The sequence below is a fragment of the Vicia villosa genome, linkage group LG3 (assembly GCF_029867415.1).
Source record: "Vicia villosa cultivar HV-30 ecotype Madison, WI linkage group LG3, Vvil1.0, whole genome shotgun sequence".
Classification (NCBI taxonomy): domain Eukaryota; kingdom Viridiplantae; phylum Streptophyta; class Magnoliopsida; order Fabales; family Fabaceae; genus Vicia; species Vicia villosa.
The window spans coordinates 62,432,591-62,504,679 of NC_081182.1; the positions used below are offsets into that span (position 1 = coordinate 62,432,591).

General features: G+C 33.7%; 3 protein-coding genes and 1 long non-coding RNA gene across 4 annotated transcripts; all 4 read left to right on the top strand.

The window, feature by feature from the left end:
* The first annotated feature begins 6,195 nt into the window (after positions 1-6,195).
* On the top strand, positions 6,196-6,678 carry LOC131655936 (uncharacterized). Its single transcript, XM_058925737.1, has one exon. It carries the CDS (start codon positions 6,196-6,198, stop codon positions 6,607-6,609), a length of 414 nt encoding a protein of 137 aa, XP_058781720.1. The 3' UTR covers positions 6,610-6,678.
* A 9,247-nt stretch (positions 6,679-15,925) lies between these two features.
* On the top strand, positions 15,926-18,786 carry LOC131655937 (beta-carotene isomerase D27, chloroplastic-like). The gene is made up of 6 exons (XM_058925738.1): positions 15,926-16,495; positions 16,598-16,690; positions 17,371-17,432; positions 18,074-18,180; positions 18,295-18,390; positions 18,464-18,786. The coding sequence occupies exons 1-6, from the start codon at positions 16,109-16,111 to the stop codon at positions 18,511-18,513; spliced, it is 795 nt and encodes a 264-aa protein (XP_058781721.1). The 5' UTR covers positions 15,926-16,108; the 3' UTR covers positions 18,514-18,786.
* Positions 18,787-21,032: 2,246 nt separating this feature from the next.
* LOC131655938 (uncharacterized) lies at positions 21,033-23,648 on the top strand. Its single transcript, XR_009299925.1, has 6 exons — positions 21,033-21,318; positions 21,441-21,919; positions 22,007-22,426; positions 22,594-22,692; positions 22,822-22,900; positions 22,977-23,648. It is a non-coding gene; the product is annotated as an uncharacterized LOC131655938 (long non-coding RNA).
* Positions 23,649-25,929: 2,281 nt separating this feature from the next.
* On the top strand, positions 25,930-34,944 carry LOC131661647 (methionine aminopeptidase 1A-like). Its single transcript, XM_058931251.1, has 6 exons — positions 25,930-26,012; positions 26,256-26,305; positions 32,551-32,601; positions 33,268-33,438; positions 33,580-33,681; positions 33,772-34,944. Exons 3-6 carry the CDS (start codon positions 32,564-32,566, stop codon positions 33,773-33,775), a joined length of 315 nt encoding a protein of 104 aa, XP_058787234.1. The 5' UTR covers positions 25,930-26,012; positions 26,256-26,305; positions 32,551-32,563; the 3' UTR covers positions 33,776-34,944.
* Positions 34,945-72,089: the final 37,145 nt, after the last annotated feature.

Sequence of the window (72,089 nt, forward strand, 5' to 3'; positions counted from 1 at the left end):
TCATAAACATCATATATGATGTGTTTGAACCATTCACACACCTCAAATCATCCCAAAACTCAGAATCATCATCTCACCTCCAAATATGCATAACACTAGCCTTATCATGCCAAAATCCATACCAAGCAAATTCTGTCCAAACTAACCTTCTAAACATCATCCATATACTTCATATGAACTGTTCCAACCATCATACATGATCTGAAACACCAAAATCACTAAGCTTGATCCTCACTTGAACCATACTGCAGATCGAGTACCATGGATTGATCAAGAGGTTTTCAAATTGTTCCAGGCATCCAAACATGTTCCATAAGGTCCACTGAAGGTGTTCAGATCAAGAAACAACAACTGGAACTCCTCATTTGCAGAATTCGATTCTCACTTTTGCCGTTTTTGAAGGTAAGCTACTTGAACTTCAAACTCTATGAATCATGCATCATGAATGAAATATGAACATACCATCTCATTTCTGCACACATGAGGATCATTAACCCTCAATCAATTGCTATTTATCTTGCACATACACGATTTCAGATTGAATCATAGAATTAGGGTTCTTCATGTTCATCAGAAAATTAATGATCTTGGAGTGAAAATAAATGAAATTAAATGGTACCATCATGTTCCTTGTGGAAAATCGAGCAAGATAGGCTATTCACTTGATCAAAACAATCCAGTTTTCAGAATTTTCAAATTCAAATTGTTCATGTGTTCTTGGCGCCAGATTTTGAAACTGAAATTAGAAATTGATTCAAAAATATAACAAATTCGTTGCAAGTGTTAAACAGACCACGTGCGTGGTCCAGTTGGCTAAGTTTTTGAGTGGTGAGCATAAGGTCACGGGTTCAACACCCTTAGGGACCAAAACATTTTTTTTACAACTATTTTTCTTTCATTTTTCTTTTACAACTTCATTTAATTATTTAACACATCAAATTAATTCATTTTTCATTCATTTTTTACACACTTCTTGTTTAACACATATATTTTAAGAATATAAAAAAAAATCATCAAAAAAATATTTATTTGATACATTTTTTAAATAGGTTTAAAATGACTTATTTTTAAGTATTTTTAATACTTTTAAATATTATTTTTCATTTGATTTTCAAACTTAATCACTTGTAAATATTTTTTGAGCAAACCCTGATCATCTAAGTGTTAATTGAAGATAATCTTTTTGTTTATTTTGATTAATTTGACTCCTTTCAAAATTCAAACCGATTTAAAACAAGCGATCGCGATTCTTTTCAAAGACGATAAACCATTTCTTTTTGAAACTATTGATTAAATCTTTTTAATTGATCAATTGATTTTCAAAACGATGTGGGGCCTCTCGAATATTAGAGAGTATAAGACCCACTCCTTTTTTCCTTTTTTACAAGTTTTTCTTTATACAGAAAACTCTTTCAAAAACAAAAAAAACTTTCAAACAGTTTTTCAAACGACGCGTCTGTAAATAAAACAATCAACCATGTTTTGTAAATATACCATGGGCCTCCATGTAGGTATAAGTCCCAAGCCCTTTTGTACATACCCATTCCTGTACATGAAATTAGGTATTTCATTGTACACACACTTTTGTACATATCTCGATCAATTAAAACTCCAAAAAAAATACAAAAAAAAACAAAAATGAAGGTTTCTTTAAATCTTCCCAAAAATATCATGGGCCTCCATGTAGGTATAAGTCCCAAGCCCTTTTGTAAATACCTGTTTACATAGCTTTGAATAAATTCAAGTGGACCTCTCCTCGAGTATAAGTCCCGAGCTCCTGTGTATACAAATGGATCATGCTTACAGGTATATTTCCTTCATAAACTCCATTATATACACACACTCTGTCATATATATATAATTGTTCATACCTGTTCATGTTTGTTCATACTTGTTCATGTTTGTTCATATGTGTGATATGTGTGCTTGTTCAACTTAGTACAACACTAGGTTCCCCATAGCCTCCTATTGGGCTTCGTGCAAAGAATCTCCCTAGTTTAGGTTAGGACATAGAGTATGGTTTCCCGGTGAAATCGCTCTAAGAGCTCAAATCAACTATACCATGCCTCCCCTTGGGCTTTGTACAAACGAGTGTCCCTCCCATAGCCTCCTCTTGGGCTTACAATGCAAGGACCCTGGATTGTCCCTCCCATAGCCTCCTCTTGGGCTTACAGTGCAAGGACCCTCGGATAGCCTCCTCTTGGGCTTCGTACAAGGACCCACGGGCTTCTTATAAGCATCCCCAATATCCAAATCAAATACCCTAGGAGATTAGACATTTATCATCTCTATGATAGGAGTATCTCTTCTATATCATCACAAACAATCAATCAATCAAACTTTTTTGCCACAAGTCTGGCTAATCAATCAAACTTCTTTTTGCCACAAGGCTGGCTAATCAATCAAACCGTTTTGCCACCATACTGGCTGATTAATCAAAGTTTTTGTCACAAGGCTGACTTCATTGAAACTTTTGCCACGAGGCTGGCTGATTAATCAAAACTTTTTGTCACAAGGCTGACTTCATTGAAAGTTTTTGCCACAAGGCTGGTTAAACAAACAAAAACATCTTTATCATTCTAAGCGCCATAAGTGGCATGGCCCAGGGCTTATAATGAAAAGATTTTCAAACAAAAAAACAAACAGATGTATGTGATGATATAGATTAGATACATCGAACATTGAGATGACATTTGTCTCTTTTCCTTTGCTTCCACTAGCATAAGTGGGAACTACGATTGCTCTGACTTTCTCAACATCCCTTTGAGAATACGTAGGCACAAGGTCGATCCTTGGCGAGCAAAACAAAACTTCTCCCTCAAACCACTCAAACCTTAGCACCCGTAGACCCGAGCTACAGATGCTCTGATTCCCTCTAAGGGATATGTATGCAGAGGATCGCGATGATCTTTGCGAGCATAATCAAACAAACACCTTAGGTCCCGCCTATTTCACAAGAACCTCTCAATAACATGGAATGAAAAACAAAGTAAAGAAACCTATAGAGTACTATAGATACGTTGGGTGCTAATACCTTCCCTTCGTATAACCAACCCTCTTACCCAAGATCTCTCCCCCCACTTTTAGGTTATTGCAGCTTTTTTCCTTTTCCTCCTTTGGAAATAATAAAAAGTTTGGTCGATACAAAAGAAAAATCATTTTTTGAGCACTCGAGCCCAAAGAAGGCATCAGGTGTCTCATCCCGAAAAAAGGATAAACGATTTTTCGCCCGCGACAACAACCTTGAAAGGTCACTACCATGAGCATGGAATTTTGGCACTTAAATTTTTTTCAAATTCTTCAAAATGACCATTTTTCAAATCCTTCTTGATTTTCATGCTTTCTTTTGATCCAATCCATCCCATCTTCCATATTTTCTTGAAATAACCATACTTGACCAAAAAATTTAAAAGTCAAACTTTGACTTTGGTCATTTGTTGACTTTTTTTAGCAATAGAATCAAATCTTTCTAATCTTCAATAAACCAAACTCCTTGAACCAAATGAGGAAAATGAGTGGACCACAAAGAAGTATTTGGAGCCCTTGAATCATTTCTCAAGCCATAATATCATGTTTCGGTCAAAAAGTCAACATGAAGCTGACTTTGACTATAAACTCTTATTTAGAGGACATGATACCTTGATGAACTTGAATTGGTGCAAACTCAAACTTTGTTAATAATGAGAGGGAGTCTCTTGAACACCATGAATGGATGAAGGAGCTTGATATATTGAGGCACACGCAAAACCCTTATTAATCCACCACTTGAACTTCTTGGTTCAACAATACTATCTTTGTTGTTGCTTTTCTACTTGTCTACGTTGTTCTTGCCTTTGCCTAAATAACTATTCTTACATTGGGAGATATGTCGTGAGTTCACATGGAATAGAAAATCATCTTCCTCTAAAATATCCTCACAAATAATTTTGATGTCGCTTGCATACAACCAGTTTTTTTTTTTGTTCACTCGTGCCCTTCTCTAATTGGGTAGCTCAATAAGCTTTTCCTTGTTTGTCGTCAATAAAGTTAGAAACCATATGAGTGAATGATCCTCCAATCGTTATTAGCCTCTCTAAATCAAGTCTAGCATTTCCTTGGAAGTGAGTTACTTACAAGACAATATTTATTTTAGTTTAATCAATCATTATTTTAATTCAAGAGACAAAATCTTTACTTTTAAATATTAATTTTTTCTCCATCTCATAATTATATTTTTCTTCTTTGTGTATGATTAGTTAATATAATTAAATATATATGATTACTATTCATTTTTTTTAAACAATAAATCATTTCAAATTTTGCATTTATATCTAAAATTTTACATTTGTATTTGATACTATCTAAGTGTTATGACATAAAAACTCATTCATGTGTTATCACATTAACAAATATTTTTTTGTTATTTTTTTTTATTTCATGATTATTATTTGAAGATTCTAAATTACTACATATTTTTTTAGTTATTTACACAATATCATAATTAAATTACCTATCCTCAAAATCCACGATGTTGGAATTGCAAAGCATTATGAAATTGCCTATGAAAATCTTTTTTTCTAATAGTTTATTTCCATTTTATATATACAATTTGGTCAAACTTTTATACTTCACATTATTTCGTAACATTCAAAAAATACTACACCACAAATAATGCACTTATGCGACAGCACAGAGTCTCTGACTAGTTAAGTCTAGAAAGAAAACACATTATCTGACTCCTCTTAACTCTGGATTGGATTATAACTTCAACATGAAGCTTATAGCTTTTTCTCTTAGCTTTCAAATGCATATTAAAACGCGTCCAACAGAGTCTCGTATCACAAGTTATGATCTGCACAATGAGAAAGTGTCAAATTGCTGCTTATTCAAAAAATAAGTAATGAAAATAAATTTAAAGCAAATGACTCGTTCGACTCGAAGTTTGGTTGAATCGGTTGACGAGATTGATCATTTTCTTCACAAAAGATGCTGAATCTTAGCTTTGCAACAAATGGCTAAGGAGGAAGACACCAATCTTCCCAAGGACTACGTGGTTCCCATCGTTGAGGAACTGCATAGTAGCATCGTACATCCGCCCATAGCGACTAATAAGTTTGAACTAAATCCTTCTCAAATAGGTATGATCCAACAAGATCAGTTCTCAAGTTTACCTATTGAAAACCCAAATTTGCATTTGTCAATTTCTGTTGACAATTGTTGTTCTTTGAAGGCTAATGGCATTGACTAAAATGTCATCCGCCTTTGATTGTCCCCATTTTTGTTGCAAGATCGATCCCGAGCTTGGCTCCAATCTCTGCCTACGAACTCTATAACTTTTTGGGCAAAACTTAAAGTTGCTTTCCTTGCTATGTATTTTCCACCAAGTAAAATTGCCAAAGTAAGAGGGAAACTCAACAACTTTAGGCAGGAAGATAGAGAATCTTTGTTTGATGCGTGAGACGCTTCAAGGATTTGTTAAGACTTTGACCATTTCATGGGCTAGATAAGTGTTTAGTGATACATACCTTATATAATGGTCTCCTCTATTCCACAAGAAGGACTCTCGATGTGGCCGTTGGTGGTGCGCTAATGAACGACCCCTAAGACATGGATTACAATTTGATTGAGGATTTGACAAAGAAACACCATACGTGGGGCAATGCCCATGAAAAAAGTGCTAAGTCCCCTAAGAGAGGTGGAAAGTATAAGGTTATCCAATTTGACCATATGAACGCAAAGGCTAATGCATTATATCATAAACTTGAAAATTTAGTTGTAGCTTCATCCACTCATTTGAGACTCCTACCACTCCTACGTGATCCTTCTGTGAGCTTTGCAAGATAAATGAATATTCCGTGAACTCATGATTTTGAGAGAAACACACTCTCAAGACTCAAACCTCCACCGCTAGACCAGTTTTTAGGGGTTTATAACAAATTTATTTTTTATTTAGATTGTATATAAAATAAAAATAAATTTATTTTTCATTGGAAGAATTTATTATTAGGATAGATTTCAAGAAAAGAAAACCGTGGACGGATACTCAAAAATTCCAGTGTGCGGTCTATGGGCGGCGCTGTTAGGTTAAAAAAATACCTAGTGGCTTGTGCCGTTTCGATTCATATAAACAATCCATTTTCTTCGTGAACCATCAATCTTCTTCACATGTAGTAACTACAACCGTCTTTGAAAATCCTCTCCACCAACTACTGCAACATGTGTAGACCTGTCAATCATCCTTCACACTCACATATCAACACTGATGAAGTGATAGATCCATTCACAATCACCAGCTTTGACATTGAAGGACTAGATCCAGTTACTATAAGAGGAAAAACCATGTCGGTTGGGAAGATGAAGAAAACCAAACACAGAACCAATAAGTTGAAGTTGGAGAATATTCCAGAGGAAACAGAGCTATATGTTGATAATAGTAATGAAGATACTCATCATCCAGGAGAGCTTGAAGAAGCGTGTATTCACTTGGAGATGGATTTGGAAGTATTGAGGAAGTCCATTGATGTAGGAGTTTGTGTACTCTGTCTCGGCTTAGGCTACATGGTTTCTACTAAGTTGCGACCGCGACAGATATTTTCTTCACTTTTGTCATCATCATTTTTCTTCTTATAATATGCATAGTTGAAAGTATTACTATTCAATTTCTGCATACATCCAGCCCAAATTCAGTTTCGCGAGTTATATAGTCTTATCTAGCACAACTGCATCATTCATTTTTGAAGATTTTTGTGTGTCTCTATTGGCTTTGATGAATCAATCTTGCTTGTTGGTTTTTGGAGGGGTAAATCTGTATTTTGGTATAGATTAATTTTGCTAATATAAAAAAAAAATGATACCTTAGTCGAACGTGTGAGGACATTTTGAGACAAGCGAGATTCCTAGACCATTCATTATAATGGTGTTTTGGGTATTGCTTCATACCATCATCATACTAAGGATCCTCTCCATTTCTTAAAAGAAATAGAGGTGTCCATTACTATAGTTTAAGTGTAAATAAAAAATATATTGATACGCATTTCTAAAAATTGTAACATTAAGTATATATTTATACATTAAAATCATAATAATGGACATCTCCATTTTTTTTGAGAAATGGAGAGGATCTTTACTCATCATCATAGTGGTGTTTAAGGCATTGCCTTTGTTTTTCCTTGATTAGGGGTAGGCCGCGCCTCTTTCTTTGACTTTTGATAAGGCTCATGTGGAAAGATTATAAAATAAAGTACAAAAATTATAAAAGGTTCGATATACTTTCATAAAAAAAATAACACCTCAAATTAATACCGTGTGTGTGTATATATATATATATATATATATATATATATATATATATATATATATATATATATATATATATATATACCTTCAAATAAGGTTAAAGTTTTTATTTTGATTGAAAAGAGGAGTGAGAAATTAATAATATAAAAACTGAAAATGGGAATTTTTATTTGATTTATTTGCGGCGGTTTTGAACCGCTACGATAAAAAAATTAAATCCTAAGTGTAGTCGCCACATACGATGGCGATTTGGTCTTTTTTGAGGTGTAGTCGCCACCTAGGATGACGATAATGTGTAAAAAGTGTGAAAAAAATGGCCATTTTAGTAATTAATTTAAAACATTAGTTATTTACGTAATTTTTTGAAAAAAGTGGCTACTTTAAAAAAAATCTAGGCAAAATATCTCTTTTGGTCCCTTATCTATACCTTTAGGTTCACTTTGGTCCCTTAATTTTTTTTCGTGCCATTTTAGTCCTTTAAGTTTCTTAACATACCCATGTTAGTCCTTCCGTTAGTGAACCGTTAGTCCAAGTTCAAAAAAAGTTTCCAGATGGCAGTTTGTATGATCACGTGGGTAAGTGGAGTCCAGATGGCAGTGTGAGGCATACGTGTACAACCAAAAAAGAAAACTCTCCTCTGTTCTCTCTTCCTCTGTTCATGTTCTTTTTTCAATTTTCTGCAGAAAAGCAAACTCTCCTCCTCTCGCAAAAACAAAATTTACAAATATGTCGCTTCAAGTTCTAAACCTCAAGAATAAAGTGTATCACTGTTGGAGGTATTAAGGAGGTCTTTAATGCATACATAGCATTTTTTCCAGAGTGTCGTGGTTAAGCAAAATGAATATGTGTTCCAAACAAAATGAATCTGTGTTCCAAGCATCCAAGCAAAATGAATCGGTGTTCCAAGCATTTCCCTGCGTTTACGCTAAATCTGTGTTCCAAGCATTTCTGTGTTCAAATATGCTGCTTCAAGTTCAAGAATAAAATCCTAAACATTCAAAGTTTATATTGAAAGGTCAGGGTGCAAGATTTTGGGAAATTGATAAAGGGTTTATGTTCAATACAATAAGGAGAATCATGTGGTAACAAGAAATTGCAAGAGAAACAAGATATGCCAACCTCGACACCTTCTTCTCCGATGGTTTTTCGGCGAGATTCCAGGTGGGTTCGACTTCTTCCCCTTTTCCTTCTTCAGTGCCTCATTCTCTCCCTTCTTCTCTTTCTTCTTTTGCTACTTAATCTGGGTGTGTTAAGTATTATCGAGTCGCTTCGGTTCGTATGTAGGTGAAAGTTGCGGTTGTTGCTGAATTGTTATGCAGGTGCGTGTGATGTGAATGGGGTGATGATGTTAAGTGTTGAAGGAACAACTTCAAATGATGAATGTGATTGACTTGTTCATGCGAAGGATATGCAGATGCAAGTTGAAGGAGGTGTGGATCTGCTGAAGATGTAGGAGAAGGTGACACCATGCCAGCTCACTTGCCAGATAGACAAAATAGACAGACGTTTGAGGCAATTTGACGGAAGGGACTTCTTTGGAACATTTTGAAATTTAAAGGACCAAAATGGCACGAAAAAAATTGAAGGACCAAAGTGAACCAGGGGGTATAGTTAAAGGACTAAAAATGGTATTTTGCCAAAAATCTACATACGGTGTAAGTGTTGTAAATTGGTGTAAAAATAACTTTTCTCAAATTATAAATACATAATTCAATGTGTAGGTTTCTCGACTGGTGTTAGTTATGACTCAATACGAACTCTCATTTTATTGGAGACCAGCTTTCATTTGGAGGCTTACTTTTCCCATGTAAGCCTTTCTAAGAACCGAGTCTCATAGAGTGAATTCTTATGGACGACTTTTTTGTTGCATTTTGATGTCATTCTCGACTTTACTTAGGCCTCACTCATTACAACTCAACATCTACACTATTTTAAGCTTTGTTTGGATTGATAGAATCAGATGGAACGGAGCGGAATGGGATGAAATAAACTGATATTCCATTATTTGGATTATATAAAATCGGATGGAGCAGAGAGAAATTGAGTGGTTTGAATTCTATTCCATTTCATCACTTATCACCATATTCCTTCCCTTCGATTTGGACGGAATGGACAATTTGTCTTGTTCCTTCCTATAATTTTCAAACAATAGAATGGTATCTTCGTTCCGCTCCTCTTCATTCCACTTCGTTCCATTCTACTTCGTTCATTTTATAATATCCAAACATTAGGAAGTCCAACTATACTTTGCACCCTTCTCCGTCCTTCTCCCTTTCTAAATGGTGTAAGGTTCTTTAACTTAATTTTCCTATCTCAATGAGAATCACTCCTTCTGTGCAATTGGTAGTCAAAAAGATGTTTCTTTAGTGGAGAAATGATATGTCGTCCTATACGCCCACAGAAAGCGGGGAAGCTTTTTCACCAATTTTCCCTTGGTGTTGTCTAATCTTCGTTTGAGACATCTTAATAAAACTAGGGTCATGCTAACATGTGCCCTAAGGGCACATGTTAAGGATACTATAATTAGAAAATGTTAAATGTAATTAAATGCAATAAAGTCATATTTAAAATTTTGATACATTGAATGCACGTGTTTCAAGAAAATATTACTATAAATAATTCATTAACTTGTGCCCTTGGGGCACATGTTAGCTTTTCCCATAAAACTATTTGGGAACTCCGTTTGGCCTTGGATTGAGGATATTTCATTGGGGTGAAAATTTGGCCTACAAGTATATCTTCAAGCATATACCAAAATCATCTATTTGTGAATTACATCCAGTTGTTGGTTATAACAACCTTTAGAATGTCAAATCTTGTGAAAATGTTTCTTCTGAATATACATAATATGTTGGGACCTGTTATCTTTACCAAAGGTTTGATCGCTATTAATTTTGTGAAGTAATCTACAACAACAATTAAATATTTTAATTATCTGAGAGCCTAAAGGGCCCATGACATCCACCCCCATTAGAAAAGCAGACAAAAGGAGGACAAAACACTCATTTTGTTGGTGGGGTGATGTGTATGTCCCCATGTCTCTAACACTTACAAAACTTCTGAACATGTTCAATGACGTCTTGGTTCACGTGGGTCAAAGATACCTGACCCTCTGAGTTTTCTTATCTAAAGCCCTTCATCCTAGATAATGACCTGTTGACTCCCCGTGAACCACTTCTAGAACAATTTTCTCGTCCTTGTTTGTTAAGCACTTAAATGAGGGGATGGTGAAACCCTCTCTATAAGGACGGTCTTCCACCAAATAATCAAAGCCTCCTTATATTTGGATTTTCAATGTCTCATTTATATCCTCTGGTATCTCCCCTGTTAGGATGTACTTAGCAATGGAGGCCATCCAACTATAGGGTCATGCTTCCTTGTCTTCATCAAAAAAATCCACTTCATGATTGACGGTGAGCGGGGCTAGTGTTTCATGGATCACAATTTTGCTGTAACCTCTTACCTTAGAGCTGACTAACTTGGACATGAGATATGCCTTTGAATTTTGCTCCTTGGTATGAGCATAATTTTTACTTTGTTGCACTTGGTCATAATGGCTTTCACAACTGACAAATATTGTTGTATGATTGTATCGTCGGTGTGGTATTCTCATTTGAATTGTGATGTGACCAACTATGAAACATATTTTACTATCACTTCTTCAACTCCAATCTCAAGGGGAATACATAGTCTGGATAAGTAAGTCTCGTATTATGTCTTATTGTTGGATGCTGGGAATTCAAACATTATCAGCACCTCAAGGGTGAGGTCTTCACTAATCTCTAGTAGAAGCTCATGCTCACTCCAAAATTGACATTGTTTAGGAATTGTCTGCAAATAACGTCCACCGCAAAAGTGTCTCCTGTTCTTGTTATGTTGTTTATGCAGTTAAATTAGCTAGAGTTTCGGTATTGAGTGCATTCACGGGTTCGTTAGAGATATGGAATTCAAAGCGGTTAACACCCCCTGCGTTATTCTACCTGTTATACCCGATTTGAAATGCACTTGTCTAATCCGATGTTTCGTCCTCAATATATATTTTTTGAAATCTTGGTATCTGGCCTTGCGACCGACTAATCCAAGGGGACAATTCCCACCGTCCATTTACGGGGGTCCCATTTAAAGCCACAATAAAGCTCTGTATGGACTGGCCACACACATAAATTGTTTGCACCCAGCAGGATTCGAACTTGAGACCTTGAGAGGAGTACACTTTCAAGACTCAAGCCTTAATCACTAGGCCAACCCATAGGGGTTGGAACTTGACACATTTGATTGATGATAATAGATTTCTTAGAGTGAGAATCAATTTAAGTTAATAAAATCTTTGTGGGATTGATACTCTTATTTTTAACTCTTGTTGCTAATTTTGATTGTGTATACTTGCATATAGAAAATAGAAAACACCTTACCATATGAAACAATATAATTCTTCTTGATTTTCTCTATAATGAACCTCAGTTTAAATAATTATACAATATTATCTTAGTTTAATGCTTTCTTTCGCCTACAAAATTGAGAAATTAATTTAGATGGAAAATGAGACCTAACCGAAGATTTGAATATTCGAATAATAATATTGATGGAAAATAATCCTAAGGCTTGCAATTAAGGCTTCATACTAAGTCTCATAATTGGAATAACAACCTTTGATTTTGAATTTGAACTTTGTTGGAATTTCTTTAGGAGAAATTATCAAAATTCCAATACTAGTTCCATTTTCATGTTTGGAACTGTCGAAGTACAATTTCCAAGGCTTTAAACAAACAAAAATTTGTGTTATTTAAACTATTGTATGATCCATAATAAAATCATCAATAACTTGACCTTTTCATAGCCCTTAAAGGCGCATAAGTTAAATAATATTCAGTTAAAGGAAAATCCCATTTCCCAATCATAATGTGTAAAATAGGTTTCGATAGCATGTGCTTAATAACATCAAAATGGGAATAAATAAAAACATATGTAGGCTTTATATAACATAATACATCAGAAATACAAACAAAGACACAAATTTTCTATTGGGCTATACCTAGTTTCTGCATCATTTAAAACTCGACTAAGGTAATAAATGACTCTTTCGACTAACACACTTCCTATTGTTAGTTCAGATGCATACGCATACAACTTCATAGATGTATTTCTCATAGGAGGCAAAATAATTGGAGGATTCATCAGATAACTCTTACTTTCATCAAAGGCTTTTTGTTGTTCTTCATCCCACTTGAATCTTTCTTCTTTTTTTAAATGCAATAGTGGTGAAAATACTTTTGTTTTGCCACTTAGGTTCGAAATGAACCTTCTTTTGTCCAACAAATATGGAAGTTGCTTTTTGTTTAGTGGAGGTTTCGTAATGAGTATAGATTTTGTCTTGTTTTGGTTTATTTCTATATTCTTTTGTGAACCACAAAGCCCAACAAGTTGCCTGCATTGACAAAAAAAAGCACATTTTAATGGATTCATTTTCAGTCCATATTTCCTCATCCTCTCAAAGGACTGTCTAAGGTGATACAAATGACCACTTTTTGAAGAGGATTTGACAAATATATCATCAATATAAACTTGCATAAAAGTCTCAATGAAATCATGAAACATAGAGTTCATTACCATTTGGTATGTTGCACCAACATTCTTCCGGCCAAAAGGCATCACTACCCATTCATAGGTTCTCAAGGTCCCAGGACATTGAAATGTGGTTATGGGAACATCTTCTTTTAAAATGAAGATTTGGTTATATCCAGATTAACCATCTAAAAATACTTGAGTATTCAAACCCTACTTCTAAATCGACCAGCATTTCTGCAACAGGCATTGGATATACATCTTTTGGAGTAGCAACATTTAAGTCTCTAAATTCTATACAAACTCTAAAAGTTCCATTATTTTTAATAACAGGGACTATATTTGCTAACCATTTGACATACCTGGAAATTCATATGAATTTATTTCTCAGAAGCCTTTCAATTTCTTCCTTGATCTTTGACATCACCTCTGGTGCAAACCTTCATGGCATTTGCTTCTCTGGCTTCCTGTCAGGCCGAGTTAGCAACTTTAGTTCCACCAAATCTTTACTGAGCCCTAGCATTTCATCACAATCCCAAGTAAAGTAATCTCTATACTCTTTAAGAAACTTAATCATCTGCCTATTTCGACTTGGATCAATCTTCGCGCTTATATAAGTTAGTCTTATGATTGTCCCATCTCCTAAATCGATCTCTTCCAACGGATCTTGAGCTTGTATCCTCTTGCTTGAGGCTAATTAATCTTTTTCGAATCCAAAAGGCTCATCATCGTAAATATAATCAAGCTTCTGGCCATCTGAAACTATAATCTCACCAGTCTTCATTGTTTCATTAGTTTTAATTGTGCTGGCCTCAACAACCATTTATAGTTGGAAATCGATCTCTAAGGCCACTTTTATTATATTTTCATCCATATAGGCCAAAATTCAAGCCAATGTATTCGACTCAATCACCAATATTATTTGTTGACCACCAAGTAGTTTTGGTCGAATCTTTTCCAAGGTTGTTGTCCATGATTTCATGTTCCCATATGAAACCATGAGTTGAATGCAACTTCATTGAGTATAACACATCCACTTGTAAATAAAATCATGTTCCTGTAGGAAAACATGGTAAAATGTTCGCCAATTGTTTATCATTTTTTGTATCTATGTGATTAACATTAGTTAGAAAATAACTTTGATCAACCTCCACATTTTCTACAATCATATGATATCCAGATTAAAATCTTATGGTGCAGAGTCGAGGGTAATGGCCCTACACCATGGATCCAGTCTCGACCAACCAACAAATGGCATTAGTCTTGTGATTTTTCGTCTTCTAATTGTACCTACAATAATATCGATTTGAATAACTCCTAAAGCTTTACTAGTTTTACCTTCGTAGTTCGACAGAACCATATAATGAGGTCTTGAATTAATATCATATTTGCCAATTTTCTTTAATAAAGAATGCCGCATCAAGTTAATTTCCGCCCCTCCATCCACTAGAACTTTGTTAACTCCTACATTATCAACTTCAACCCGTATGAAAAGGGGGCTTCAAATGTTGTCTCATCCCTTTGTGAGGCCTTTCGAAAATGGCATTCTCTTCCTCAACACACCCGTTATTCATTACATAATACCATAAAGGTTTGCAATTTTCCTTTTCTGTAGCTAAACACTCATCTTCTTCTCCAGTTACGTTGGTAATCTGGCCAAATCTATGGGTAGAACATTAATCATATTACATATTATATCTAGTTCACCTTCAGAACCAAAACCAAAGTTATCTGTCAACATAGGTTTTAACTACTGGTGGAAAAGGAGGAAACAATCTTTCCATTATAGGTTTTTTCGCCATCTGAACTTTCGTCAGTGCCTGGGAATTTCCACTCTTACTCGATTCTGCAGTCTCAAACACATCTTTCTTTTTGCGTTGGTGCACTCTCCAACGGGTCTTAGTCATATGTTTGTTGCCCAAGTAATTCTCGGAAGCATGTGAATACTTTTTTGACACTTGTCAATTATCATGGTGCGACGAGCCCCGCACCCACTTCGATCAACCTCCATTTTTTTTATCAATGTTTGTCTTACTTGTAGGTCTAATCCACTTACCAAGAGGAACATTGGTAGGTGGAACATAGGTCCTACTCTAGTATGTCTTATAAGGAACCTCTCTTTTGTTAAAAGCAATGTAGGCATGTCATCATTGTAGTTGGCATACCATATGAATATTCCCTACTAACAAGGGGTAGCGTAAAGCTTAGGAGGAAAGAAGGCCTAGGGTCTCCTATAGTATTTTGTGTAACTTTGGGAATAGTTGAAAATCTCGTTGATTGTGGTGAGGGAACTATCACTTTTGGTAATATCGTCGAAACTAACATGTGCCTTATAACTGGAACATTTACTCCAACGAGTGTTGAAGTAACTACACCTCCTATCGTCGCTTCGATCGATTTTTTTCTATATTTAGAGCGTGTTATTTTAAGAGTTTTACCATTCCTTAGACGCATAATCACTCAAACATTAAAAATATTTGAATGAGATGAATTGGAATGATTTTCATCTTATTTCATTCAACTCGATTCATTATTTATTAGAGCTATGCTATTGTTACACCAATTTGATACACCGTAGACCATATACACCGTATAGGTACAATTATTATAGCATTGGACAAATCCAAAGTACATAAAAAAATTATTAAAAAATTTGATAAGTACATATTTGGTGTATAAAATATGGTGTAGGTGTACAATTGGGTGTACAAGTAGCATTTCTCTATTTATTAATTCAAATAAAAAAATCTCTTTATTTATCTCTCCATTCCATTTGATACCATTTATCCAAACAAACATATCCGTGGGAGAATCATAGTTATGAGCCGCACCATGATGCAACCTAACTTTAAGAAATGGAAGGGTGGTATTTGCCTTCAATTATGGTCAATATGTTGCCACGATAAATAGTAGACAGCCATTAGGGTCGTTATTCACACTAATTTTTTTCATCAAGAAAAAATTAAATTAATATAGAATTAGAATGAGGTTCGTCAAAAAATTTAGAACATAAAATAATAGTAATAATATTTTTTTTTTCCTAAAAAAGAAAGATAAAAGAACGTGTGGTCTATAACGTTTGAACTCAAAGAAACCATATACCTATCCATTCTTCTGGAAACGGAATTTTGGTGGACTTCATTTTAGAACAAAAAAGCAAAATCATATTTATTTATCATCATCACATTATCAAATACAAATGTTGTATGAGTTTTTATACATATTTGTACATGAAATCTTCGGTTCAAAAGTAAAGAGTGTGACTTAATCAATGGTGGTTCTGAGTTTTCAGGTTCTCCCTAACCTACCAACTCCAAAACAACATACTCAAAGAACATGTGGTTCCACCATTCGGTGTGGAATAGCTGAACCAACTGGTAAACCTGCTCCTCTGGGACAAAAAACTCGTTACAATGATAGCTTTTTTGAGAAGGCTTTTATCACTCTGTTCGCTAGAAAAATGGAGCCATTTGCAGATCCTGTAATAGGGAAAGCTAAAGAGAATAAGAAGAAGGGTTTGTTGGATTTTTGGGGGTATGATTATGAGAGTTTTGTGGAGGTTTCTAAGAGAGTGATGTTGCGGAGGTCTCGTTTGCAGCAACAAGAAGTTGTTCGGGAGGTTCTTCTATCTATGCTTCCTCCAGGTGCGCCTGCTCAGGTGGATATATAAGAGTTTGTTAGCTTTATTGCATGTGTGATCTATGTATTTAGTTCAAAATATGTATATGTGATTTGAATCTTTTGAACTGTTGTATTGCAGTTTAGGAAGTTGTTTCCACCAACAAGATGGGCTGCGGAGTTTAATGCTGCATTGACAGTGCCTTTCTTTCACTGGTTAGTTGGCCCTTCTGAGGTAATTTTTGCTACTAAACTCCTTCTGTCAATTTGTGCAGTTTAGTGTTATCTATCGATTCAGAATTTGTTTAAGTTCGAAAGAGCTTTGGTTTGCATAGGAAAAGGTTTGCCAGGTTTCTGCATTTCAAATTCATTGCCACTTTCATCTGTGAAAACGCTCTGATACGATGTTAGTAAGCATATGATAAAAGAGATGAAGATTTATCTCATATGAGAAATACGATTGAGAGTTTTTTTGGTTCGTAGACAAAGTGATAATAACCACTAAAAACTCTCACACACAACCGTGAGTATCAGGGTTCGAATGTTGGTAATGATGTCTAACTTAGCAATATCGACTTCTATCAGTTGAGCTAGGATTTGCAGACAATTAGATTGAGAGTTTGATCCAAAAGAAAAACCTAAGAATTCATATTGAATTATATTGAAAAAGATAGTAATTATAGAGATTGTGAGACACTGACTACCTACTAGCAAACTCTAACTAACTAACTAAATGTTAATTAACTCTATATTAACTTCTATGTTCTATTAAGATCCATTTATATGTAAAGTTCATGGGTGAAAAAAATGGATAAAATATCAGAGTAGTCATCTATCTGTCATTTAATCTATAAGTTAGTATTTCATTTATATTTTCTACTTGTCATTGATCTTTTGATTCATGAGATGTACTAGGTTATAGAAGTGGAGATAAATGGGGTGAAGCAAAAGAGTGGTGTCCGAATAAAGAAATGCAGGTAGATATCAATTTCATGTCTCTGAGATTGGTAATTTAACTTAAGCACATACTATACGTATGCATGTCTATGTAAACATGTAGATTTATCTTAGAATCATTTTTGTAAAAATGAATCATGTTACAGAAAATAATTCTGTTAGAAATTTGGCTAGTTTGTTAGAGTTAGTTAGTGTTTTGTGCTGATCAAAATGTCTTTACATTGCTTGGGAATCGAGGTTAAGGGTAGTTTATTTACACCACCCACACTTATCAACCCAACAAGACGTCTTTTCCAAAAGGCAAAGCCGTGAAGATTCTCACACCTAAAGTGGACAATACTTCGCAGCCACATTGGCACAGACTTGAGGTCAACCTAAACATTAACGCCGTCTATGGGAACTCAAAGTTCTCACGGGCCCCTTGGCCTCTATTTTTCAACCAAACGAGGTACCTTTTCTAAAGGACATAGTCTTGAGGGTTCTCACATCCAAAGCAAACAATACCTCCTAACCGTAGTGGCATGGACTCGAGGTCAACCGGAACAGTTAGCATTTAGACGAATTTCTGAAAATAACTAAAGTTTCCATTGATTATATGGCCCTTGTAATGATTTTCTTTTTTGGTTTTTAATTGATTTTATATTTATTCTTGCTAATTAAGGTACCTGGAGAACACTGGTTGTGTTGGAATGTGTGTCAATATGTGCAAGATTCCTACACAAGATTTTTTCACTAATGAATTTGGACTTCCATTAACAATGATTCCAAGTATGTTTTCTTGACATTGTTTACTAGCTAGCCAAGATTTTATTGGAATTTTTACTTACAAAGTTGTAAGTTCATTTTAAGTTTTTATTCACACATGTCTGAATTTACTATCAGATTTTGAAGACATGAGTTGTGATATGGTGTATGGCCAAACCCCACCTTCATTTGAAGAAGACCCAGTTTCCAAGCAACCTTGTTACGCTGATATATGTAAGTATGATCATTCTCTTTTATTCAATCAAACAATACATTTTTTATATTCTAAATAAGGAGTAACTTGCAGGTTCTGTAGCAAATCCCAACTCTAGTGTATGTCCAAAGTTACTAGCATGAGAAGACACTTCTTTTGGATAATTTTCAATGACATAATCAGTGTACACTATATAAGCTTCTAGCGATTGCGACTTGAGGTTTTGTTGTCACTGGAGTATAGTTGTCAAAGGGAAAAATATAGACCAACATTACAAACATATGGGAAATATACATTTTAAGATATGGCATGTATACTTGGATTGAATTTGTATATGTACTAGGAGTGTTAAATTTCTTTATACATGTATTTTTTTGGTTAATTAAGAAATATAACTATAAATAAATGTTTGATTAGCTATATGTTCATACTATATCTGACTTCAGAATCAATGTATCTTTGCTAGTACAGCACTTTTTGTCTAGAGATGAAGAAGAAACACTCAAGGACTTGGATTCCACATCACTGACTTAAGTTATTCAGTCATTGTGTTCATACAGCATTGACGGCACGCCCATAGTTGAATCCAATAAAATTTCCCTAGGCCTTAAGATCCAAGTAGCGAGGGGTAACTAGAAGTTAAGTTGCCATAGAATAGTTGCAAGATTATAAGAGTAAAGACTCAACAGATAGGGCATCAAGACGCCTTCAATTGCAGTCACCAAATACATTATTCATTGACACGTTAAAATTTATCTTCTAATTTTGTTGAGATTGTATGTGATTTTTCCGATAATATTAAACTTAATCTATCATGCACCAACATCTTTGAAATCAGACGTGTCAGTGTCCATCATCGACACTTGCAATTACATTTAATTTATTTTTTAAAATTATTAAGGGTGTTGATGTGTCAATGTCTGAGTCGTTTTAGGGTTGTCAATGCTTGGTAGAACTTAACTCGTAATATAATACAATGAAATTTGTTCAAAAAATACATGGTAAAAGAAGGATATGGTATAATTATAGAAAATTTCTATATATACAGTCTTATATCTTCTTAGAGATCTGTAACGAAATTCTTTTTTGTCTCTAGAATTTGGAGATACGTCTCCGAACATATCAAATTCATAATTTTTTTTGTGTTTTCAGAGGTGTATTTCCGAAATAACATAATTTTTAGTGTTGAAATTTTTCGGAGATGCATTTTCGAAATAACCCAACATTTATAAAAATTAAAATTAAGGTGAATTAATTGTATTAATAGTATAATTAATTGTATCAATCAAAATATATAATTAAATATATACCATATAATAATAATATCAACTATTAAATATTTAAATCAAACACATTATTTTTATATAAAATTAATTTAAAAAAACTAATATAAATTAAAAATTATAATACCAATAAGAGAATATTTTTAATATGATAGTTTAATTAATTAATATATAATGTTGTAGTTATTAAAAAAATTATTTTTATAATTTAAAAAAATTTGTAACAAATAAATTATTACAAAATTAAGATTTTATTCAATCTCTTTGTATTTAAGTTATTATTTTTTAATTTGTCAAAAAAAAGTTATTATTTATTAATAATAATTCACTTTAATTTTATTATAACTATACTATAAATAAATATTTTTAAAAAAAAATCAAAAAAAAATTGAGATATTGATTAATTTGGATATGCTTGTCTGAATTAATTAAGGAAAATGCTATTCATCCCGAATGGAACTCTCGCGAATGCATCACGAGCTGATCTGGCATGTTTTAATTGTATGGTTTTATAGTGACTTCTTTATCATGTTATGTCATTATTATGTCACTCATGTGCCAAACAGCAAGTTTTAAATGGTTGGATTCTATTCGTGACACATTCGTGATTTATAATTTTGCACTGTATAGCATTGCTCATTAATTAATATTCTAAATTGTTTTTGAATTAATTTAGATATTCAAATTAACTAATATCAAAAAAAATTTAGGATGAATTTAAATATGTAGATTATTCAATATCTTAAATTTTGACAATTTATTTCCAACCTATATAGAAAAATTCTTTAATTATATGCAGAAATAGAAAATCTTGATTTGATATTTATCTGAACCAAAAATCAAGGAAAGTTGAGAGAATCTAGAAACGACTATTTGTTTTATATCTCAAGAACCAAAAGATTTAAAATAAATACCAATATTAATTAATTAATTTATAATCTACAATATAAGAAAATAAGATGTTCTTTAAAATACTAAACTGCCCCTGCTGCCTATATGGTTGACACGTGGATAGACGGGCTGATAAGCATTCAAATTCTTTTCCCCATCTTTTCCCTCTTCCCTTCCCTTCCTTGTCTTTCCACTCTCTTTCATTCTCTCTCTCTCTCTCTCTCCCAAAACTCAGATTTTCACACCTTCTTCTATCTCCTTCTTCTGGTACGATTTCTTTTTCTTCTACCTCTCTCTTCTTCCTTTTCCCTTCTGATTTGGGTTTTGATTCTCCTCTTTCCTTTTATCTAATCTTTTTCTCACAATTTCATTTGTAGGTGGTGAGGTTGCAATTTTCGGTGGTGGTGGATCTAAGCGTTTTCGTGTGGTTTGGAGGTGGTGAGGTTGCGATTTTTTACGGCGGTGGATCTGTGCGTTTTCGCGTGGTTTGTTTTTCTGAACATATTTATGTATCTTGATTTTGTTTTGGTTTTTTAATGTTGGGTTTTTTCTGAAACCCTAAATCTATTTTTTTTTTCATTTGATACATGTTATTTCTTTGACTATGATTGTTGTTATACTATGATTTGAAGTATTTGAAGGTTTTGAAATTGTTATGGTTTTGTTTCAAAATTGATTAGGGTTTTTGAAACTGGATTTGATGCAGGTGTGGATGGAGAAGTTACAATCTTTACTTACTCAAGTATACACTCCTTTTAAGTTGTTTGAGTTAGGGTGAGTGAGAGTGTTGTTGAGCTTAATTTGGAAACAAGCATATACAGGAGCAATTGAACTATCACTATCCCCTTAAAAAGATTCCTCATTGTTTGTTTTTCATGCTTATTGAATTTTTGCAGTTTTGGATGGGCATGGAAGTCCTGATGCAGCTGTGTTTGTTAAGAAAAATGCTATGAAAATATTTTTTTGAAGACGTTACAATGCTGTAGTCATATGACACTGCTGCACTTCTAATTAAGAGGTTGGAAGATTCTCATCAGAAAGTTTTTCTAGGTGTCGACCTTGCGATGGTTGATGAACAGAGTATTAGTAGTTCTTCTGGGACAACAACACTGACTGCCTTGATACTTGGAAAGCATTTGCTTGTTGCTAATGTTGGTGATTGTCGAGCAGTTTTTTAAGAGGACCACAGACGGAGTTATTCTTTGTTTTGTTTTCACTATGGGTTTTTTTTAGAAAAACTACTTCATACTGTTATGTAATATATTTGATATACCTACTGCATATTTAAGCAATTTGGAATAATTGTTGTGAAATCAACTTGTAGGTTCACTTTGTCTTAAAAGAACTTGTGAGAAAATCAATAGGTGAAACTGAGGTAAAGTTTGTAGATTCATTTTGTAGCAACCCTGCTTAAAATGTACTAGAATAGTTAATAATAAATCACAATTTTTTCTATGAACAGGAGCTGAGACGTTTCCCTACTCTTCAAACCGAATTATCTGCAGCTACAAATGAGGCTCTAGAGAGATTCCGTGAAGCGAGTAAGAAGACAACTATTCGGCTTGTGGATATGGAGTCTTCATATCTTATTGTGGATTTCTTTCGGAAACTTCCTCAAGAAATGGAGAAAGCTGGTAATCTAGGGATACCTTCTAATCCAGCTCAACCTACTAATCCATCTAATCGTCCTGTCCCTAACCCAATCGAGGATCGATATGGTGATAGGCATTTTAGAAGCATTGGATCAAATGTGTCATCCTATATAGGTTTGGTGTCTGACACACTCAAGATCACTATTCCAAACGCCGTGGTTTATTGTCAGGTCAGAGAAGCAAAACTATCATTGCTAAGCTATTTCTTCACACAAATTGGGAAAAAAGAGGTACTCTTAGCTCTTCACAGCACCAACAATGCAAATGGCTAATTATGAAAACATACACTTAAAGGCACATGACAATTTCTAACAGTTTTTTTCTTTCTCAAAATGATATATTATTTTCATCATAGAATAGTAGAAACTGAACCTAATATTATTCTCACTTGAATCAGATGTCTTCAGTTTTGGTGTGGTACTTCTTGAGCTTATCAGTGGTCGACATCCTATTCATAAAACGCGTACCAAATGGACAGAGAAGAGCATCTTGTATGGTGTGTTATGATCTTAAACCTTTGTGTGCTCCGCATTAATCATTTTGCCATTGATGAACTGGTGTGATGAGGCTTAGCATTGTTGCTTTAGAGTTGCATATCTTAATGGTTATATACTTTTTGTTTTAGGTGTTTCTTTGTCAGCTATCAGCAAAAGTTTGGTCCTGATCGATCCAGAAGTATCTAAAACTCAAAAGCTTAGATGCTGGTATACTGATTTCCGCTAGAATACTTATGCTGATTTTATGTTGTTCTTGGCTTGTGCTCATGTTTTTTTGATTCAGGGTATAAAGCATGCTGCTCTTGCTAAAGTGAATGATCCTAAAGTGAAGCAATTTATAGAGAAGCAATTTATAGAGATGTTTTTGAAGTAGAATTCAGTTTTGAAGGAATGGCTGACACTGAAATTGTGTCTTTGTCGGTGTTTGTGTTCGAAACCGATACCGAAATTATGATCACTTTTGGTGCCACTACAAATATGGTGAGTTGTAAATTGGTTGTAGGTTTTAGAAGTTAGTTATGGTGAGTTGTAAATTCTGTTAGAGGTTGTTATTGAAGTTGTTAGAAGTTAGTAGTAGTATTAACTGTCAGGCTAATTGAGTAAGACTGTTAAACGGCAGCCAAGATAGTTTTTGTTGTTGTTGTTGTTGTTGTATTGACACACTCCAGCATGTTATCGACTAATTTTGTTATATTGTAAAAACTAACCGACATGCATGTTATGATAATTTTGGAGCAGTAATGGTGGTGAAGATAAGCAAATGGGATGATAATGTTATGAAACTATTAAACAAATTTCTACAATTTATCAATTACAGCACAAGTGTAATGAAGAGAATGAAGATTTATCTTCAGTTTTTTTTACTAATGTTTCTTTTTGGTCTTGGAGCAAGACATTGATAAACAGGGAGAGGCATTTGAATATCATTTTCAAATTGATGGGAACCCAAGGCAAAATGGTGTAGTTATTGATAATTGTATTTATTAACCTCATGGCAAAGATTTAAATGACACATTATATCTTCACACATGTTAATTTGAACATTGGCGCATGTTAATTTTAGATAGAAGCATGCAATTATGGTTTACGCATTTTTTGTTAACTATTCAACAGTTAACAGGTTGGAAACATGATATTTTCTTTACCTTTTGGTGATATCTCTATTAGCTAGAATATCAGAGTCTATACTATACGGATGTTAAACATGATGCATTCTGTCTGCTATTTCAAAATATTCTTCATTTGCATTCCCTTTGAAGTATACTTTATATGGTGTCAGTTTCAGTTTGTGTGCCCAGCAGTGAATCTTTAGCAATGGTTCGGTTAGAACTATAACCTGATGGGCTATCAATGAAAAACATTCATTGGATAATTTAGTCTTTTAATTTGTAAAAATTCTTGAACATTGCTCGGACCGCCAATGCTTGTAGATAATGTGTAGGTTAATATAATAGGTTTCCTTAAGTTTACAATAATATGTAAGCCAAAGATATGTATGCAAATCAAGGGTATGTTAATGCATAGAGAGTGGAGCAGAAAAAAACTTTGAAAATAAATCTAACAAAACTCAACGTTTTCAATGCATCCTTCTCTAACACAAAAAAGTAAGATTATGTTGTTAATTCAATTCAGAAAACTCTAAGTTGATTGAGATTTTCATGACAAAAATATTTTTAAAATTAATTAATTAATATATACGGTCATTTTTCTACAAATATTAATATTATGATTTAATATAAGAATTTTATGATTTAATGATATTAATATTTTAATGATTTAATATATTATTTTTATTTTTATTTGTCAATCTCAGATTTTTATTTTTATTGATATTAATATTTTTGATGGTGATCAATAATAGAAAACAAATTCTGACTGCATCATAACTTATATTTTTTTAAAGTACAAATTAAAATAATAATATTTATTCAATATAAATATTTGAAATTCCAAGCAAAATTTTAAAATTCTAAGTTTGTTTGAAAGATTCATGGGATTAGCATTTTACAAAATTAATAATTTTTTATTTAATTAATTGTAAATATTTTTTAAATTTAATCATCATATTTTATTAATTATTTTTTAATTAAATTTAATTTTTCAAAACACGTGTCTAATTTTTCATGGGTACCTGACATTTTTCTATATATTCAATTATTATTTTTTTCACGGGTACCAGGTATTTTTCTATACATTCAATTATTCTTTTTTTTCGCGGGTACCAGACATTTTTCTACACATTCAATTTTTTTTTACGGGTACCACATTTTTCTATATATTCAATTATTATTTTTTTCACGGGTACCAGACATTTTTCTATACATTCAATTATTCTTTTTTTCACGGGTACCAGACATTTTTTTACACATTCAATTATTTCTTTTTATGGGTACCAGACATTTTTCTATACATTCAATTATTAATTTTTTTACGGGTACCAGACATTTTTCCATACATTCAATTACTATTTTTTTCACGGGTAACAGACATTTTTCTATACATTCAATTATTATTTTTCACGGGCGCCAAACATTTTTCTATATATTCAATTATTATTTTTTCACGGTTACCAGACATTTTTCTATACATTTAATTATTATTTTTCACGGGTACCATACTTTTTCTATTAAAAAATATACATCTGAAAAAAATGTGCGTCCCGTATCAGAACCCGTGCGAACGCACAGGTATCACGGGTACCAGACATTTTTCTATACGTTTAATTATTATTTTTTCACGGGTACCAGACATTTTTCTATACATTTAATTATTATTTTTTCACGGGTACCAGATATTTTTCTTACATTTACTTATTATTTTTTCATTGTTGCCAGACATTTTTCTATACATTTAATTATTATTTTTTCACGGGTACCAGACATTTTTCTATACATTTAATTATTTTTTTTCACGGGTACCAGACTTTTTTCTATATATTTAATTATTATTTTTTCAAGGGTACCAGACATTTTTCTATACATTTAATTATTATTTTTTCACGGGTACCAGACATTTCTCTATACATTTAATTATTTTTTTCACGGGTACCAAATATTTTTCTATACATTTAATTATTATGCTTTCACAAATACCAGATATTTTTCTATTAAAAAAATATACATCTGAAACAAATGCGCGTCGCATACCAGAACCCGTGCGAACGCACGGGTTTATTACTAGTTTATATATAAAAACAGAAGAAAAGAAAAAGAAGGGAGAGAGAGAGAGAGGTGAAGAAGAAAAAGCGGGGAATACAAAGAGACCGGATATTGACAAATTTCATGTCACTGTTCTGGGATCTCTCTCCAAAACTATACTAGTACTCACTTTATTTTTCTTTCTCTCTCTAAAAATTAAAACCTCAGATTATTTTTCTTTCTTCACTTTGTTGTATATGTCTAAAAGAGAAAAAAGAGAAAGAACAGATAGATCGAAATCGACGATCTAAGCTTCTTCAATGTTGTTTCTTAATTTTTTCTTTTAATAACTATAACTTTTTTTTTCGCTTTATTATTTTTTTTGGAGTCGATATACTGAATTTTTCTTCTGTTTTCAATGGTAGAATGCATGGCAGATTCTTAATAGGAACTATTACAAGGATGTGGGTTTCAGGTAATTTTTTAATTATACTTTCTGAATTGTTTGTTTATTTTTACTCAATCATTTGGTTTTTTTTTTTTTTCAAATTAGTTTGGTTTTGAGTGTGATGAAAATTGAATTCTTGGTGTTAATTGGATTGAATTGTTTTTTTTGTTCTATTTGTTTGATTATCTGAAATGTTAAGGTGTTGAATTTTGGTGTTTTGAATTGTTCTTTCTGTGTGATTAATAAACCGTTGGTTTGGTGATTGTGGAATAGGATCTGCTTTATTCAAATTTGTCATTCGTTTAGGTTTTTTCTCTCTTTTTGTGGCTGGGTTTTTAATCTCTTGTTATGCTATTATGTACGAAAGATCGAGAAATTGTTGTGATTGTGAAGTTGTAACTAAATTGAGGGAAGACTTGCATGGTTCAGTATGAGTAGATTAAGATTTTGTGTTACTTTATTCTGTTCTTGATCATTTTTACTCAAACTTGGAGCTAAGGATGAAATTGTAATGCCTAATTTGAAATTGTGGAGCTAAGGATGAAATTGTGATGCCTAATTTGAAATTATGGAGCTAAGGATGAAATTGTGATGCCTAATTTGAAATTATGGAGCTAAGGATGAAATTGTGATGCCTAATTTGAAGTTGCTCCACTTTATTAGTAGATTTTTTATTACACTGATGAAACATGTGGTCACATTGCAATGTGGTTTCAATGAAGAATGAAGAATGAATCTTTTTTTATGCATTTGAAACATGTGGTCACATTGCAATGTGGTTTCAACCTGTGGCGTGATAAGTTGGGTAATTTTCTTGCATAGTTGCTACTATTTTCTTGGGTGAATTTGAAAATGTGACAAGTTTTGATTCATGATTAGATTTATTGGCTTACGTGTACTGCTTGTTCAACTGTTAGACAAAATAACATTGGAATATGGTGAATTGGTGATTTCCAAGCTTTCATTTTTCAATATTGGTGTATCATGAGATCATTGCATTAGTGTAAACTTTTCATACCTTTAATAGTTTCTTCCTGTAAAATGAACTGTTGGGTTTTCGTTCTTAGTAAAACTTGTTTGTCTTCTTGCAAACATAAATCATGTCAGATTACACTTGTAGGTGAACACTAATAAATGCTTGTATTTTGTGATCTGAAGGCCTATTATCATAGTAAATGCTTGTTACATAGTTGACCCTTCTGCAACCCTATAGTTTGGTTAATTACTTAATTTAGGAATTTGATCTCTTATTGGAAGTCTGAAGTAGTACGCATTCAGTTGTGGTACACATCTATTATGACTATAATATTCACCTGTTCTTCTAAACATAGGAGTTGTTAGTTTTCATCAATGGAAAACGTTGAAAAGGATTTTAAGTCTAAAGAATATGACATATATTAGGAGCTACATAAGTGCATTTGATTTCTGTTAAGAATATAGAAAGTGTGAGTAGTGTGGGGGAAATAGTCCCACAAAAGTAAGAATACTCTTTGCTCGACCCTCTACCGATGGACCCTCTTCCGATTGTTGCGCTTCTAAACTGAAAGTCTCACAAAAGTTAGAATGCTGCTCGCTCGACCCTCTCCTGATTGTTGTGCTTCTCAAAGGAAAGTCCCACAAAAGTAAGAATGTTCCTCGCTCGACCCTCCCCCGATTGACCCTCCCCAATTGTTGCGCTCCTCAAAGGAAAGTTCCACAAAAGCAAGAATGCTCCTCGCTCGGCCCCTTCCCAGATTGTTGCAATCCTCAAAGGAAAGTCCCATAAAATTAAGAATGCTCCTCGCTTGATCCTCCCCCGATTGTTGCGCTCCTCAAAGAAAAGTCTCACTAAAGTAAGAGTGCTCCTCCCTCGACCCTCCCCCGATTGACCATCCCTCGATTGTTGCAGTCCTCAAACGAATGCACTCTTTAAAAGAAAGTCCCTCAAAAGTAAGAATGCTCCTCGCACAACCCCTCCCCCGGTTGTTGCACTCCTCAAAGGAATGCCCCATAAAAGTAAGAATGCTCCGCGCTCGATCCTCCGTCAATTGTCAACAATCACATTAAGAAATATTTGGTTGATGATCCAGCGTTAGTCCCGCCACCGCATCAGACACCACTTCCAAAGCTTCGTATAAAATGGCGGATAATATGTTGGCGTGCTTCTCCGGAGATTGAACAACCTCCATCTTGGCTTCCAAAATCTTGATTTTGATTGATAAAACTTGGCACAGTTGGCACTGTCTAGATTTTGAAGAACCACTGCCCTCTCCGGATTCAGATGGTGAACAACCTTGTGGTACCAGATAATTCAGGCCATAGTAATTTAAAATATATTGCTTAGAAAAAAATGGTTAACTCCTAAAGCCTATTCAATAATTAGCTATCTTCAAATTCAGCTGGTGAACCACTGCCATCTTCAATAAAACAGCATTTTGCATACCTGCAGGGAGCACACTTCCATGCCCTTGTCTTCTATCGTACAAGGGCACACATACCTTCACCACACAAACAACGCCTGAGTTGGTCCTCCCACAAAAAGAATTGGCAACCGAAGTCCCATCTCCGATTTGACAATTTCGGCTTCAATAAGTTCACATAAGAGCTCCTCGCTCGACCCTCCCTCGATTGTTGCGCTGCTCAAAGGAAAGTCCCACAAAAGTAAGAATGCTCCTTGCTCGACCCTCCCTCGATTGTTGCGCTCCTCAAAGGAAAGTCCCACAAAAGTAAGAATGCTCTTCGCTCGACCGTCCCCCGATTATTGCGCTCCTCAAAGGAAATTCGCACAAAAGTAAGAATGCTCGTCGCTCGACCCTCCCTTGATTGTTGCGCCCCTCAAAGGAAAGTCCCATAAAAGTAAGAACGCTCCTCGCTCGACCCTCTCCCGATTGTTGCGCTGCTCAAGAGAAAGTTTCACAAAAGTAAGAATGCTCTTCGCTAGACTCTGCCCTGATTGTTGCGCTCTTCAAAGGAAAGTCCCACAAAACTAAGAATGTTCTTCGCTCGACCGTCCCCCGATTGACCATCTCTCCATTGTTGCACTCCTCCAAGGGAAGTACCCTAAAAATAAGAATGCTCCTTGCTTGACCCTTTCTCCGATTGTTGCGCTCCTCAAAGAAAATTCCCACAAAAGTAAGAATGATCCTCGCTCGGCCCTCCTCTGATTGTTTTGCTGTTCAATGCAAAGTCCCACAATAGTGAGAATGGTCCTCGGTCGACCCTCCCCCGATTGTGGCGCTCTTTAAAGGTTAGTTCCACAAAAGCAAGAATGCTCTTCGCTCGATCCTCCCTTGATTGTTGCGCTCCTCAAATGAAAGTCCCATAAAAGTGAGAATGGTCCTCGCTCGACCCTCCCCCGATTGCTGCGCTCTTTAAAGGTAAGTTCTACAAAAGCAAGAATGCTCTTCGCTCGATCCTCCCCTGACTGTTGCGCTCCTAAAACAAAAGTCCCATAAAAGTATGAATGCTCCTCGCTTGACCCCATAACGATTGACCCCTCCTCCCCGGATTGTTGCGCTCCTCAAAGAAATGTCCCTCAAAAGTAAGAATGCTCCTCGCTCGACCCTTCCCCGATTGTTGCGGTCCTCAAAGGAAAGTCCCACAAAAGTAAGAATGTTCTTCGCTTGATCCTCCCCTGATGGTTGCGCTCCTCAAAGGAACGTCCCACAAAAGTAAAAATGCTCCTCGCTCGACCCTCCCCCGATTGTTGCGATCCTCAAAGGAAAGTCCCACATAAGATAGGATGCTCCTCGATCGACCCTCCCCCGATTGTTGCGCTCCTCAAAGGAAAGTTCCACAAAAGTAAGAATGCTCTTCGCTATAGCCTTCCCTGATTGTTGCGTTCTTCACAAGAAAGTCCTAGAAAAGTAAGAATGCTCCTCGCTTGACCCTTTACCGATTGACCCCCCCTTGATTGTTGCGCTCCTTAAAAGAAAAGTCTCACAAAAGTAAGAATGCTCCTCGCTCAACCCTCTTCCGATTGTTGCGCTCCTCAAAGAAAAGTTCCAAAAAATAATAATGCTCCTCGCTCGACCCTTCATGATTAACCCCCCTTCTATTGTTGCGCTAATCAAAAGTAAGAATGCACCTTGCTCGACCCTCCCCAGATTTACCCTCCCAAATTCTTTCCTCAAAGGAAATTCCCATAAAAGTAAGAATGCTCCTTGCTTGACCCTTTCGATTGACCTTCCCTCGATTATTGCGCTCTTCCAAAGAAAGTCCCACAAAAGTAAGAATGCTTCTCGCTCGACCTTCCCTAATTGTTGCGCTCCTCAAAGGAAAGTCCCACCAAATTAAGAATGCTCCTCACTCGACCCATCCTCGGATTGTTGCGTTCATCGAAGGAATGTCCTAGAAAAGAGAAAATGCTCCTCGCTCGATCCTCCCTCGATTGTTGCGCTGCTCGAAGAAAAGTCCCACAAAAGTAAGAATGCTCCTCGCTCGACCTTCCCCCGATTGTTGCGCTTGTCAAAGAAAAGTCCCAAAAAGTAATAATGCTCCTCGCTCGACCCTCCCCTTATTAATCCTCTCCCGATTGTTGCCCTCCTCAAAGGAAAGTCCCACAAAAGTAAGAATTCTCCTCAGTCGAACCCTCCCTCGATTGTTGCGCTCCTCAAAGAAAGTCCCACAAAAATAAGAATCTTCTCGCTCGATCCCTCACCAGATTGTTGCGCTCCTCAAAGAAAGTTCCTACAAAAGTAAGAATGCTTCTCGCTCGACACCTCACCCGATTGTTGCGCTTCTCAAAGGAAAGTCCCACAAAAGTAAGAATGCTCCTCGCTCGAACCTTTCCTGATTGTTGCGATGCTTTAAAAAAAGTCCATTGAAAGTAAGAATGCTCCTCGCTCGACCCTCCCTCTATTGCTGCGCTCCTCAAAAGAAAGCCCCACAAAAGCAAGAATGCTCCTTGCTCGACCCACCACCGATTGACCCTTCCTCGATTTTCGCGTTAAAGTCCCACAAAAGTAAGAATGCTCCTCGATTGACCCTCCCCCGATTGTTGCGCTCCTCAAATGAAAGTTCCACAAAATTAATAATGCTCGTCTCTCGACCCTCCCACGACTGTTGCGCTCCTCAAAGAAAAGTCCCACAAGAATAAGAATGCTCCTTGCTCGACCCTCCCCCGATTGTTGCGCTCCTCAAAGGAAAGTCCCACAAAAACAAGAATGCTCCTCACTCGACCCTCCCCCGATTGTTGCGCTCCTCAAACGAAAGTCCCACAAAAGTAAGAATGCTCTTCTCTCGACCCTCCCCCGATTGTTGCATTATTCAAAGGAAAGTCCCACAAAAGTAAGAATGCTCCTCGCTCGACCCTCTCCCGATTGAGTCTCCCCTGATTGTTGCGCTACTCAAAGGAAAGTCTCGCAAAAGTAAGAATGCTCTTCGCTCTACCCTCCCTTAATTGTTGCGCTAAAAATTTCTCTAAGTATTCAATATGTGTTCTTTTACAAAAGGACTCTCTTATTTTAAGGATCTCAGGGCTCGGTGCTGCGTCCTCTTTCTTCTTCTCCGTGGATGTTGTTTTCTTTTGCATACACTTTTAGCTCAGCATTTCAGTAAAGACTTTCACCTTTTTATTATCTGGTGAATTAGCCTTATCTGTTCAAATCTTGTTGAATCTGTTTTAAAAAAGGGGTTAAGAGCTGGAGAGACTAATTGAAAACTAGGTTATGATGCCAGTATTATTGATTTTCTAGTAGTGAGGTTTTCTTAATTTTTCCTTTGGAAGTTGAATAAAATATTTGGTTATAATTTGTAACTTTGAGGTGCAAAGATTTGTAAAAAGTGAAGAAGACCCATATGTTAAGGTTCCCAATGGCATTATAGTGCAAGGCTTTTAGAATATTTATTTCATTATGTAAAGCTGACTGCTAAAAGTAGTAGGTCTCCTTGTTCAAGGGTTGAATACTTATTTATATAGCTTTTTCCTTATTGAAATGGACTACTAAAATGTTAATCTGCTCATGGAAAAATTAATTTACTAGTTTACTTCAAGACACATCAACTGTACTCGAGTTCTGAATATTTTATATTAAGATTTACTTTCATTCATTATACTTCAAGATAAATGTATTTGAAAAGATGTGGAAATCTGATTAATTCACATCTTTTCTTTTCCTTTTTCTATTAAGTTCCCTTAATAATTCATGTATTATGGGGAAAAAACTAAATTTTTCGATAGGAAACTATCTTTGCAATTGCTAGCACTGTACACACTACTAGAAATACACGGTATAGCTCTGATCAAATAGATTTTAACTTTTGCTTCGTGTTTTTTGTTTTTGTTTTGTCAGGTGTCCGAAATGCATGGAATTGAAGCTTCCTCCTGAAGGTTCTGCATTCTGGTATGTGATTGTGTTCTACTGTTAGTTGTTTGAAGTTCCGTTATTTTGGTTATTGAATCTGTATAGGCAAGTATGAAATGAAATAGCCATGAGGATAGATTCTATATGATCTTTTAGAATATTTAGGAAATATTTGGTATGCTGTAACTGCAGCATAATGCTTGATTTCCTCCAGTGTTGTCGAATAGTGGATATAGTAGTGGCTTTATGGTGCAGCGGATAGGAAAAAACTTCTATTTTTTATGTGATACACAATTTAGTGTAAAGTGTTGCCAAATAGAGGCTATAACATTGTAGGATAGTAGAATTCGAATAGACCGTTATTTTCTGCTATCTGCGACATACAACATAGATATGATCCTGACCAATAGTCTAGTTTTATTGTAGAAAAAAGAAGTTAATAGTGATTGATCTAACTAAATATTTTTAACATATTGGTTTAGTTATTAGGGATTAGCATTATGGTGAAAGGGATGACATTGTTGCTCCGAAGGGCACAATATAGAAGGTGAGATTGAGCAATGTTGCATATTGTAACGAGTGAACTACTACTAAATACTTACTGTTACAACTTACAACTGTTGAATTTGAATCACACAAACTTTTATTTCTCACAGTATTATTTTCTTTCATATATTTGGAATCCATTTTGATATCTTGTAACAGCTCCCAAGAATGTTTTAAATCTTCATGGAGTTCGCACAAATCAGTGCGTCTGAAGGCAAAGCTATCTTCAGGTGGTACACAGAATTCGAACTCACTTGGTGAAGGATGGCTATATTGCGTGAAGAGAGGGCAGGGTCAAACTCCAAAGCTTCCTTACTATGACTGGACTGGGTAAATTTCCAGCATTTCTAAAACCTTTCTCGTTTCAGAACTTAATGGGTCATGTCAAATAAAATCGACCCGCTCTTGCTTCCATGGTTCTAATTTACTCACACTTCATTGCGATTTGCATTTCTTCCATTTTGTCTAAAGAAAAGCAACACACCTCGTCACAATAGCAATCTTCTCCTGGTTCTGCAGCTTGAAATTGATGAAGACTTCTTTTATTTCTTGGCTGATGTTGCAATTACAGAGGTAATTGATATGACATGTGTTGTTTTTTTTATTAATTCAATCGTTAGTGTTTATATTGATTTTGTTGTTGTTAAACTTGTGGTGTTGAAGTTGAAAAAATGGAGTTGAGGTGCTGTACGATTGTGTTGTGTGCTATCTATACGTCGATCTGGTGACGTAAAGTTTGGCTACTTTGATCTAGTGAATTTGCCGATCTATATGAAAAGTGCGGGTAATATTTTTCAAATTGATATGCATGTGAGTTTGAAAATGACATTATTTTCTTTTCTTTTCCCATTTCAAATGTTATACATGGTCAAACCTATGTAACGGGACAAACCGTCGATTTACTCGGTTTTTTATGTTCCATGAAATGAATGTGTTAATTTATAAACCCTTCTGTTATAAATATCAATAACAAAAGTGATGCTTCTATATGTTATAATACAACTGTTACTCTATATTTTTTTTTTTGTTCTTTAACCACAAATATTAGTGATGTGTCAATGCGCACTGCAAGATCAAAGGTAACTCAGGGTCACCAAAATCAGGTCTGGATGCTATATCTGATTTTTATTCGATACTTCGTGATGAAGCTGCTAGAAGTCACAAATGGACGTCAACTGTCGCGATGCATTGAATTGGATATCTCATAAGGTGGGTTCATTCTTCATTCAACTGTATCCCTGTAGTGTTGTAGAAAATGATTTCCACTTCAAACTTGATGGATTGGACTCAATTTTGACGATTTCATAGTACAGTATTCAAAGTCAAATCAATTATAGGAGAATGGTTTATTTCATGGATCGAGGAACCCTAGGCTTGGTAGTATTGGCCAATTATGGTTAGACTTCATTAAAACTGGCAGTGACATTTTTAGGATGCCTTTAGTTGAGTGATCATATTTCCTAATTATATAGTGATGAGGTAAGTGGTTAATTTGGAGCTTATAGAAGGTATTATTCTTCACCATTGCTATATGAAGGATATTTATTAGAAACACACAAATATATGAGTGTTCAGTTTTAAAGATCCATTAAGCGATCAATTGCAATAATGATGTGATATTGTTGTGTTGTTTTTTTTTATAATTGCGTGAAAATGCCATGTGGACTTTTTTTTTCTATTTATTTTTATTTTTAATGTTTGAACCCATGACCATTTGGTTGGTAGCATAATCCCTTACCACTAGATCATTTGTATTACTTGTTTAATATCTTTCATCAAAATATATATATTATATAACAACTATTTATTTCTCAAATTAATTTTACATAAGAGTTCTTCAACCATATTTCATATACTCATTATAATTTTTAAAATTAATTTATTTTTAAACTGAAATATATTATTAAAAATATTATTTAATTGTCATGTTTAATATATGTATATTCAGTTTTTAAATAATACTATGTTTAAAATATGTATAATAATTCTAATGTAAAATTAATTTGTAAAATAAATAGTAGTTATGTAATATATGTTTAAAATATATTAATTCTTTTACTATAAAAAGTAGTTAAATAATATATGTTTAAAATAGGTATAATAATTCCTTTACTATTTTTTTAACATTAATTTTTTTTACAATATTACAATTTTTTAAAATTTTTAATATTAGTTAATATAATATTTAGTAAACAAATAAATATGATAGTTAGTGAAAATAAATTAACATATATTAGTTATCTTTATTTGTTTGTGTTATTTATTTGTTTAGTGTTATATATTACTTGTTTAGTTAATAATTTATATATTAATTTAGTTGGCATATTTCAGTTTAATATAATTAAAAATTATTTACTTTCAGTTAAAACAAAATATATAAAAACAATAATGTAAAGAAATTAAAACTTAAATTGAATTGGAAAAAATTTAGTACAGTATTTTGAATCAATTTGGAAAAAATTTAGTATAGTGAATAATGTTTGCTAGCAGTTGCGGGGGATCGAACAGTGGGGATCCGATCGCAGTTGCGGGGGATCGAACCGTGGGGATCGAACCGTGGTTCTCCTTACCAAGTCCAGCGCCAATCACCACTGGACCAACTAACGATTGGTTAGTACAGTATAATTTTACTTGTTTAATAATTGTTTAATTTTTAATTTCAATTTAATTATAATATACTAAGTAAAATAACGTTTAAATTTTTTGAATATACACTATATAATATTAACGTATTATTTTGGAATAAATAGTAAACATGTAAAATAACTAGTAACATACCCGTGCGTCCGCACGGGTATACAAAAATTAGTGTAGTATTATTTAAATAATATGAATAACATGAATAAAAATAAATAATAAAAATATTTGAAAGTATTAAGAAGGCAAAAAGAACTTTTGACATATGAAGTGGAAGAACCTAAAAAAAATAAAATGATGTTAGGATATGAACAAAATAATAAAAGAGATAATATTATGAAATTGAAACGGAAATTAAATTTAGATATTTAAGTAATGTATACCTTTTAGATATTTTGATATTATATATATAATTTGTTTAAATATTTATAAATAATGAATGATAAATATAATTGTATAAAGAATAATGATATTCATGTATTTGCATAGGTTAAAATAATTTTGTATGATGAATTTGAACTCAAATGCATATTGGAAATAATATTTATCAATATTTTTTTTGCATGAATTCAATTGATCGTGTTTCGTTACAAATTTTAAAATGTTATTTGGTAATTTTTATAATAATAGAAAGAATTGTTTAATACATGATAAAAATAATAAAAGTATAATTGTATTCAAATATATATTAAAAATAATATTTATATATGGTTTTTTTACTTGAATCTAATTTGAACAATTCAAGCAAGTTTGTCTTCAACCACAGAAGCAGGGCCGGCCCTGGGCCAGGGCAAACAGGCCCACAGCCCAATGCCTCAAAAAAAGTGGGGGCAGAGGTATAATTAAAAAATTATAATACTGTAATTAGAAAATAAATATTTATGACCGAAAACTATAAGCAACTAATTGCTTGGGATGCAGTGGTTAAGACCTCTATTTGCTAATTGCTAATTAATTTGCTACTGCCATATTTTTTATTATCATTTTTTTTTCATTGCTGCCATATTATTAATTATCATTTTTTTTTCATTTATTCATTCATATTTTTAATTATCAATTTTTTTCATTTATTCTTTCATTGCTGCCATAATTCATGTATAAAAAAATTATGTAAAATAAATTTGGGAAATAAATAGTAGTTTTATATATATATATATATATATATATATATATATATATATATATATATATATATATATATATATATATATATATATATATATATATAGGGCATATCATATGAGAATGGCATATTTATATGAGAATATGAGAATGAATCTGAACCATTGGATTTTAAAATAAATGGTGGAGATTATGAGTGAATATTTTTTTTCTCTCTCATACTTCATTTATTTCAAGATACAGGAGAGAGAAAAAATAGATTCACTCATAATCTCCACCATTTATTTTAAAATCCAATGGTTCAGATTTATTCTCACATTCTCATATAAATATGTCATTCTCATATGATATGCCCTATATATATATATATATATATATATATATATATATATATATATATATATATATATATATATATATATATATATATATATATATATATATATATATATATATATATATATATATATATATATATATATATATATATAAGGAGGGATCAAATTACACCCGAAGAGTTACACCACGAGTTACACTCGTTCAATAACTACATCTCGAATTAATATTTTTTAAATTCAACCGTTGGATTGAAACGTAATATCATATAGATCATACCTATAAAGTTTGAGCTTAATCTATAATGATTTACTATAACATCAAGATATCCAAAGATTAACGTCAAAATGAGCTTTCATATAACGTTTATTTAATGAAACTGCATGAAAATCCTGCGGATTGTTTTCCATAAGTAATCTATGTATTTCTAGTGATGTATTTAGTCGAAAGAGAAGCTATATATCACTACTTAATTTATGACAAAATTTTTATTAAAATATATTTGTGATCAATTATCAGGGATGGGAACCAAAGTTCTGAGTCTTCTAATTTTTTTAAATCTTAAAAATTACTTTAAAGTTAAAAGTTAAAAATAAGAGCTTTTAAAATAAAATTAAAGTTGTTTGGTTATGATTATTTTTTAAACTTTAAAATTATTTTTAATTTAAAAATTATTTTATATATATATATATATATATATATATATATATATATATATATATGTATATATAAATAATTTAGAGTATAGTATAAGAAATTAATAATATTATTATTGAAAATCATTATACAATAAAACAAGATAAAATAAGCAAAACGAATAAAAAATTGGACATTACTAGTATCTATAAAAATGATGACGTAAACAGAATAAAAAAAAAAGAATAAATTAAAGATGATTCTAGATGTTATAAATCATAAAGAAAGTTGAAAAAACTTAAGTCTGCACAAGTGCCATTTTTTAAAAGAAAAGTGTTTTGAGAGATTCGAACCGCGACCACATGTTTTAAGCTCCGAAAAAGTTAGTTTCAATGTCTTTTTTGCAAGCTCCTTTTATTCAATTTTTTGTCTTAAAAAATAGCTATTTTTTTTCATAAGAGTTTTATAAAAATGTTTGGCCCTCCATCTACTTATAAGGAGAAGAAAAGTAGATATAAAATTGGGTCAAACGAACAATCCAGCTGTTGTGGCTGGCCCCTATTTTATGGTGATAAAGCACTGGTAAATGGACAATATTATCAGAACCAGCTTCCAAGTGCGCCAACAGATGTATGTTGTGAAACAAATGATGCTTGAGCACGAGGCCATATTTAACAATCAGGTATGAAGTTATAGTTTATTTTCATTCTTGGCTTATGCACATTAAAGGTTTTGGGTGCTTAAAGATCAAGTATATAGTCTATGATTATTTATCATGTTTTGACTCAAAATATGAAAAAATTTAATAGCTAGTTTTTAAATACTTAGTAATGAGATACCAACAAGAGTTCGGTTCAATATTGACTTTAATCAGTTTTAGAATGGGTGATATAGTTTCGCTTAATTTTTTTGTTTACCTATAATTGGTAAAACTATTGATATATTTAAATTATGTATTATCATCAGGTGTTTGAACTTATACAAAATACTGAATACAAAGAGAATTGATGGATGAAGTAAAAATGAAAGAATTACACAGAAACCATAGATTTGTTGGTCAATCGTTTTCCCTAGGTCCTAGCTTTTCAATAGTAGGAAGTCCGGCTTGTGATAAACCATCTATTTCAGGCGTTGAGGGAATTCATTTTCCTTTTAGTTCAAACAAAGTAATCAATAAGCAAACTAGTCTCTTTCCATCGCCAAATGGGAGTGGTTCAAAAGATGTTGAGATACTGAGGTCTAGACCCTCAAAGAACCGGAACCAACAACATTTGAATCATATGAGACTAAATTTATTATTTCTACACAAACAAGCATAACCTGATTTGTCCAAAATAGAAAGAGAAATTAGATTCCTTCAAATAGATGGTTCAACAAAAATCTCAACCAAATTTAAATGAAAACCCGTCTTTATTAATAATCTAAAAGTCCCTTACAGCCTCTACTGCAATTTCATTGTCATCGCTCAAATAGATGAATCTTTCAGCATCACTTGGCGGACGACTCCCTAGGCAACTATGCATGGACATAATTATGTGAGTAGTAACACCATAATCTACCCACCAAGTATCCTTACGTACAAAAATTAAATTAATTTTAGAACAAACAAAAGTGTGAGAAAACTACCCATCCTTTTATGCCACATGGTGCACTTGGAACATTTCTTCTTCATGTGTCCAACCTTCTTGCAAAAGAAGCAAGTGGACTCTTAGATTGTTCCTTTACGTTCTTATTTTGAGAAAAAATTCCCGCAGCCTTATCATTTTTAGCAAATATTTCTCCACAGTTTCGAGGAACCTTTTGGTGCTTTCTCTCTCAGCAATGGAACCCTTAATCATTTTAGATATGGATCTTTTGATCACCATGAGGCACATCCGCTTAGATCAATCTCATTTTTGTATTTTATTTTCATTTTGGGTTCTCATCGGTGGCGGTGGGACGTTCTTTCGTCGGGGATAAATATAAGTCCATGCATCCAAGAACGATCTCTACATATTCTTTCCAAGACATGAAGTTCACCTCACTTAGCACAATGATAGATTTAATTTGAGCAACAAAATTTAGAGCGGTAGCAGCGACAACTAGATCGATTGAAATAAAACACACAACAACATTAATAGGCATATAAATAACTATATAGACATGCACAATATTCTTTATAGATCCGAACAAGATACCAAAAACACAATTGTTTCTCAATCTGTAATTGTAAGAATTAACTGTATGTGGTACTTTCACGCAGTGATCAAATATTAGTAATAAGTTCTGTGAGATAAAGGACGTCTTTGACGTCAATCATTAACCACAAGGATAAACTTATAATGACTACATTTTTATTGTTACACGTATGCAATTATTCGGCTAAACTATGTCTTCTTTTTTACCGACCATAACAATTAGCGTGAACAATTACACACTACATCTTTTGTGATTATGATTTAATCATATTTACACAACAAAGGTTTCTTTTGTAACTTATTGCTTCAACCAACTAAATTAAAGTCACTAGACTTTTTTTAAGGGAAATGCTAACTAGTGCCCTTGGGGCACTCTTTAAGTGATTAAGTGGTAAGTTTTTTATAAAAAAAAGTGTATTTAATGCACTAAAAATGCATTGGAAATTGAAATATTAATTTTTATAAAGAATATTTTTTTTATATAGTATGTTAAAAGAGTGCCCTGAGGGCACTCGTTAGCAAGATCTTATAGTTTTTTACCTATATGTCATGCAATTAAATTTTTTCACATCTTTGAGTACAATCAATTTATTATACTGATATGTATATAACATAAACATAATTATTGTTTAATTTTAATTATGTGAGTATTTTCTTAAATAATTAGGGTAGTTTAACAATCATTTGGTTATTAAGCGACCAGATAATCATACAGTTTTGACATTATAATTGTGGATAATATTTATGTGAATTTTAAGATCTTTCCATTTAATTTAAATTAAGGGTCATGCTAACGTGTGTCCTAAGGGCACATGTTAAAGATACTATAATTAGAAAAAGTTAAATATAATTAAATGCAATAAGGTCATATTTAAAGTTTCGATGCATTGAATGCACGCGTTTCAAGAAAGTATTTCTATAAATATCTCATTAACTTGTGCCCTTGGGGCACATGTTAGCTTTTCCCAAAACTATATAGCTCGTCGGCACTGTACCGCTAATATATATGTGACGTTGTTTATGAGAATAGGACAATTAAAGACAAATCCTAGCGTTTGACAGAAGTAGGTTACTAAATAATTTTGCTATCAAATACTCATAACATACGAAAAGCAATCGACATTTTTTTATGGGAAAGAAATTCATTCAACGAAAAGAAGGGGAAATAACATTTGTCCAATGCCAGGTTTTAGACCCGAGCATTTTGTCCCAACTAAGTTGTGGGCATTAGAGTTCAAGTTACGACTAATAAAATTAACAACTACAAAATTTAAAGAGAAACGTAAATTAATACAATCCTCCACAACAAAACTAATCGCCGCGATTAACGTGTGTGACCTTGGACACAATTTGTGTAACAAAAAAAAACAATTTGGCACTGTTAACACTACTATCACGTAATAAAAAAAAGGATAAATAGTTGTCACCCCCTGCCATTTGGGCGAGTTTTGGATTTCCCCCTATTAAATTTTTTTTTAAGGTTGCCCCCTTATAAAACTCAGATTTCAATATCACTAACCCCTAAACTCATGTTACGCTGACTTGGCCAAGTATGATCCCTGTTGGCATTTTAATTATTTGCTGACATGGAATTAAATATATAACTTTGTTAATTGGCAAATTAGGTTATAGATTTCCCAAAAATTTTCTTCTTCATCGTTCTTGCGTTCTTCCATTGTTGTACTTCAGCTTTCTTGCTCTTCCCCATCGTCCCAATTGCAGCCATCGTTGTTCAAAGGATCATGTCTTGTAGAAAATCGATTGGAAGCAGCACAAGCAATATATTTACGGGTCCAGCCAGATGCGGCTATGACTTAGCTATGAAGATGTGGGTTTCGTCGACAGCTCGAAACCTAAATCGGAAGTTTTGGAAGTGTCGCAATGCTGGGGTAAGTTTGAGTTTGAATTTCCAGATTTTTTTTAACCTGTTTCTTTCTTCTCCCGAATGTTGATAATCACTGGGTGTTGGGTTTTTTGTTTTTGCAGAATGAGAATAGCTGCAATTTGTTTATATGGGATGATGAATATGGAGACTCACTAAAATGGAATGCTAATATTCAAGGGGTTTGTAAAATCTGTGACAAAACAGAAAAGGAGTTACAAACAGTTTTGAAGAAATTATTAAAGGCAAAATTGAAGGTTGAAGTAGAGAGGAAGACTACTGTTAAGCTGAAGATGGCACTTGTTTTTTCTTGGTTGTTTTTTGCATTTATGTACAAGTTGATGCAATTCTCAATTTTATGTAGGTTGAAGTTTATTTACTTTCATCTGTCAAACATTTGATGTACGAGTTTAGTTACAATTTGATGAATGAAATTGTTGATTTATGTTGTAACCAAAGTTGATGAAACATTTGATGACTGCTATTAAGCTGAAGATTATACATATTCATTAATTAGCGCACCAAAAGTGTGCAATTGTCATTACAAAATATTGCACCAAAAGCTAGATATTATCATTACAAAATAATGCACCAATAGTGTGCAATTCAAAATAATGCACCAAAAGTGTGCACCAAAATAACAGCCAATAAATAACAAGTTACAAGTAATCACTAAAGATCATAAATAGACTTCTTCTTAGCTTTCTTAGCAACCTTCCTTGCACCTTGAGTTTCATTGCAATCCTCTTCTTCACTTAAAGTGATAGGTTGATCCTCTGCACCTGGTCCAATGATTGGTTTTTTAAACCAGAAAAGTTTGACCCTCTCACTTTGCCTCTCTCTCTCTCTCTCTCTCTCTCTCTCTCTCTCTCTCTCTCTCTCTCTCTCTCTCTCTCTCTCTTTTGGGATGGAATCTTGCTTGACCTTAGCTTTGCCCTTCTTGATCTTGATTGGTACACTTTTGGTAGAGCTTGTTTGCACATTTTGATTGATGTCTGGTATACTTGAAAGCATCTCATTAGTGATGTCTCCAAATACATCAGCAGAATAGGCAGTTTGTGTTGCAGGATTTTCACTTGGGATAGCTTCAGTTTGACTTGGGACAGGTTCAGTTTGACTTGGGACAGGTTCAGTTTGACTTGGGACTTCAACACTTGCACCTGTTTCAGCTGCGCTTACACCAGTTTCAGCTTCAGTTTAACTTGGGACATCAACACTTGCACTTGTTTCAGCTGCACTTACACCAGACTTAACCTACTTCTGCTACATGCAATGAAAACACTAAGCATTAGAAACAATTTAAACTCATCAGAAATATAATAATCACCAGACATCATTTACATTACCTTTCTCTTCAAACCAATAGGATACTGTTTCTTGCTCTTGCAAGATTTCACATTATGTCCAACCTTATCACATTTAGTGCATCTATAAGATACACCAGACAATCTTCTTCTAGCCCCTTCCTCACCGGTTTCCCTAATCCTCAGCTTCCTAGGTCTGCCTGGACCTTTCTTGTAGTTTGGGGGTAAAAGATCTTCAGTATCAACCTCAGGCCACATTTCCTGTCCATTAATAGGGCTCACAGCAAACCCATAACATTGAGCATATATATCCCTAGAGTAGCATTCATCTACAAACAATTCTGGATTCTATTGACTAAAGCTTAGTGCTGCAACAGCATGCCTACAAGGTATGCCTACTAACTCCCAGAAGTTACAAGTACAAGACTTTCTAGTTATATCTACAATAAACTGTTCTTTGTTATAGAAGTGTGTGACTTGAAATTTTTCATCCATAGCCCAAGTAGGTAACCAATGCCCACTCATAGCCAATTTAGTATCCAATCTTTTCCTAGGTATTGGCATTATATTGTATGGCCATTTTTCAAGTTTCATTGCAGAGTTACTACACCTATTCATCAAGTATTTTTTGATCCATTCACACATAGTTAGTATGGGTTTGTCTCTAGCTACTAAGATGGTTGCATTGAAAGACTCAGCAATGTTATTCATTAGTACATCACACTTAGGGTAAAAACTAAAAGCATGCCTACACCAACATTTTGTAGGCACTCCCATTAACCATACCCAAGCCTTTGGATCTACTCCCTTAAGTTCATTCATCTTTTGTTGTCATCCTTGTTAGTAAGTTGCTTTGGCTGCTCCCATCATGATGTCTCTAATCAATGCACCTCCTCCAAACTTCTTGAAGTTTGCATACAGATGCCTCAAGCAAAGTCTATGCTCAATTCTTTCTGACATCTCCTCGAAAACAGCTATCAAACCCTGTCATAATGATACTATTCAGTTACCTTATAAAACTACAAAATATTAGAAAGTTAAGCATTTATAAAGTTCATACTAACCTTTTGCTGATATGAAATAAACACATATCTTTTGTCTACACCAACATCTTCCATTAACAACTGTATGAACCATCTCCAGCTCTCCTTTATTTTTGTTTCCACAACACCAAAAGCCAAAGGAAAATACTGGTAATTGGGGTCTCTGCCAACAGCTATCAGCAATTGCCCTCCATACTTGTTCTTCAAATGGCACCCATCCACCCCAAAAATGGTCTGCAACCATTTATGAATCCTTTTTTACACCCATCAAAACAAAAAATAAAATGAACCATACCTTGGCTGAATAGTTGGGATTGGTCTATCAATGTTAATCTTCATTGTATTCCCAGCATGTACCCTTTGAAGCTCAGCAGCATACCTCCATAAGTTAGCATATTGGTTGTCTATATCTCCCTCAATTATCTTCTTAGCAATCAACTTTGCTTTCCAAGCCCTTCCAATAGTTATACCCACTGAGTGATTTTGCCTCATGTCTTGGATTATATCAGAGATCCTAACTGTGTTTGTTGTTTGCATTTTCTTCACTACATACTTGGCCACCCACCTAGAATTTGCAGATCTATTTTCTAAAACCCTAGCACATGCATGGGTGTCATTTATAGTCTTTATGGCAAAAGTTTCTTTCTGGCCCACTCTAGAGCAAAGCATGGAAAACCCACAACTAGCCTTGCACTCTACCCTAACCCTGTACCCCTCATTCTTCACAAATTTTATTCTCCTCCCATTTAAAACTGTCCACTCACGAATTTCCTCCCTAAAGTCATCTAGGGAATTAAACTGCATACCCCACTTAAATTTAAAGTCCTTATTAAATTGCTCTTTTCTAAACTTCTCAAACTTAGGCCCTTTTTCATCCTCAGAATTATCTGGATCTGAGCTATCTAACTCCTCACTTACATAATCCTCATCTTCCAATTTCTTCTTGTTGGGACAAGGTAACAACCCAGCTATTATTGGGCCCTCCCTAAGTGGTATAGTAACATCAGGTTCATCAAAACCAAAACCATCTACAAGAGAAGTAGTCATTTCATCCTCACTATCATTCAATCCTTCAACAACATCTTCATCACTAACATCTTCATTCAATTCAGTAAACTCATTCACACATATAGGTCTCCCATTAGATGTTACCTCACTTACATCATGTTGAACAAACATAACCCCATCCAATTGCTCGCCAACAACATAAGCAGACAAATAGGCATCATCATCACTCTTGATTTGAAAAAAATCTTTATCAATCGCAGTGATTCTAGTCCATAACTTGTAGGACCCATCTAAGTATCCCCACACATTAACCAAATTACGAATTTGACTCATGTTCCACGTTTTCATGTCTTGCCTATAAACTGTTGTTGAGGAACCACCCCTGTATACGATTTCACCATCACCCATTCTTACAAACCCTCCTCCATGGTGGAATACAACGTTAAACATTGGAAAATTTTGAAATAAAATGTGAAACTAATAAATATTGTACATGCGAAACTAATTAATATCCAGTATAACAAGATATTGAAACTAACCTGACTGTGTTCCCCATCGTCACCGCCGTTCTCGACCGTCGCATTCACTTTCGTCTTCTGCGTCGTCTTCGTTTTCTTCTTCTACGTCGTCTTCGTCTTCTTCTGCATCGTCTTCCTCGTCGTCTTCAGCAAACTGAAATCCAAATTGCCTTCTTCCACAAAATAGTAGCCCTAACATTCACCGGGGGGAATCTGAATGTATATTGGAAACTTTGAAATCTGTATGACTTGACAACAAAACTAAACAAATTATTTCCATGTCAGCAAATAATAAAATGCCAACAAGGATTATACTGGGCTAAGTCAGCGAAACATGAGTTTAGGGGTTAGTGGGTTTGTATCTGAGTTTTATAAGGGGGCAACCTTAAACAAAATTTTAATGAGGGGGAAACCAAAAACTCGCTCAAATGGAAGGGGGTGACAGTTATTTATCCTTAAAAAAATACAACACATTATTAACAAGAGTTGTGATATTCTTACACCATATGCACACCGTATGTGACAATAAAGAAAAGTGTTGGCTACACAAAAACCAAAGTAGTATAAATTAATAAAAAAAAATTAAAAATAGTATATTTTGTGTATACTTATACGATGTACTCCCTCCGTTTTTTATTATAAGTCGTTTTGGAAAAAAATTGTATTTTAATATAAGTTGTTTTACAATTCCAATGAATAATTAATGTTATTTTTCCTATTATATCCTTAAATCATACAATATAATAAAGCAAAATGAGTATTTGGGCAAGTGAGACACATGTCAAGCTCTCGGCAATTCTTACATATGGACAACTTACTAAAAGAGGAAAGTTTTTATTTAAAAAATTATTTAATTATATTATATATTTTGTTATCTATTTTTTTAATATAATAAATCACGTATTGAAAACTACATTTAATTATTACTTATTTACATACCATTAACCCTATTCAATAAAATATATATTGAAAACTACATTTTCAAAGCAGCTTTTATCAAATTTGTCTTGAAAACCATCAAATTATTACTAAACCCTATAATTTTTAGTTTTCCTTTGAAATTTGCAGAACCCTTCCCAATCCCTAAATCCCTAATCATTCATTTGCCTCCTTCCATTACTCTATAAAACATGACATATATTATTTTCCTCTTCATCTTGAGATCTTATAACTATGCTATTCTTATGTTTTTCAAAATCTGTTACAGAGGTTCCTTCATCATTTTATTATTTGAAATCGTTTTGTTTTGTTTTGAAAGAAATTGGAGCAGAAGCATAACGCTGAGAAGAAGAAACACAATGAGCTTCGTAAACATATTCAAGAGGAACGTGAACGCTCCGAGTTTCGTCAGCTTCAGGGGGAAAATTGGTCTCATCCTGTAATTTTTATTGGAAATCCGAAATATAGTTTATAGGGTTAGGGTTTATTGTAAATCTCTAATTGAATTGAAAATTTGAATGATGTTTTTTTATTGCAATCACCAGGAGAGGTTGAAGTTTTTTATATGATTCGGGATTTTCCGCTATTAAGACTTCTGAAGGTTTAAAGGCGCTTGAAACTGTACCCAAATTCGATGCAACAGATGCACAATTCTATGCTGCTTCTAAGGTATTAGTATAAAGCAGTGCGGATTCAGAAATATTATTTACTGGGGGCTAAAAATAATTAAATATTTTGTATAAAAAGTTTAAAAATATTTACAAAACACATTATTATAGGGACCAAACAAACTCTAAATACATAAAAGCTTTTATAAATTATAATTGTCTACTCCAAATTTATATATTTTAAAAATGTTCAAAATTATTTCTACAATACTTGCTCATGTTGATGACAAAAATAAAATTGTGTAATTGGAAGAGAAAGATGTTAAAAAATGGTTTACGTTGTATTGATAAAAAGAGAAAAAATTATAAATTTATGAGAAAATAAGAGTAACGTTAGAGTGAGAGTTTGTGGAGATTTTAATTGGAGAATGAAACTACCTAGCATTGCAAAAAGGAAATTGAAATAGTATAAAGTTAGAAAATAAAATATAATATAGGTTTTTTTTAGTAGATAAATATAACTCAATAAAGCTAATGGGGGCTGAAGAAGAAATAACTTAAGTACTATCCATTAGAATTTCAATTTTTTGTGGGGGCTTGAGCCCCCAATGCCATAAGGTTGGATCCGCCCCTGGTATAAAGTATGTATTTTTTATTCTCTTTATTGTTGATTGAATCTGAATTTATGTTTGTCTTTATCATTGTGAAATGATACTTGGTTTTTATTTTGTAGTCAGATGCATGTGTTTCTGGAGCTTTATTTGAAGATATGCCTCAGTCGGCTAATGATGCTTGGAGAAAGTTCCATTATGATCCCTTGCTGATGATTCTCCAACGCGAACGGCAAACACTTGCGAAGATTAAAAACAACCATGTCAAAATGGCTATTAAAAAAAATCACTAAGCTTCTTTATTTGTTGTTGTTGTGGTAGATGTTAGCAGTAATCATAGTTGTGCATTTTTGTTTAGTCACTATACTAATTATTTTAGTGTTCATTGTTAGGTAGTGTTGTTAAATTGTGGAAGGGGTGGATGCTAGGCAAAATGTAGCTATAATTTATATTTTTAATGATTTTTCAAGCAAAAATACATTTTATTGTATAGTACTGTATTAAGTATTATGTATTATAATATATAGTTAAGAATATGTAAGTGTGAAATATTGATTGTATTTTCACTTTTAATGATAATTTATTTAGGAACTTTTATAAATTTTTAGTTGACATGAGACATGTTTTTATCTATAAAAGGTGACATTTGAAAATTGTAAAGCTTAAAGCTTTTTCAAATATCAATTTACTTAATTTTTCAACACGTTTTAATGTGACAAATATAGTCTTTAAGTGACCCATAGTGATGACTTTTTCACAAAACTTGAATACTGGAATAACATGTGGAAAGCAGCCTGTTTTAGGATTTATCTTTTTGAAAATCTAAGAACCATATATGTAGGTGTCTATATTAAAAAAATTGTTTTTATATTATACAAGTTAAAATAAACAAAATTAATTCTCTGAGTTTTCAATACTTCCTCCTAAGTAGTGTACAAGTTTCATTAAAAACTTAAAATATTTTTTAATAAAAGTCGTTGATAATACCAGTATAATAATTAATATATGATGGTAGACAATAAATCTAAATTTCTATTAATAACTTAAAATATTTTTTAACAAAATCGTTGAGTTATATATAAATAGAGAGTAAATCTCTATTAATATAGAAATCGTAAAGTTGAACAGTAATAAATATAAATTAATATATTAATGGTAGACAATAAATATGATGGCATGATTTATTATTGATTTTAATTTCAAATTAATATTTATATAACTGTTTTATTTTCAATATTATACATATTAATATTGAAACCGTTGCGGTAGAATAAAAGGTAATGTCTTAAATTAGATGACTTATTTTAGAAGAATAGATTAAATTTAACAGTTTACACAAATAATTATGATAATTATATTGTTTTCTTTTGTAACGTTTAATTAATCAAGAACCTAACTAATAAGAAAGAATTTATAAACACAATAAATTTAGAAATTCTTAATAATAAATATATTTTAAAATGTAAACTTTAAATGATCATTACGTAATACTCAATTTTTATATCTCAAAATTTATACAATAAAATAAAATATAAATATAATTTATTCTAAATGATTTATTTAAATAATCCTCACACTCAACTGTAATTTTATCAAGAAACATTATTTTCTAAAAAATCTTATTGAAAATCTTATTTATGTGTGAGTTGCTCGATTCTAAAAAAAAAAAAAAATACAATCTCTCATTTTATTTATATTTGGTGAGCAGCAACCCAATTCACCACAACTAATATTACCTACAAAAGAAAATAAAAAAAATCTTCCATGTAATGCACCAGTTATATTTTTTTAAACATAAAATTATAAATTATAAAGTTATGAGGGAGAATTTGTAAAGAGAGTTTATGTAGTTTGGTAATAATTTTAGAAGTTTTAAATTCTTTATCCCTACAATTCTAAAGTAATTTTGTAAATTGGTATTTTATAGTTTTTAATTTTTTAGGAGAGTTTTGATTATAATTTAGTTGTAATTTATAATTTGTAAATTATAAATTATAAATAAGTTACTGATATGTATGGTAATATTTTTTTTAATAAGATATTATATCCAATATAAATTAAAATATTATTACTAGATTTATAAATTTTATTTCTATTATATATTTCTATAATAAAAGTAAAATAGTCTATAATAGTTCGTGTAAATAAAAAAAAATTCATTTTAACATATTAAATATAATATTCAAAAACTAAAATTAGAAAATAGTTTTCACAAACAATAAAATTAAACAAAATCAAATAGTCACACCTAATAATATTTAACATTGATAAGATATTTTAAAATAAAAGATTTCACTGCAAATTTTATTCATTTGAAACATTGGCCATAATACTAATAAGGAAATCACCATTAAAAAGAAAAACACAAAATACAATTTGAAATTAAAAAGAATGTATTCATTACTAAAAAAACCGTGAACAAATATATTTCAAGATTAAAAGTAATGTATTTACTACGGAAAAAAATTAATTGAGATTAGAGACGAAAAAATATTCTATTTTTATCGAATGTTTAAAATTAAAAATTATTTAAATTAAAATATCATTTATATATTTTATAATATTTTATTAAAATAAATATTCCTGTTTACATATAAATTGTCTACTTCTCGTGCGCCCCGTGCAGCGCACGGGTCACATTCTAGTATTTATTATTCTCTCTTCTTTCAATTATATAAATTTATCTTCCACATGTCATTAATGAATGATAATTTTGTAAAAACCTTAATAATTTCTCATTTTCATACAACAATTATTATTTTTCTTAATCTGTGTGAAAAGTCTAAAACGACTTATACTAAAAAAACTAGGGGTGTTCGCGGGCCGGTTTGGTTCGGTTTTGAGAGAATCTGATAACCAAACCGATTAAAATTAAATGAATTGGTTTGGATTAGATTTATGAATTTTTGCGATAAACCCCAAACCGAACCGATCCGAGAAACAACGGGTTGGTTTGGGTTGGATTGATCGGGTAGATAAAAAATGCAAAAATATTTTTAAAAAATAACTTATTTACAAAAATTAATTTTTTATAATATTATAAAAAATATAATATTAATAGTATTCAAGTTTAAATATTATACTAGAAATTTTTCTGTAATAGATTCAAAAATATCTAACAAGAAAAATATCTGAGATTATTGAATTTATAACTAGTCACTTGAATTAATATGATAATGAATGTGTTTCATAACTTTATATTCATTTATCATGTTACACTATCAATTTTCTAATAACAAATTAAAATAGCATCATTTGTCCACACACAACATTTTATTTTTTTTCTTATTGAAGTTGAATGCTTCGTAGTAATTTTTATGATAATTAATTATGGTTGGTTTGGGTTGGGCTTGCGGGTAGAAAATTGAAAATCCGATGTCCGAACCGATTGACATTGGATTTCATTGGTTTGATTCGGTTCTTGCCCGAACTGAAAAAATATCCAACCCAAACACTATGGTTTGGTTTGGATTTTGGTTTGGTTCGGATTTATCCGAACCAATGAACACCCCTAAAAAACGGAGGGAGTAGTTCTTAAAACTACTGTAAAAATATCTTTTTCCTATTAACAATTGATAACATATCATATGTTTAATTGATAAGCACACACTATATTATGGAATTCTCGTAGCTGCTATTTAAATTCCGATTCTTATAAGACAATTTTATTGTTTAAATAATAATTATTCTTCAATTGCATCGTCAAATAATATTTTGTATACAATTTTAAAGTTAGATTATGATTAATATTTGATATTATTTTATTCAAGATATTATTTATTACTTTTCTTAATTTTTATTAAAAAAATTTAAATTTTTTAAATAAAGTGAGAAGAATTATTCAACCATGTAAAAAAAATAATGAGAATTTTATTTAACCTTTTTCTGAAAACCAAAGTCAAAGTAAAATTAAATGTCATCAATCAAAATCAAAATATCTATAAGTTGGCTTGGTCTAATGAAAACAACTTTGAATCTCTTTTGAAAAGTATTTTTTATTTCTATAATAAGATTACTTTTTTATTCAACTATTACAAAGCATGCCATAAAACAGAGAGAGGAAAATCCTTTTATTAAAAATCTTAAAAAGAATCTATTATGGATTTGGAATAAATAAATTGGATAAGATTTATGAGTAGATCAATCATGTTAGACACTTTCATTCTACCACTTTTTATTTTATATATTATCCATTTTAAAGGTGTATTATTTTTATATATTTAGTATACAAAATAGAAAACTGTTGTTATGGGAATAATTTGGGCTTTCATGAATTATTTATCTGAAGTGTTTTGTTCAGCAATATAATTGGGTTACAAAAAAATTTTCTGATACCCAATTCCAATCGGATAAAAATAATTGATTTTTAAATTATAATTCTACTTTCAATACTTGATTTATTAGAAGGGAAAAAAATAATATGTTTAGTTATATTTTGTAGTAACACAATAAGCATAGACATAGACAATACAGCAGCAGTTGAGATAATGAATTTTTTTTTATTTTAGATTTATTTTTCAGATATTTTATTTATTTTTTATTTTAAATTATTTTTTAAAATTTTTGAAAAAATTATTATTTTTTACGTTCATAATTTTTTTCTCTATTGAATTTTTTTTTATGAAAAAATAATTTATATAATTAAACCACTTTATAAAAAGAAACTCGTTCTAAACCGGTTTTAAACTGAATTTGAATTGTTTAAAATAAATGGTTCAGTTCATTAACCATTTAAATGGTTCAATTTTTTATGGTGCAATGCAATTCAGTTAACCATATTTTTGAACACCCGTACTTCTGACACTCAATTTCTACATTACACTATATGTTATTATTTACAAATATGGTGAACAGTGACATACATAATTTTGACTTTTTTATATATTTTTCTCTCTCTAAATCAATTTTGGTTAATAGTGTATAAAAATTTGGTTAATAAAGGCTATAGTTTGATTAATAAGTATCATGACAACCACTGTTAACGCCAACCACGCCAACGAAGCCAACACCAAACTCAGTACCAAGAATAACACCAATATCATCATCAACCCGAATACCAATAACAATACCCTTACCAAGTGGATTATCAAACTTCATACCAACAACAAAGTCAATACTCCCAATACCGCGAGGCAGACCCAAGCAGGAAATGAAGACTTCATGATTCTAGTCTTTTTGGGAGTTATCAATGAAGTTTGGACCAAATGAGACCATAATTAACTGTAGGTTAGGGATGGCAACGAGTCGGGTTGGGTGCGGGTTTCACACTACCCAAACCCGTACCCGAAATCGGCACCCGAACCCAAACCCAAATTTTGTTCAGGTGGCAAAATAACACTCACACCCACACCCGCTGGGTTCAGGTTTTTTCACCCAAACTCGAACCCACAGCAAAGTACATAAAATACATTTTTCCTACAATTTTTTTACAACTTTCCACAATATATATATATATATATATATATATATATATATATATATATATATATATATATATATATGGGAGGGGATCATTTGACACCGATGTCAAAGTATTAATTTTGACACCAAATCCTACCCCTTTATTCTTAACAAATCAAAGGTTAAGATATATTTCCTTAAAAAACTCATGTGTTAGTTATAAGTGAATGTATCTTGACCTTTAGATTAATAATAATAAACGGATAGAATTTAGTGTCAAAATTAATATTTTGACACTGGTGTCAAATGATCCCTTCTCTATATATATATATATATATATATATATATATATATATATATATATATATATATATATATATAGAGAGAGAGATTTAATTACTTATTATTTTTAACCATTAAATTGAAAAGAATTAATGGTCAAGATGTGGAGTAAGTTACAATAACTTACTCTTGGAGTAAATATATCCCTCCTCATATATATATATATATATATATATATATATATATATATATATATATATATATATATATATATATATATATATATATATATATATAAGCGGGTGTGATTTTGGATTTTGGGTGCGGGTTTCACACTACCCAAACCCGCATCCGAAATTTCGGGTGGCACCCGAACCCAAACCCAATTAATTCGAGTTTTCACACGTTGACTCGGGTTCGGGTGCGGGTGAGCTCCGCGGGTGCAGGTGTGCTTGCCATCCCTACTGTAGGTCATAGTAATGGGATCGAATTGGCGAATCTCTCTTTCCAGTTTACCCTGAGGTTTATGTCGATTCTGATGCCTATGCTGATTGTTTGGATTTCGAGCTTATCGATTCTGACATCGAGGTAAAGGATGCTTGTGCTAAGGACCATGAAGTAGTTGTTGGTGTTGAACTGGTACTATATATGGGTAAGGCACTGGAGATGGAGCTTGGTAATATTCTGAGGCTGTATCAGTTTCACTCTCCTCTTCCCCTTGAGAACTGTTATGGGATTCCTTCTCATCAGTACTTGAAGCATCTTGGAATTTTTCACTTCTGAGGCCACTCTCAATGCGTTCACCAACTATTATCAGGTTAGAAAAGCTTGATGACACACAACCTATCATCTTCTCATAAAATGAGTTGTGCAGAGTATCCATGAATAAATTGATCAGTTCCTTTTCCAGGAGTGGTGGTTGTACTTGGGCTGCCAATTCTCTCCACCGTTGTGCATATTCCTTCAAGGATTCATTGCTCTTTTGAGATAAGTTTTGTAATTGTATGCGATCGGGAGCCATGTCCAAATTGTACTCATATTGCTTTAAAAAGGCACTGGCTAAGTCTTTCCATGACTGAATACAACTTTTTTCCAACTTCATGTACCAACTCGACGATGCCCCACAGAGACTATCTTGAAAATAATGAATCATGAGTTTGTCATTCTCAATGTGGGAGGTCAATTTTCAGAAAAATATCACAAAATGATCCATTGGGCAGCTAAGGCCTTTATACTTCTCAAAGTTAGGCATCTTGAACTTCGGAGGTATTACCACATCTGGAACTAAACACATGTTAACAACATCCAACCCATAAGTATTTTTCTCTTCTACAACTTTAAGCCTTTCATCAAGCATACGATATATTTCAACATCAACAACTTTTGGCTTCTCAAAATTCATCATCGGACTTTCCCTTTGAGGATTTGGCATATGCAAATCGATGATACTCTATAGTGTCATTAGACTAGGTATGTCCATCATGGGTGGAGAGATGCTCTTGTATGGTCTGGTTTTGCTATAACTGATCCATGATCCTCCGAGAGATACCTTGAATTTTCTATAAATGTCGGGGAATCAACTTGACAATAGGAAGATAACTCTGAAGATGAAGATAAATGGGAATACGTTTTCTGGACCAGCTGGATGTATGCAAATGAGGCAATGCAAACGCAATGTCTAATGCAATGCGGCATGACAAGATCAACAAGTAAAGAATGCAAAGGCACATGGGGAACCATGAGCATGGAGTCAAGGATCAGAACCGCGCACAAAGGTATGTACTAAGGGATTATTGTACCTATACAACGGGTTCTACAAAGTTCCTAGAGTCTACGATCCATCTTTTGGATATTACCGGTTTAGTGACTGCTCACAGATTAATAATACTCTTAAGAGAAACTCGTCCGAGTGTAGTATCGCATGACAGCTGGTTCAAGTCTGCACTTGAACTGTTTCTGCATTACATCCTAAAAGGCTAAGATGGGTCAAGGGATTCTAATGGTCATTTAACTTCTCGGGACACTCAAAATTGAAAGTAATAACGTTGTTACGACTGCTCGTAAAAACAAGTACTACCTTCCATAAGGTTGTTGAAGCAGGCATAGCGGCAAGCAACAAAAGATTTGGAAATATTGATCCAGAAATTATCGTCCTCATAGATGGAGAGATGCCATTCAACAGTTTCTACGGTTTCGAGTTTGGGTTTGAATGAACGAAAAGTAAACAAAGATATGGACAGAAAAAGAATAGACACATTCTTAGAAGAGAAATAACTTATCAGGCATTCAAATATATTCACTCTTCACAAATGTAAAGTTACCGACCCATTATACCCAACCTACAATACTCATCTATGTTATCACGTATCTCTCACATAAGCGTCCATCTTTGGAGCACAAACGAGATCATCTCACAACTAAGGTTATCTCTAACGCGAAGCTGCGAGAACATCCGTATTCTCGCATCGGCAATCTCTCGCGCGCCACTCAAACATGAAAGCATTACGTACAGAAACAAACACTGAATGCTAGCTCTAAATCTATCTCTAGAGTTCAGAACCAGCAGATTATCATCCTAGATAAATATTTAAGAATTTTATCTCTAAAGTAACCCAAATTCCCAACACAGAGCAAAAATCCAGAATAACATTAACACCGATTTATAAAGCAAGTTAAATATAACATTCTAATCGGTAAATATACATAAGATTCGAGTAACTATACAAACAAACCCAACACAAATAAATACACAGAGAATAGAAGAGATAAACCAAACATCTCGCGGATTGTCAGCTTCGTTTGATGAGAAATCCACCTCCGATCTTCCAAGTGCATGACTCGGTGTTGTTTTCTAAGTTAATCCTACTCCAAGAATGAAGTTGATGGTGTTGGGACTCAAAAATATCCAACCCATGACCTAAATATGTGATTTTTTCCCTTTTTAACAAGTCTGAAAATCTTCAGCTCGCTTAGCGGCACAGAGATCCGCTTAGCGGACTCTGCTGTCATGAAAAAAAACAGATTTTGTTTTCGCAATAACTCGAGAATCGTAACTCCGATTCGCGCCCAGTTCGAAGTATTGGAAAACTTATTAAATGCTATATCTAATAATGACTAAATGGTAATTGATGATTTTTATCATCCTTATTTTGAGCCTTATTCTTGGATGAACTGGTAAAATTTACATTCTTGAAGCTTAGCCTTTGGTCTTTATTACTCAATGCTCCAAATATGCATAAATACCTATAAAATGAATGGAAAACTATTAATTGGTATAAAAATGAATCAAAAACACAAGTATGCATATAGTTACACAAAAGTTAGGATTTTATTACAAAAATCATAAGAATAGAATCGATAAGTGTCACAAATATATACTCAAAATATCGACATTTTGGCACTTATCAAAGGCCTCCACTGATTGGGGTTCCACCATATGTTGCTCATGTTTAGGACTATTCTAGACATGCAACTATTGGTCATACCACCTCATATCTCATTGTGCTCTCAAGTCTGGATTAAGACTTATCTCATCACAGAGGAACCACCAAGCACCAAAAAGAAAAAACAAACAGACAAAGCACACAATAATATATACATATACAAGATACATAGATAAACAAAAATAGGCTTAACCCACTTAAAGATAATGTAGTTGTAGCAACCGGCCTAAAATTTTAAGGAAAAGAGTCGCCACCATTTATTTTATCCTAAGGGAAGGGAATTAAACGGATTACCCTAATGTTCAGAGATTCTAGTTCGTGAGTCGGTTAGACGGAGTGAAGGTGTTAGGCACCCTTCATCTCCCTTGTATTCAAGGGGACCCCTTCTAGGTTTAGGTTTTAATAGATTTTAAATTGAAGATACGGTAAACGTACGTTCACCCATATCCTAAAAAATGGTTTTTATCGATATAAGGTTAAATGTTAGTTTTTTATGGTTATACTCGCTAGGGTTTCAAAACCCTATGCCTACGTATCCTCTAGTGCAATGAGGAAGTCAGAGTACCGTAGTTCATATTGTTTGGTTAATGTTTTTTTTTATGAAGTGTGTAAATAGTTTAGAAATCACCTCTGAATATTGTCTGAATTTGAAAGTAACGTAGGCGTAAACGCAATTCATAGTTGACTTATAAAATAAGTCCACAATCCTTTTTTTTAAATGGAGTTAGATTTTTATTAAATTAATAAAAATGGAATTTAAATTTATTGGCTATTTTAATAATTAATACAATTATATCTATGAAAAATTGAATAGTGTTATAAAATGTATTTAGAATAAGGATTAGAGATAAAGAAAAAGGGTTGAATGATCATTATAAATATATTATTTATTTCAATTATTGTAAAAAACATTTATTTAATTATTAGAGCGTATTATCCATTTTATTATTATGAACATTATTTCTTATCTTTTTTTGTATAGCATTTTTTGAGTAATAGTTAGAGATATACGCTAATGGGAATTATCCTACTTAGGGCTGGAAATGAGTCGAGTCGAACTCGCCTCAGCTCAGTTTGACTCGTTAAGAATTGACCGAGTTCGAGTTCGAGTTCGAGTTCATGACGAACTTTTTTTCCAGCTCAAACTCGACTCGTTAAGAATTGGCCGAGTCTGAGTTCGAGTTCGAGTTTATCTCGAACTTTTTTTCAGGTCAAACTCGACTTGTTAGAAGTTCATGAACATCTCGATTCAGCTCGTTAGATTTATCTTGTTAGGTTCAACACGCTTATTTCACGTACTTAAAAGTAATTTTTTAAAGTATACTTTTTTACATATATATTTGACATTTTAAATTAATATTTTTCAAATAAAAAATATAGAAATAAAATAAAAGTTATAAGATTCGAATTTATACAATGTTAATTTTATTTGTATAATTATTTGTAGAAATATTTTTCTCACTAGAGAATATAAATTATCAATTAAAACTGTTAGATTAAAATAAAATATGATACTAAGATTTAGAGCAGATATTTAAACCTACTCTTAAGAAAATATAATCTATCTCATATATAATCGAGTTGACTCACGAGCCTAACGAGTCGAACTATGTATAGTTCAAGTTCAGCTCATTTAGTTAACGAACTTAGTTTTTAGCTCATACTCAGCTCATTTGGTTCATGAACCTAGTTCAACGATTTAATTTTCGAATCGAGTTTCGAACTATTTTCGAGTTAGTTTGGTTCATTGCCAGCCCTAAAATTCCTACTGTTTAAGTAATTTTTTTTTTTTACTAAATTAGTTAATTTACATAAGTTAAATCACTTAATGATAATATTAAACAAATCTTAGTTGGATAAATTAAATCTAACTATTCTAACTAATTGAATTAAATTAGACTAAATCCTAATTAGGTTAACCTTAAATTATAACCTAACAAAATTTAACGAATCATTCAACCAATAGAATTAACTAATATAAAACAAACAAGATTATTGAACAAGAAGCTATCAAGTGTGGAAATAACACCATGAAGGTCCTGTAGAACCAAAAACCTAAAATCTAATAATTGTCACTAATACATTAATACATATATATATATAAACTAAAGAGAAAATAATTAAAATAAAGAACAAGTCACAAGTCACAAGGAGGGCCAATCGGCCACCTCACTGTCCCCCTTGGATATCACACAAATGCTTTTTTATCCTTGACTTTTCCACACTTTTACCGGCCAATTAATGGCCGACACATGGCACTGAAGTTATAATTTTAGCATAATAAAAACCATATATTAACATAGACTCTGTTTGGTAAGCCATGTTTTCGAGCTTATAGTTTATGTCTTATGTCTTATAAGCTCATATGATAATTTAGACTCGTTTGGTAACGCTCTTTTCATCAAAGATTCAGCATATTTTTCTTTTCTTCTTCGTGAAAGTTTTCTCCCTTTCTTATTGCAAAATTTTATAGATCCAAAAACCAAATACAAATCAAGCAAACCAAATAACCAAAATCAATATTAATCTCTCATAGGTAATAGCTAACAACAACGGAAGTACCTGAATCATAAAACTCGCGGTGGCAGCGTAGGGACGTCGACGGTAGTGCACGGCGGGGATCTATTCAAGCGTGGCGGTCGGATATCCTTGGCGCGGCGCGACTGTGCAATCTTCACGAGTGGACAGCGCTGTTGGCGTCGGGTAGCTCGCATGCGAAAGGCAGACGTCGAGCTGGGGGAGGATCTCGTCGGAGGTGATATCGTGACCGGTGGCTTCCACAATGGCCACGGATTTGCGTTTGGTTTCGTGGGTGCTCGTCAGAATCGAGGTCACCGCAACGCTTTTGAATCACTTTCTCTTTCTATGTGTGTAAAAGATATTGCAGAGTGTTTTCTCCCCCCTTTGAACTCTCTTGGCTTCCTTTTTTATAGCCTCACATTCATGCCACAAATGGAATTAAACACAACCAATTACTGACATTATGAACTTTGTCCATCATGGTTTAATCTCCTTCCAATTTTGGATGATTTTGTCGTGTGGTTCTTTTGGAATGAATATTTCAATTGGAACATATTTGATCTACGAGCTTATGAATTAGGAAAGTTTTGATGCTTTTTGATACAAATTGTGAGGAGATTTGATGTCCATTTGAACTTGACTTTGAAGATTTTCTTTGTAACAATTTGATTCTATTTGGGACTTTTGAAATTCTGGTTTGGTTTTGAACGTAAAACTCTATTTTTTTGAATTTTTTCTTATAAGGAAAATAGTGATATGCCAATATTAGCAATAATGTTAATAATAATAATAATAATAATAATATAAATAATATAATAATTTTAATAATAATAATAATAATAATAATAATAATAATAATAATAATGATTATGATACTAAATTAATAACAATAATTCTAATAACTACTAATAATACTAATACAAACTAATACTAATAATACCAATAAAATCTAAATTTAAAATCTACGATTATAAAATAAAAAAACTAAAACTAAAATGAAGAATGTAAAACTAGCAATGGTGCTCACTCATTTATTTATGATAAGAATCCACTTGAAAGTATATGAGGAGTGAAACAAATATATACAAATAATTTAAAGTAAAACAAAATTAATATAAAAAAGTTAGTGTAACTAAACCAAAAAATTTATGGAACCCGAGTTAAAAAAATTGATCGTTAGCAATAGGGCGGGCAAATTTGGGGTATGACAGCTGCCCCTATTTAATTACTCTTCGATTGAAGGGTGCGAGAGTACGCAGTTCTCGCACGTTCGAATCGAAGGGTTATTAAATACCGGAAGACCCCAAAATTTGCCAAAAGACTCTTTTTTGAAAAAAAAGTTTGAAAAATAAAGCAAGTAACAAAAAAGGACAAGGATGACGTGGATCAATGCCTGAGAGAAGTGATCGCATATTTGGCACACTTACCACAACCTAGGGGGTAGACAATGCGAGTTTGAAATGATCTGCCAGACGGGAACTGGTCTTTTAAATAATTCGCCATACGTGAACTGGGCTTTACACCAACATCAGTAGGGTTACTGGAATAGTATCAACTCGGTGGCTAGGAAACGTGAAATGAACACCAAGGTTGCTAATATCGGTAAGGTTACCGTGAAACATCAATCAGGTGATTGGGATGTGTGATGCTCTTAATGGGAAATCTACTGCCGAGATTTACCAAGGAATCTATTGCCGAGACTCTATTAAGAAACTACCTACTGCCGAGGTCTTCTAGGAAATCTACTACAGGGATTAACTAGGGGAATCTAATGTCGAGATTTTGTTGAGAGCTACCTACTGTCAAGGTCTTTTAGTAAATCTACTGCCGAGATTACCTAGGGGGATCTACTGCCGAGATTCATTTAAGGATACCTACTGCCGAGGTCTTCTAGGAAATCTACTGCCGAGATTTAACTAGGGGAATCTACTGCCGAGATTCGTATAAGGATACCTACTGCCGAGGTCTTCTAGAAAATCTACTGCCGAGATTTAACTAGGGGAATCTACTGCCGAGATTCATATAAGGATACCTATTGCCGAGGTCTTCTAGAAATCTACTGTTGAGATTTAACTAGGGGAATCTACTGCCGAGATTTATATACCTACAGCCGAGGTCTTCTAGAAATCTACTGCCGAGATTTAACTAGGGGAATCTACTGCCGAGATTCGTCTAAGGATACCTACTGCCGAGGTCTTCTAGGAAATCTACTGCCGAGATTTGACTAGGGGAATCTACTGCCGAGATTCGTCTAAGGATACCTACAGCCGAGGTCTTCTAGGAAATCTACTGCCGAGATTAACTAGGCAATCTGATAAGGTGAAATGATAGGATATACCTCTGCTTGGATACTGACAAGGTGAAATGATTTGATATAACTCTTCTTGGAGACTGACAAGGTGAAATGATTTGATACAACTCTGCTTGGAGACTAACCAGGTGAAACTATGGATATACCTTTGCTTAGAGACCGACAAGGTGAATGCTTTTGACTGATGCCCTCGTGGTAGGCTGTGGATGGTTAAGACGCAGAGAGGTTGATTGTGTAACAAGACAAGTTTTCTTGTCACACGATGGTAAGGTGTTATGCTGACATGATTTCCCAATACTCGTTTGAACTCGTAGATTGATGATGTAGAAGAAGGATCCACTAGGAATTATGAAAGTACGTGGAGAGCTTGTCCCTTTGTTTGTAAAGTCTCTAAAGAGATCATCCTTGATATGAGCTTGGAAATAGTCTGATTACAGTATAGATGACCCCCACTATCTTGAACTATGCCCCTGATTAATGGATTATTGAAGATATTTGTCTTTGATGAACCATTTTGAATCAAATCCTTTTGATCGAGCCTTGTAATGGTTTTCCCTAATATTTGAACTTGCAAGGTATGCCCCCAATATCTAGGATCCTGGAGGAAGTACCCTTAGAAAGACTTGAATCTCTCTATGAACTTGATGTAGATTGCCCCAAGATTTGAGTCTTTGAAAAGTTTGTACTTGAAATTGCTTGAAAGAAAACTTGGATGCCATAAGATGAACTTTTTACGAACTGCCCCAATATTTGAAACTTAAAAGGTTGCCACTGATCATTAGGACCTTGGAGATGTATGCCCCTGATTGACTGGTGCTTTGAAATGTTCCCCAAGTTGATTGAATCTCATAATGATCGCCCTTAGTCAATAGGATCTCCATGCGTTGTGTCCTTATGATCATTAGGATTTGCCCCTGATTATAGGGCTCCTCTTAGATGTTTTGCCCCAAGTCATGTGTGTCTTGAAATTGATTGCTTTAGATTAAACCAACATTGAAATTCCCCTAATGCTAAGTGTTGATTCATAAGTAAAATTGTACCGCTTTGAAAAGTAATTCTAAATTGATGCACATGCGAGTTTTGAAATCGAAATTGATTATTGAAAAGAAATGGATGATTAGGAATGAAGAAGTGGAAACATGATTTAGTGATAGTTTAACAAACATTAGGAGTCAATTTAACTTAACTTCTGCTTAATATGCTTTCATAGTGAACCTAGCTTCAATTAGGGCTTTTGAAGGTTGTAGCGTGGCCATGGTTCACGTTTTAATAACAAAGGATATAAGGCTCAAATTTTATATAAACCCACCCCATTCTCCTTGATGTTCTCCAATCCTAAGTCCGATTAATCCAACGATGTTTTCAGTCTGCAAGAGAATTTTTGTGGTCACAATGATGAGCAGAAGAATTAGTAAAGATCCAAGCGCCATTGAAAAATGTTGATAAGATCCAAGAATTGATGAGAAGCTTTGATGATTTTGAGGTGGCAGTCACAAGATTATTTTATTTTTAATCTCTTTTTTTTGCATGGACCAATTCTTTTGAATTTTGGCCCATCGGGATACCTCAATTTTTTCCTAAGTCACAAAAAAAAAAGTTTATTTTTCTTTGACTTAGCAGACTTTCTCCTTTTGATTCTTTTTTTTTTAATTTTAGACATGTGTGAATGCCACGTTGATTGTCGCGAGCTTCATCTTTATTGCTCCCTCGATCTTTGAATGATGTCATGGACTTTATCTTCATTGATTCCTCAATATTGGATGATGAATGCGAGGAAATGATGTTCTTGAACCTTTTTGCTTAAATGGACATGATTCTCTTGAGATTTGAATGCTCCATTGAATTAATCGAGGTCTACCCTGCCCCTGGTTAAAATTAAGGTTTTTTTTTATAAAATAAAAACAACTCCAACTTTTGGCTCGATGGGGGTTGACTATGGACTAACTCCTTATTCCTCCACTGTTTAGGAAATGAAACAATGTCTTACATCATCAGCCCGGTCTTACATTGAAAGCATATGTCAGCAAAATTTAGTTATTTTATGTTTTCATCATTCTCCCTCGAAGTTTGTTAAAACAGAAAAAGATTCAAATGGATTGACTTTTTTGTCTCATCATTTTTTCCTTATAAGAGTGAATACGAGTGGATTGATTTCAAAAACATGCATGCTCATTTTATTAATATTATTGATCAAAAGAGTACAAGTTTAAAAGTAAACCACACTTTAGCAAGAAAGAAATTACAAATGATAAAGCCTAAGTATCCTATGGTCGAGCTGCTTTAGTGATCCACCGATTTCTTGAGAGGCCTCTCGAGGTCTCTACATTTATGGGGGTTGTCCCATCATACGCGGGCCATCTTCCCCAAAAGTCAATTGCTTGTTGTCAATTAGCTCTTGTACCACTTCTTTGAAGGAGTTGCATTCTTCGATTGAGTGCCCCACAACTCCATCATGAAACTCACATTGAACATTCTGGTTGTACCAAGAAGGAAATGAAGACTTCATAGATCTAGTTTGTCTAGGGGTCATTGATGAATTTTGGACCATATAAGACCATAATTGACTGTATGTCATAGGAATTGGGTCAAACTGGCGAGTTTCTCCTTGGTTATTTGGATGCCTCTGCTGATTTTGATTTTGATGTTGTTTATTTGGATTCTGAATCTGCCGATTCTGACGTCGATGTTGAGGTGGAATCTTAACTTGCTGGTTCTGTGGTCTAGGCTGTAACTGCTGGTGCTGAAGACCGGTGAGTGGTTGTTGGCTTTCACAAGTTGCCACATACGGATGCTGATAATAAGGCATAGGAGACGGAGCTTGTGGAGCTTGGTGAGTTTCCCATATTGCATATGTTTCATTTTCTTCTTCCCCTTGAAAATCGCTAAAGGATTCATCCTGGATACTCAAGGTACTTTGGATTTTCCCACTTTTTATGCCACTCTCGATGCGTTCTCCAACTATTACTAAGTTGGTGAAGCTTGATGATACATTGCTCATCATTTTTTCATAGTATTGACCTCGCAGAGTGCTCAAAAATATGCCTACCAGCTCTTTATCCAACAATGGTGGTTGCACTCGAGCAGCCAATTCTCTCCATCTTTGGGCGTATTCTTTAAATGATTCGTTGCTTTGCTGAGTGAGGTCTTGCAACTGAGTACGACTTGGGGCTGCATTAGTGTTATATTGATAATGTTTCATAAATGCCAAAGCCAGGTCGGTCCACGTGAGAACATAATTTTTCTCCAATTGTGTATACCATTCTAGTGATGCTCCGCTGAGACTGTCTTGAAAACAGTGGATAAGCAACTTGTCATTGTGCGAGTACGCCGTCATTTTACGTATATACATCGTCAGATGAATTTTTGGACAACTTACCCCTTTGTATTTCTCAAAATCTGGCATTCTGAACTTTGGGGGAAATTCCACATCCGAGACCAAACATAGAGCCAAAGCATCAAGGTTAAGGGTATCATGTCCTTCTAGAGCCCTGAGCCTTTCTTCTAGCATGTGATATCTTTTAGTGGCTTCATTATTTTGTGGCTCTTCAGTATTCATGGTCAGGTTTCCCCCTTGGGTTTTTGACACGGGGAATGCAAATTGATGATACTCAATAGAATCATGAGGTGAGGTATACCCATCTCGGATAGTGGTGTGTTCTTGCATATCATGGTTCTCTACTTGGATCCATATAGGTTGAGGTCGAGCCGGACTGTTAACTTGAGGTATAATGACGTCTTCAATTGTGGATTGTTGAAGCCCTCCCTTTTCCATATCTAATGTCACGCTTCGTTTGTGAGCCGCTTCGAGTTTGTTACGAGTATCGGAAAATCACCTTGTGACAAAAAAAAAGGTATGGTGAGTTTAGTGATCATGATGAATGTAGATGCATGAGTTTTGTATGTGCTTATAGAAAGGTTTTAGTGAAAATGCGAAGTCACGTCATGGATGCTATGCAATCTCATGCGTGGGTTTAGGGGTCTATGATAGACAAAGGAGGCTTAAATGTGTTTTAGTCATGTCATTTGACTTAATGGAATCCATATAGGCTAAGGATAGGCAGTCGGTGATTCCTACAGGCTAGGAATTGTGATAGTCAACTGGAAGTCATACAGTCTAAGGATGTCTTTGTTGACAAACCTAAGGATACCTAAATGGAAATGAAGACGCCCTATACTAACTTAGGGATGGAAACTCCTAAAAGACTATAGATAATAAAAAGAATCCATACAAGCTAGGGATTGTGACACACAAGAGAGAATCCCTATGGGCTAGGGATTATGACACACAACAGGGAATCCTTAAGGATTATGAAATAATAAAGGGATTAATTAAAAGATTGAAGCTCTCATGGGTTTAGGGAATGAAACCCAAACATATTCATGGATACAAATTATATGAAAAGGTACCCTTACGGGTTAAGGATAGAAATAGGACGTCCTTCGTGAGAAGGTTTTCCTATTGAGGGGAATATTAACAAAGTAACTTTATAGGAAGGTTCCTACATAAGGTTCTAAGTTAATTTTACCCATCCCAAGGATGGTTTATCCTAGGGTATCATGGATGACACAAAAAGGAAAAGGCACAACGGCCTCCCTTAAGTGGAGTCTCTTTGTAGACCAAGACTTTTGTCCTTTAGGTCGTACAAAGGTCTCACCATGAGATTTTGTTTTGGCTTTTACAAAGAGTCGTAGGTCAAATCCAAAGTCCTACCTCCAAAAGAATATTCTCTCTAAAGATATTTCTAAGGATAAGACCGACTCTAGGTGAAATAGTCGCAACAACGCACGGGGGCAGATTTGCCCTCGTGGCCAATTGACATTTCGTTTCTAAGGTTCCTCTCATTTCTCCACACCAAGAAGTCCCACCAATAAAATAATGATATAAAGATAAACAGTAAATAAAAGAAATAAAAGCAAAATATAATAATAATATCCAAATACAATCAAATCATAATAGAAAATAATAACAATAAAAGCACCAATAAAAATAAAACTAAACCATAAGAAAACCCAAAACCTAAAAGTAGGGTCGACTCTAAGCTTAAGGCTCCCCAGCAGAGTCGATAGCTGTAGCAACCGGCCTAAAATTTTAAGGAAAAGAGTCGCCACCATTTATTTTATCCTAAGGGAAGGGAATTAAACGGATTACCCTAATGTTCAGAGATTCTAGTTCGTGAGTCGGTTAGACGGAGGGAAGGTGTTAGGCACCCTTCATCTCCCTTGTATTCAAGGGGACCCCTTCTAGGTTTAGGTTTTAATAGATTTTAAATTGAAGATACGGTAAACGTACGTTCACCCATATCCTAAAAAATGGTTTTTATCGATATAAGGTTAAATGTTAGTTTTTTATGGTTATACTCGCTAGGGTTTCAAAATCCTATGCCTACGTATCCTCTAGTGCAATGAGGAAGTCAGAGTACCGTAGTTCATATTGTTTGGTTAATGTTTTTTTTTATGAAGTGTGTAAATAGTTTAGAAATCACCTCTGAATATTGTCTGAATTTGAAAGTAACGTAGGCGTAAACGCAATTCATAGTTGACTTATAAAATAAGTCCACAATCCTTTTTTTTTTAAATGGAGTTAGATTTTTATTAAATTAATAAAAATGGAATTTAAATTTATTGACTTTTTAATAATTAATACAATTATATCTATGAAAAATTGAATAGTGTTATAAAATGTATTTAGAATAAGGATTAGAGATAAAGAAAAAGGGTTAAATGATCATTATAAATATATTATTTATTTCAATTATTGTAAAAAACATTTATTTAATTATTAGAGCGTATTATCCATTTTATTATTATGAACATTATTTCTTATCTTTTTTTGTATAGCATTTTTTGAGGAATAGTTAGAGATATACGCTAATGGGAATTATCCTACTGTTTAAGTAATTTTTTTTTTACTAAATTAGTTAATTTACATAAGTTAAATCACTTAATGATAATATTAAACAAATCTTAGTTGGATAAATTAAATCTAACTATTCTAACTAATTGAATTAAATTATACTAAATCCTAATTAGGTTAACCTTAAATTATAACCTAACAAAATTTAACGAATCATTCAACCAATAGAATTAACTAATATAAAACAAACAAGATTATTGAACAAGAAGCTATCAAGTGTGGAAATAGGGTTTGGCTTGGGTGACTTTGAGGCGGGAAAGTCACCGTGACTTTAGTGCAATTTTCCTGGCGGGAAAGGTGAATGATTACTTAAAATATATTATTTGTTGAGAGAGAAAAATTGATTTGGAGAGAGATAGAGACAAAGTTACCAAAGTCACACACTCCCAAAGTCACCCAAACCCAACCCGTGGAAAGGGGTTTGGCTTGGGTGACTTTGAGGCGGGAAAGTCACCGTGACTTTAGTGCAATTTTCCTGGCGGGAAAGGTGAATGATTACTTAAAATATATTATTTGTTGAGAGAGAAAAATTGATTTGGAGAGAGATAGAGACAAAGTTACCAAAGTCACACACTCCCAAAGTCACCCAAACCCAACCCGTGGAAAGGGGTTTGGCTTGGGTGACTTTGAGGCGGGAAAGTCACCGTGACTTTAGTGCAATTTTCCTGGCGGGAAAGGTGAATGATTACTTAAAATATATTATTTGTTGAGAGAGAAAAATTGATTTGGAGAGAGATAGAGACAAAGTTACCAAAGTCACACACTCCCAAAGTCACCCAAACCCAACCCGTGGAAAGGGGTTTGGCTTGGGTGACTTTGAGGCGGGAAAGTCACCGTGACTTTAGTGCAATTTTCCTGGCGGGAAAGGTGAATGATTACTTAAAATATATTATTTGTTGAGAGAGAAAAATTGATTTGGAGAGAGATAGAGACAAAGTTACCAAAGTCACACACTCCCAAAGTCACCCAAACCCAACCAGTGGAAAGGGGTTTGGCTTGGGTGACTTTGAGGCGGGAAAGTCACCGTGACTTTAGTGCAATTTTCCTGGCGGGAAAGGTGAATGATTACTTAAAATATATTATTTGTTGAGAGAGAAAAATTGATTTGGAGAGAGATAGAGACAAATTTACCAAAGTCACACACTCCCAAAGTCACCCAAACCCAACCCGTGGAAAGGGTTTGGCTTGGGTGACTTTGAGGCGGAAAAGTCACCGTGACTTTAGTGCAATTTTCCTGGCGGGAAAGGTGAATGATTACTTAAAATATATTATTTGTTGAGAGAGAAAAATTGATTTGGAGAGAGATAGAGACAAAGTTACCAAAGTCACACACTCCCAAAGTCACCCAAACCCAACCCGTGGAAATGGGTTTGGCTTGGGTGACTTTGAGGCGGGAAAGTCACCGTGACTTTAGTGCAATTTTCCTGGCGGGAAAGGTGAATGATTACTTAAAATATATTATTTGTTGAGAGAGAAAAATTGATTTGGAGAGAGATAGAGACAAATTTACCAAAGTCACACACTCCCAAAGTCACCCAAACCAAACCCGTGGAAATGGGTTTGGCTTGGGTGACTTTGAGGCGGGAAAGTCACCGTGACTTTAGTGCAATTTTCCTGGCGGGAAAGGTGAATGATTACTTAAAATATATTATTTGTTGAGAGAGAAAAACTGATTTGGAGAGAGATAGAGACAAAGTTACCAAAGTCACACACTCCTAAAGTCACCCAAACCCAACCCGTGGAAATGGGTTTGGCTTGGGTGGCTTTGAGGCGGGAAAGTCACCGTGACTTTAGTGCAATTTTCCTGGCGGGAAAGGTGAATGATTACTTAAAATATATTATTTTTTGAGAGAGAAAAATTGATTTGGAGAGAGATAGAGACAAAGTTACCAAAGTCACACACTCCCAAAGTCACCCAAACCCAACCCGTGGAAATGGGTTTGGCTTGGGTGACTTTGAGGCGGGAAAGTCATCGTGACTTTAGTGCAATTTTCCTGGCGGGAAAGGTGAATGATTACTTAAAATATATTATTTGTTGAGAGATGCTCTGATGATGCTCTGGTACATTCAACAATGTTCTGATACAATCTAGCATGAAGTGATGTAAGAAGAAATTCAAGCTCTGAAGCTGTCCCAATGGAAGTAGAAGTCAGAAGCTATGAATGTTCTGAAGATTAAAGAAATTCAAGTTCTGAAGCTGTCCTAGTGGAAGCAGAAGTCAGAAGCTGTGAATGTTCTAAAGATCAAAGAAATTCAAGTTCTGAAGCTGTCCGATGGAAGCAGAAGTCAGAAGCTGTGAATGTTCTGAAGATCAAAGAAATTCAAGTTCTGAAGCTGTCCGATGGAAGCAGGAATCAGAAGCTGCGAATGTTCTGAGGATCTAAAGAAATTCAGAGTTCTGAAGCTGTCCTATGGAAGCAAGAATCAGAAGTCATGAATGTTCTGAAGATCAAGCATACGTGAACGTCTCTACTGAAATACTCAGGGAAGTCTTTTATTTATAAAATTCTTCTAGTATTAATTTCAGGGGGAGATTATTCATCTCAGGGGGAGATTGTTAATCTCAGGGGGAGACATATTCACATGCTTATGATTTAGCTGTGTAATTGTCTTTAGCCGTCTGTTATTCTGATCGCAAATTCATATCATTTATATATGTTTTTGTCATCATCAAAAAGGGGGAGATTGTTAGAACAAGAATTGTTCTGATCAATAATCTTAGTTTTGATGATAACAATGTATATGAATTTTGCTCAAGATAATGTGGTACTCTAATCCTATGCAATTTCCTTTTCAGGAAATATATAAAGAGTATGCACAAATCAGCGCTAAGAAGCTTTGACTCAGAAGGTGCAGTATGCAACTTTAGCACATGGTCTGGCAAGACATCAGAAGATGGTCAAGCAGTATCAGAACATGGGTCTATGAAAGCATCAGAAGAACTTGAGATCAGAAGCACTGAAGTTCTCATGGTATCACGCTCAGAAGCACTTCAAGGTCAAAAGACAAGAAGATGCTATGCACCAAGCTGTTTGACTCTGATGATATTCAAACGTTGTATACACAAACATCAAATCAGAAGAAAGTAAAGGTGGCAGGCTACGCTGACTGACAAAAGGAACGTTGGAAGCTATTAAAGGCAACGTCAGTAGACACAGCGTGAACAAGGCTCGAGGTAGTTGACAAAAGCGTGAAACATTAAATGCAATGCTGTACGGAATACGCAAAGCATTAAATGCTCCCAACGGTCATCTTCTCAAAATGCCTATAAATATGAAGTTCTGATGAGAAGCAAGGTTACCGAATCTGCTGATAATTAACTTGCTGAAACACTGTTCAAATCAAAGCTCTCAAACTTCGTCTTCATCAAAGCTCACTACATTGCTGTTGTAATATATTAGTGAGATTAAGCTTAAACGTTAAGAGAAATATCACTGTTGTGATTATAGCTTTTCAGAAGCATTTGTAATACTCTTAGAATTGATTACATTAATTTGTAAGTAACTAGAGTGATCAAGTGTTGATCAGGATACTCTAGGAAGTCTTAGCTTGTGTCTAAGCAGTTGTAATTAGAGTGATCACGTGGTGGTCAGGGTACTCTAAGAAAGTCTTAGCTTGTGTCTAAGCATTTGTTCCTGGAGTGATCAGGTTGTGATCAGGATACTCTAGAAGACTTAGTCGCGGACTAAGTGGAAAACCATTGTAATCTGTTGCGATTAGTGGATTAAATCCTCAGGTGAGGTAAATCACTCCGTGGGGGTGGACTGGAGTAGTTTAGTTAACAACGAACCAGGATAAAAATAACTGTGCAAATTTTTTTTATCGTTCAAGTTTTTAGACTACACTTATTCAAACCCCCCCTTTCTAAGTGTTTTTCTATCCTTCAATTGGCATCAGAGCGCCGGTTCTAAGGTGCAAGCACTTAACCGTGTTTAGAAAAGATTCAGGAAGAGAAAAACGCTTCAGTAAAAGATGGCTGGTGAAATTCCAACAAATACATCTGCATCTACATCTGGCTCTACTGAGCAATACAATGGTAACAATGGTTATACTAGACCACCAGTATTTGATGGTGAAAACTTTGAATACTGGAAAGATAAACTGGAAAGTTACTTTCTTGGTCTAGATGGTGAATTATGGGATCTTCTGATGGATGGTTACAAACATCCAGTGAATGCCAATGGCGTAAGGCTTACAAGGCAAGAAATGGATGATGATTAGAAGAAGCTTTTCAAGAATCATCATAAATGTAGGGACTGTTTTGCTGAATGCTATCTCTCATGCTGAGTA

Bases quoted from the DNA above. Each gene is read 5' to 3' on its own strand.
- LOC131655936 (XM_058925737.1), top strand. From the start codon at position 6,196: ATGTGTAGACCTGTCAATCATCCTTCACACTCACATATCAACACTGAT.
- LOC131655937 (XM_058925738.1), top strand. From the start codon at position 16,109: ATGGTGGTTCTGAGTTTTCAGGTTCTCCCTAACCTACCAACTCCAAAA. The intron at 16,496-16,597 runs GTGGATATATAA...GTTGTATTGCAG, and splicing joins CTCCAGGTGCGCCTGCTCAG to TTTAGGAAGTTGTTTCCACC. The intron at 16,691-17,370 runs GTAATTTTTGCT...GAGATGTACTAG, and splicing joins GGTTAGTTGGCCCTTCTGAG to GTTATAGAAGTGGAGATAAA.
- LOC131661647 (XM_058931251.1), top strand. From the start codon at position 32,564: ATGGAATTGAAGCTTCCTCCTGAAGGTTCTGCATTCTG. The intron at 32,602-33,267 runs GTATGTGATTGT...ATCTTGTAACAG, and splicing joins CCTGAAGGTTCTGCATTCTG to CTCCCAAGAATGTTTTAAAT. The intron at 33,439-33,579 runs GTAAATTTCCAG...TTTTGTCTAAAG, and splicing joins CCTTACTATGACTGGACTGG to AAAAGCAACACACCTCGTCA.